The sequence below is a fragment of the Sander vitreus genome, chromosome 3 (assembly GCF_031162955.1).
Source record: "Sander vitreus isolate 19-12246 chromosome 3, sanVit1, whole genome shotgun sequence".
Taxonomy (NCBI): Eukaryota; Metazoa; Chordata; class Actinopteri; order Perciformes; family Percidae; genus Sander; species Sander vitreus.
Window position 1 is genome coordinate 16928721 of NC_135857.1, and position 72089 is coordinate 17000809.

Below are 72089 nucleotides of genomic sequence, written 5' to 3' on the forward strand. Positions count from 1 at the left end.
TAACTAGCATTTTAGTTAGCAATAATTAGCCTGTGCCTATGTTGCCGTTAAAATGGATTTGTGTTAACGCCGTTATTAACGCGTTTAACTGACAACACTACTTTTATCAGATTTTTTCTTCTGTCTTTATATAGTTATATAAAATATAGTACAGCATACATTATGCCCTGTTATATACCATAGACATTACACAAGCTTACAGGAACATTTTGTGAAGAAGACCTGTCATCCACTCTGACAGGTCAGAACGTAAAGTGGAAGGTTTACATTAGGGCTGCAACTAACGATTATTTTCATAGTCGATTAATCTGTTGATTATTTCCTCGATTATTCGATTAGTTGTTTGGTCTATAAAATGTCAAAAGCCCAAGATGACGTCCTCAAATGTCTTGTTTTGTCCACAACTCAAAGATATTCAGTTTACTGTCACAGAGGAGAGAAGAAACTAGAAATTATTCACATTTAAGGAGCTGGAATCAAATAATTTTTACTTTTGTCTTAAAAAATGACTCAAACCGACTAATTGATTATCAAAATAGTTGGCGATTAATTTAAGAGTTGACAACTAATCGATTCATTGATTAATCTTTGCAGCTCTAGTTTACATATTATGACAGTATGAACATCAGCAAGTGTAGTTGTGTAAGCCATACAGATAACCTGATGAAGGCCAAACATGACACACACACACACACACACACACACACACACACACACACACACACACACACACACAAGCACACATCATAATGATAGATGAGTACTGGAGGAGTGTGTCTGGAAAACATCTCTGAGGGCAAAGGTTGAAGAATGTTATTATCATGGCCACCTTTGCCATGTGATTTACAGTGGGACCATCGTCGGAAAGCTGTAGCAGGAAAAGTTAACCCTCTCCTTGATTTCATGTTGTTTATGGAGAAGGAGAACCTGGAAATGAGTTGGAGGAAATGCAACGCTACCAAGCCACGGCCAAGCGGACCAAACACAGTTGTTGCGGTCTGCGTCGTTGTGACGTGTAGTTAAATTTTTTGGGAGGCGGACGTCAGGCTATGGCTTTGGGTCTGGTGTAAGGTCCCTATCTCCACGCGGCTGCGTATGTACCCTCGGCCGATTTAACACAGGAGCATAAATTGGCCTTTAGTGCTGATGTACAGCAACGACAGGACTGAACCCTGCTGGATCTGTCCCAGACTGAGTCCGCTTTCATTATTGCACCTGTAGGTCATCATGTATAGGAGGACCATATCACAGTGCAATGATTTTTCTTCTTTGAGATGGTTGCAGAGTTGGCCACTGGCTTGTAAACATTCAGCAAAGGCAAAAAAAAAACTGTGTACCTGTCGGTCCAAATTTTCTGACATTTGACAGATTTTGACTCTGACTGTAAAGTTGTTTGTCACTTTGGAAAGTTGTCAACCAGTATAAAAAATAGAATAAAAGAAAGCTAAAACTTAGGTATTTGGCATATTATCTTGTGCACTAAATTTTCATCTCTTAACCTCCCTGACATACAAACCAGGTTTCTATGGAGCTTGAATGAGAATGAACAGTTTGTACTGGCAAATATCCACTGTCCATTGTGATGGGATGACTAAAACATGAGATTTTTGCCCTGATTGCACTCGACTTATTGTACTTACCCATGTTGCATAACGCCACTGTAATAAAACACTGTTCCTATGTTACATCATAACTCAAACTATGGAGGAAAGGAGATACCTAATACACTTCTGATGCATATACTCATAACATGTAGCCAAAGTATTGGATAGATGTTTTAAATAAGTTCATAAATCAGCAATTCAGACATAATGTCAAGTCAGGTCAATCAGTATCACAAATTACAAATTTGCCTAAAGGGCCTTTACAATCTGTCCTTAAACCCTCACTTCAAATAAGGAAAAGCTCCCTGGAACAAATGGAACAAACCTCAGGAAGAGCCTCCCTCTCCCAGGACGAACAGATGTGCAATAGATGTTGTGTGTACAGAGTTGACCAACATCGTAAAATAACAGTAAGGACAAAAGGATGACAAAATTATAGATAGATAAACATTAGGGCTGTCAATCGATTAAAAAATGTAATCTAATTAATTACATACTCTGTGATTAATTAATCTAAATTAATCGCATACATAATTAACGGTGCCTGAACCGATACTTTTTAAGAAAGTAAAAAAAGAAAAGAAAAAAAAAGGGTACTAAACAACAGTTGGTGACATTAAAGAACGGCTTGTTTATTGCTAAGGCCATATGGTCAAAATGAAATAATTTAATAATAATGTATAACAATAACTAATTTCAGTAGTAAATTGCTGTTGAACCATCAGATGGGAAATGGACATTTACAATAGCTTCAAATGCATCACGAGGCTGTAGTTTACCAGTTTCATTGAACGCACCGTCTGTGTTGTTTCTCCGACGGCAGCTGCAGATTGTTACATACCGGTGTTGAATCCTCTACAGTAAAACACAGTCAAACTTTACACCGTTTAGCGTTAGCCGTCAGCATTTTAACCGTGTTTAATCCAGCTACTAGCTAGCAGTAGGCTAACGTTAGCTGCTGTTGAGTATAGTGTTAATATGTGCAGCGGTGTTTGTGTTGCCGGTATCGTCTGTTTCAGAGCATCAGAGAGAAGTGCAGGCATATCAGTGGCACCAGATTTCGGTAGCCAGGATTGGCAGGAAGAAGGTTTTTACAAGTAAATGTTCCAATTAATAATCCAGGCAGAAGATTCTCGTCTCCCTCCTTCATTTTACAGTCCAATGGTGGCTAGAATGGCTCCGGGTCAAACGTCAATATGGAATGCATTAATCTGCGTTATTTTTTTTAACGCGTTATTTTTTCCCAGATTAATTGAAATTAACGCGTTATTTTGACAGCCCTAATAAAGATATATAAGTAATATGGATCTGGGAGGACATTGCCAAACGTGATCACCACACAACCTCTTCTTCACCATTGAGACCTGGAAAGAGGACACAGGCTACACAAAAACACAAGAGGCAAAGCCCAGGCACACCATTCACACAGATAGGAGAAATGACACAAACACATACGAGAGAAATAGAGACGAGAGGAGAGGCTGACGCGAAGATCCAGATCCAATGCATCTGGAATGAGGAACCGACAGCCAGAGAGACAGGAGAGAGGTCCCAGGACGACTGATGGTCCAGCACAGAGAAGTGAAAAGAGACGACAATGGGTAGAGAGAGAAGGAGAAGAGAGCGAAAGAAAGCGAGAGACACAAACACAGGGTTAGACGGATGCAGTCTTTCTCTCAGAAAATGTACAGTATTCTCCTTGGAAGGACAAACATGGGATATAAGTTCTAGGCTTAGTAAATTAATTGAGACTGAGACTGGGCTGCCAGACAGATAGTAACAGATACAAGGCATGAAGTAATCAAAGAATAAGAATGGGATGGAATATAAGGTTTAAGGAGATCAGACAGGTATGAAGGTGTGCTGTAAAATATTGTAAATCATCAGAAGCAACTCTGACATAGATAGCCAATGAAGGGAAGCTAAAATGTGTGTATTATGGTCACATTTTCTAGTTTCAGTTAAAATTCTAGCTGCAGCATTCTGTACATTTGAAGACTTTTAGTATAGCACACGGCAGGCCTGACAACAAAAACATAACGCTTTCCTTTCCCACAACCAATTTGTATGATTTAGTTGCATTAATAATACTACAGAAAGAGACGGCAGACTTGAAAAAGCTTTATGTGATTGCAGTCCATCTTTTCAAACCCTCTCATATAAAATGTAGGGCAAACAGGTTAACGCTGCTAACTTGTCCTCGGCCAGTCTGCCTCACAGGAGGCGGAGGATGATGTGATTTAGGATTTTAATCCTGGGGGAGATGGATCATGGGTAGCAAGATGATTATTACTAGAGCTAAATTCTGCTCTTTGTTGTTTGTAGGATTGTGATTCTGGTGTGTCTGTTTTTTTGGAGTACATCCATGAAAATTAACACTGGGTGCATACAGGCGCAAGGGAAGTGAATTAAAGGTGCTCTAAGTGATGTGACGCGTTTTTTTAGGCTACAACATTTTTCGTCACATACAGCAAACATCGCCTCACTATCTGCAAGCTGACTGAGTCACATCACTTAGAGCACCTTTAAGTAACTTCCTATGGCAGTGAAGACAGATTTCTAAACTGTAGGCCTATGTCTTTGACATGTGAGTTCGAGTGACCTTAGATAGATAGCTTACAGTTTAAAGTTGTGCGGTACCAGTATGATATCCCCTTTTTGGTCTCCTGTCATATTTATACAGCGGAGTAGCTCTATAATGTATTATTCTACATGATTACTATTCATATAATGGGCTGCTTCATCTTCCAAAACAAGCCAGGAAATCTCCACGTAAACATGGCATCCATCCACTGCGAACTGAGTCACATCAGCCTGAAAGAATGAACAGAAAGAACAGAAACACGGGGAAGAGCTGAAACGTGACGGAGGAATCACCGGAGCGGCACAAAAAAAGGGATAGTGTTTAGTGGGAGGGGAGAGAAATAGAGAGAGATAGAGGGTGAGTGAGAGACTATGTGGAGGAGTGGAGGCAGTGGCCTAGATGTGTGAAATGCCAGGGGTTGCTTTTTTGGTTCACTGATTACTACCAGAGGCAACCCAATAGTAGACCAAATGTTCTGAGACACAGAAAAGTTGTGAACCCCATAATTTGGCAGTTATTAAAAAATATGATATGCCTACTTATAGAACGTTTGTTTTGGAGGGAAGCATCACTGACCAATATTTAGCTGCCAGTTGCGCACAGAGAACATGCATTATCATGGGAATAAGGTGGAACATGTAGACCAAGACCCTCACACAGATGCTAAATCTATTATTTCCCCGGACGGTCAGCCCAGGATTCCGCATGACTGGTGAGCGATGGCCTTGGAGGCAGACAGCGACAGAGGTTCATCAAGAAGCGCTCATGAAAAATATCCCCGGGCAGCGTTGGAGCGCAACTGCTACGTGAAGACATGTGTCACCCCGTTGCACCAGGACGCAGGGAGCCAGTCGTGGTTGAGAGTCGCCGTGACATGGACTTGCCGAGGAGTGTCGTCTGCGGTCTGCTTTGCCTCCGTCTCCGTTATTCTCGCTCTGCTGCTCAGATTGGTCGACTGGGATGCAGGCAGCAGCAGCAGCAGCAACGGAAATAGTAGCGGCTCCGGCTCTCGTCTTCATTTCGCGGCGGGCTGCGCTGTGGAGCTGCTTTTGACTGTGGGTTACTGCGTCTCCCCCGTTTTTACACTCGTATGTGCCTTCTTCTGGGTCGGACTGTATCTAATTCGCTGTGGGGTGCTCATCCGCACCGCGGTGTTTTTGTTAGCGGTGTGCCACTTGGGCGAAGTCGCGGCGCAGTCCCTCCTGCGCGGCGCCGAGGAGCAGCTGCTGTCCCTCCCCGCAACCCTGGTAGTCCTCGGCTGCCTGGGCAGCGGGGCTCTGCTGGTCGTCCGGCTGCGTCAGGGAGTGTCCATCCTCGTCTTCATTAGCATCATCAGGGCCATCTCCCTCGTCTCTCTGGGCAGATTCCGGGCCAGCTGGAGACCCTACCTGGCCTACCTGCTGGGGCTGCTGGGCGTTTTGCTTGCGAGGTATGCTGACCGGCTCCTGCCGGCCTCAGGGACCAGCGGGACGGGGTGCTGTGGCTCTGTGACCGGGGCGAAGGAGGAGGACATCCCTGTCTTCAAAAGGAGACGGAGGTCCAGCTCCATAGCGGCCTCGGAAATGATGGCTCACGGTCAGAGCAACAGCAAGTCCCACCGCAGGACTTCGCTGCCTTGCATTCCGCGGGACCAGGTAAGACATGTCCAACTTCGGACGTCTGAACCAGAACACGTTGAACGTTTTAGTATTGCTTTTCTTATGACCTTTCAGCTACTGTAGACCTGCTGCAACGCTTTTTTGTATCCTCTCTCTTTTGCTGATGGCATGTGTGACAGCTTTAGGCGGGTTTCCTTCATGACTGAAAGAACTGTAATTCCCAGCTTTATTATTATAATACTATATGACTTGTGTGTTCCATAAACCTACATCTGGCTGCTGTTTCTGAGACACATTACTAGCCTAAATGTGTGATTTAAACGCCTGTTATAGTGTTTTGAATTGCAACATCCTCTACACCGTGCAAACACTGCTGTTTACCTTCGCTCTGACACTGCTGTTAATTTGGTCGTCATCATTGTGCTTGCTGTGTTTGTGCTGCTGATAAGCAAATAGATGGTGCACACTTAGCATGCCAAGTTACTGTGTGTGTGTGTGTGTGTGTGTGTGTGTGTGTGTGTGTTCATAGGTGTGAGGTCACATGTAAATATTTTGAAAGACTCTTATCCTGTTTCCAAACTTGACACATGATGGAGCCAAATTTGATACAACTGTGTCCTCATAAGAACCTTCTATTGTGGTGCATGATTATCGCAGTAGTGTCAGTGGCAATAACAGCAGAGGATTCTAGTTACATTGTATATCACTCTGTTAGTATTCTGATGTGTTAATTAAAATAGCACCTACATATCCCTGTTGTTGATCCTGGAAGTGTCTGTACTTTGTTTGGAAACTCTCTGTGTAGAGAAGGGGTAAAACGAATAAAGCTGTAGTGATAATGGAAAATGTTTACAATGTGATACACAATAAATAGCTGGATGTGACCAAAAATCCATGAATGAGGTTGATGAGCTCTGCCCTTAATATGCTAACTTGGAGCTTGAAGCACACTCTCTGTTGTTATCCGACTTGAGTTGCTCACATCCCAAAATAGCACTGATCTCAGCTACTGAACATAGTTTACTTAAATTGTGGGTTTTTTTTTTTTCCCCCCATTGAAAAAACGTTTATTTTGGAGATGTAAGTGTGACACTGTTTAGGATTATTTCCTATGAATCAGCATGTCAACATCTGGCTCGTGTTCTGATTTAAATGTGCAGATGTAAAAGATGTGTTGATTGTGGACTGGCATACCATAACACATCGTATACGGAGAGAATTGTGCTTTCATGAATGCTCAATCAATGCTTCAATTGCTTTGCACCCTAATGTTTTTTTTGTTTTTTTTTACCAAAGTGAATAGTATATTGTTTTCTGTTCAGTTACAGACGAAGAAGTCCTTCATAATTTTTAATTTATTTATAATTATTGCCTGTTTTTCCACAATATTACTTTAATTTACACAATTTACAGATAGTGTTCTACATCTCCTGTAACTCAATGTTTACAGATATCCATTGCTGTATCTACAATGTTTAGCTACTCATGGGTATCCGCCATAGGTATCAGCTGAAACAGGGTACACTATTTATTGGCACATCATGAATTGACAGAAAGTTGAATGTTCACTATAAAATGGACCCAATAAAAAACACTTTTTAGACATGGCATGCCCTGCAGGATTGGATTTACATCCACACCAAAGCTCTATTTTGTGCTTGTATCATTTTTTATAATCACTGAAAAATAGTAAGACATATTACCATGCCAAAAGTGAGCTTGATTCTATTTTGCCATAATAATCTATTTAATAACACAAAAATTTGGAGTGAAAATTTAAATTAAAAAAATGAAGGAAACGATAATCTTTTAAGCCCAGAAAGTGGTCTGTGATTTCTGTGTTTTCAGTTTGTATTAAAGCTTTTTTCCACAATTGACTACAGCATCTGATGTCACTCGCTCACTCACATTTGCACATCATGAAAACATATCAGATCATGTTTTATATGATACTATTTACGGCTGGGTGTTGACCTCCCACTGAAACAAATGATGCTTCCACTGATCATCCTTTTATACCCATGAATGCCTTATGCACTGAAGGTTACTCTCCTGCAGTCTTTGGCCCTAAATGTGCTCATGCCCTCTAGTGACAAACTCAGATAAACACCAAGAGATTTGGGAGGAATGAATGAGGAGCTGGCAATGTTGTTGCCATATGCAGAGATAGTGGTGATCCATACACATGCTTGTGCAGTGGGGGTTCACAGTGCTCATTCTGAGCGGGTGAGCTTGTGTCATACTTATTCATGTATGGCTTAGCTGAAGAAGCAATGTAATCCTAACTGATTACACAGGTCATTTTCCATTAGTTGGCAACGTTGTCCTGATGTCATTTGTAGATTTTGAGACAAGAGGGAAAGAAAGTGTGACTGAGAAAGAAAAGCCTAATAGCAGTAATTAAATTGCTTAGTTCTCTACTTTTGATTAGTGGTGTAATTGACAGGTTAAATGCTCAGAGGTTAGTCTGTGTGCCTGCATACTAGCCTTTGCACTTTATAGCTACTTTTAAATAGCCATGCCATTCTCCTGGATATTAAAACTAAGTGTTATTCATTTTCTTAAAATGTGTTTTCTCATGCTTTTTATTAATCAAAATATATATACGATACCAGTTTTTTTTTTATAAAAGAAAAAATGAATTATCCCCTTCCTTGGCTGCACAACTCTTCAGTTAGTCACTTTAGTGCTGTTTGTGATCAAGATGACGTAAAGCCAATTTTAAGGTATTGGGCAAATCACTCTTCTTTCGTGTCAATACATTGTGACTGTGGATTATACAAATAACCATAGATTTAGCCTTTTATGAAGAAGCCTGTAATTAGTATTGTAAGTTTACCTAAGATTGTACTGCAGTCTGTAGGGTGATGGTGAGTCACCAATGGTCCTGTTACAGCATGTCACATACACCTTTCAGAGTGCCCTGTCCAGAAGCACACATGCTGTCCCATCTCACACATTTCATTCTCTCATGTGGAAGCTGGAGCTGATCCCACATTAGCTGTCTGACTTTGGATGCTTGGTTGTTCATTGCTAATTGGTATCCAGGAAACGCTGCGTTAGTGGACTATTAGAACAGCTCCATTACCTGTTCTATCCTGTGATGTCTGAAACAGGACTGATGACAAATTGAACTTTGAAACTTAAAATACAGGACAGCGTGTCCTCCTGTAGCCTGTCCTCACTGTGTAATCTGTAGGACCAGTGAGAGGAACATGGAGATTGATGTAGAAGGGGGGGGAGAGAGAGAGAGAGCACCTCGAGTTTCAAAGTAGTTTAAGAAATTACCCAAAATGGTACCACTTTAAAGATTATTTATTGTTCTTGATTTTTGTAATAAGTGTAGTTAAAAATATGAAGAGTTTTAGAGTATATATATATATATTTATATATATATATATATATATATACATATAACACAAGAATACTTAAAAAAAAAAAAAGTGTGCTGACATCCAAAAATAAAGGAGGATTCGAATTGCTGGTCACTTGATGAATGGAAGTCCAATGTCAATCCTGTCCTTTTAGCTCTGCTATGGTCTTACACCGACTTTGGTCCGTCTGCTGTTTGGTGCTGGGAATTAATAAACAGGTCTTTGTCAAAAGTTGTGTGTTAAAAACAGTTGCCGCTGCAGCTGTAAACATTTTATTTGTGTCCAAATTCTAAGTGTAAAGTATATTCTCCATATATTGTCCTCAAAGGTTTACATAATGGAGTAAAACATGTGCACCATGTATATAACGTTTTGCTAAATACGCCATGAAGCAATCATTAACCTTAACTAGATGTATAAATTAACACTGCACCTGTCAGAGACGGTACAATAATGAGGATTCATCAGTTTCAAAAATGAACTAGGCCTACTCTGTGTAGAGTAAGCTTCTGAGTGTTAGTTATGAAGGCAATGGTGAATGAGGGAGTGATTTCAGACACAGGTCCAGTCTGCATATCAAACCACCCCATATGGGACCATGACCCCAAGACTGAGAAAATAATAAACCCTTCTATAATTATTTAATATTGTAAGAATATATTTTACATCTCCTGGTGCCTCTACTGCATGTTTTGAAACTGAAATGATTGTACCTTTTTTGTTTTTATTCAGTTGTGTACCATTTTGGAACCTGCCATATGTCCATTTGTTTTACACAACAGGCATTTAACAAATTAGTCAAATCAGTTACTCACATTTGCTTTCTCTTACCATCCCCTTTACTTCTCTCTCAAAGTCTCTCTCTGACACAAACACACACAGTTTGTAGATACAGTTTATCCTTACTGTAGATAATGAAGCTCTCCAGAGTGCAGTTGTACCTGAGAGAAGCAGTTTTTTTTCATCAAGCGTTGGTTGTGCAGTATTTATGAAGCAGGCTGGTGCAGCCTGTCAAGCCAGAGGCAAGACAGGCACTCTGCTGAACTGGAAGCTGGAAAATAGCTTTGGCTCTGTGGCTTTATTTCTGTGGCTTTATTTTTTTCATTTCTTAGGTGAGAGGAATTTCTTGTTTTGGTGTTGTATTGCTATGCAGAACAAATTAGTTTATAATGTAATGAGGGGTTTATTTCAATATGATGCCAAGTTGAGTTTTAATATTTGAGGATTTTTACATGAATTTGACTCCACTGTGATCTTTCTGGGCTAGCTCCACAAAGATACCTTGTGTTTGTCTTTTAGATAGGGTCTCAGTGGGATGGGGATTTTGGGGGGAAACGGCCTCTGCTAGAGGTTTTTGGGTCACATGCAATTGAAAAGCACTCACTTTATACAAGATAACGATAGCCATAAATAGAATGTCTAAAAAAAGCAGCACTATTTCAAAGTGTTTTTTATGTTTCATCATGCAGTTTTCTTTCCCTCTCTGTTACATAGTCACAATAGTTCATTACAGAAAACATTCAGTCACTAGTTTCATCCAAGGCCATCGAAACATGACAAAGTTACTGTATGATAAGGTGCACTACAGTGGAAACGTGTCAAAGTATAACACCTTAGCAGCGTGACACAAATTAGTTTTCTTGTCATTTCTAAATCTTTGCTCATTTAAGAATGGAGGTCAGACCTTGAATGAGGCCATACTGTGTTGCATAACATATTCATCATCATGTACAGTATCTGTGTGAGAGAGGAGGAGGGGGTGGGGAGAAAGATTTTAAAGCAATGACATGTGCCAGAGATCTATTTGAGGGAAGGCCCTCATTCTCTCATTGACGCAAATACATTTCCAGGGAGACGCACAACCTGTTCTGGTTGCCAGAGCTATCTGACTTTGTGTAACATTGAGGCTTATTATACCTTTTATTGAGATAATAGAGAATATCATTTTTTTTATATTTGTTATGAATACATAACACAGTGAGGTTTTTAACAACCTTTTCACCAGAGAGAACATTGGTAGTGGACTTTTATTTTCATGATATTTTGCACAAGTGACCAGTTATAGATAACACTCCTGGTATTAATTTCTCAGTAAAAAAGTGCAAATATCATCAGGGGGCAAAAGTGCCAGAGCACCTATCAGATGAAATATCAACTGTTTTACTCTAAGGTTACGACTCTTTTTGGTCATAGCTAGAAAAAGGGAATGGAAGAGTAGGGCTAAGCAGAGAAAAAGCAGGGAAGACGTGGAGTGAGATGTACAGAAATTAGGGATGGTTAAGGAAAAACATGACTAGAAAGACTGAATTTCGTAGCCAAGTCTGTGTTGCCAGAGGTGCTGCGTTGGCCTTCTTGAATGGATCATTTCATTCAAAAGAAACACTGAGAAATACAGGAAAGGTAGACAGAGCGACAGACACTGAAGATAGATGGAAAGATGGGTTCAAAAAAGAAGTGATTGAAGGAGAACACAGTGGCATTAGCACAAGCTGCATCCAGCCCCAAGCAGCAGTCAAAAATCCAAATGTGGGTGAGTGAGAGAGAGAGAGAGAGAGAGAGAGAGAGAGAGAGAGAGAGAGGAGGAAAGGGGTAAACAAACTAGCTTGAGGGGACCTAATGCAGGAACTACTGCGTGAGAGAGGAGCAGGGAGGGAGTGAGAGGAGGGGAAAGAGAGAGTGTTGAAAGATTTGCTGGGGAGGGTGAGGAAAAGAGGGGGAGCGAGAGGAGGTTTGCTGCCAAGTGCAGGAAGAGTGTTGATGGTAAAAGGACAACTATCTGGTCCCTGTGTTCAGCCTCTCTGCTGCCGTTTCTAAACACACCATCACTCCGAGCTCTCACACAGACACACTCTTGGCGGAAGTTTGTGTCGATCACTTGTGGTTTTGTGCGACAGATATTGCGTGTGTGTGTATGTTTTTGTGTGTTTGTCTCTGCATAATGTGAATATGGCTCTATGCCACATGCTCCCACAGAGAGAGAAGAGGGCCGGGGATAGAGAGCAAAGAGAGAGCAAAATGTGTGTGTGTGTGTGTGTGTGTGTGTGTGTGTGTGTGTGTGTTTGTGAGAGAGTAACCTCCACAGCTTGCTTCTGAAAGGCAACAGCAAATAATTTTAACCTGGCTCGGCCACTACTGTATACACGTGCTCACACATTCACACACATACACGTACAGTGGCTTCCCCGCTAGCTGTCCAGGTGAGGTTTGGTGACCTCAGACAAGGATTGCCTTGTTACTCGATTCAATGGTGTGTTTTAGCTCCAAAATATGTTCGGTGAGAGGTGAAAGGGGGGAGCGTTGTTGGCCTGAGCAGGGGGAAGCATCGCCGAGCAGAATCTAGATCTGTCCATACGTCTGTTTGTATGTCTGTTTTTTCTCTTGTACTTCAGTAAACACTCAGTCAACAGGAGAGAGTTATAACCAGTTCTGCTCTCAGTGAGTGCTTTACTTTCCAAGACATTTGTCAGTTTGAACTTTGAAGAAAATCAATTTGACACAACATAATTAGGAATTTTACCTATTCCATTACTCTGTTGATTCAGCATGGGCAGTTTGGGATAAAAGGCAAGATCTTTAAACAGTTGTTATGCAGGAATGGTTGGCATACACAACAGTGTTGGAGTGTTACTGACTGAGCTACTTAGCTTAAAATATAATGCTGATTTTAGTTTATCTTTTTTTAATCAGCAAACACCATAAATACCAACAAAAAAGTTATCCTGTTAACAAGCAAAGATTCAGGCCACTATTCAAGGCTACAGGCCTCAGTGCCGTTAACATCCAAAAACTATTCAAAACACGTGCAAGAGACATACAGTTGCACTGGGCAACATGTTTCTTCTAATGATGAACACTGATGATACAGTTTGTATTTTCCTGGGATTTGTGTAAACAACGCCAGCCTTATTCTCTAAAAGCTAGAGTTGTTCTTGGAGGAGAGGGCATTACTTATTCAGTAATCTTGCACAGTGACACCATTTCGGAGGCCATTTGTAAGAATCACTTAAATGTAGAACCAATTAAAAATTCTGCCTTTGGCCTTTATTATCCTTCGTTGTATGACGACAATTTCTCTAAACCACTGTTCCTCTACAAAGATAAGTGAGATTATTTAGTCACAACACTTTAGCGCCCCCACCTCATTTGCAAAGCAGCCTTATTTGGGTCAGCGTTTCAGTAAATCTTAGGCCACAAAAACCTATATTACTGAAACCAGGACGACAGAAAAAACTTCTGAGAGTACTTGCTCTGGCCACCAGGTAGAGTGCACTCAGTGCACTATGGCCAATTTAGTTAATCTAGAGATTAACAGATTTGTTTTCCCCATCAATCAATCGATTGGTTGAAGAGTAGGTACTGTAGAATTTCACTTGACCAATTTTCTTTGATTACCTACAGCCTTATGCAGCAGGCAGCTTTTTCAGCAGAAAGGCTCTGAAACACCACTGTACTCTTCATGTCCAGCATGAAACAGTAGGCGGACAAGTGAGCAACTGGTGAACATAGAGGAGGATTTAGCTGCTAAAGAGTCAGATAATTGCCTCAGGAGATGGTAGAGACCAAAATCAGAGCTAAAAGAGAGTGAATATTGACTTTGTCAGGTGTGTGGGGGGGCAATAAACAAAATTTCTCAAGTGCATTGTTGAAGGGGACACAAATAATACCGCCCAAATTGTACTTTTATAGGATATGTGTACACAGAGGAAAGCCTTGCTACTAATATGAGTGTAACATGGATACTGGGCTATTATCCTTCTTTTCAAAGTTTCTTTTTGATTCAAATAAAAAAGCTGACTAAATGTACCAAAATATTCTTCTTCGAAACCACTTATTTATTGCAGTGTTTTTGAAGTTGTTTACAATCAAAATACAATGAAATTTAAAAATTGTCTTAATATGGGGATTTTTTGGTATTTGGCGTTTTGGTTTGGTAATTATATCTGGCCAACAACACAAACAGATAGTTGTTAAATATGAGTTATGTCCATAGGTTTACCACACGGTCATTTTATAATTATTAAATTATCTTGCATCCTCCACATAAGATTAAGTTTAATCTTGGACAGAGGACGTCTCTTACTTATATTCAACTGTAGCAAGCCTACTGATCTGCCAATTAACATCATATTGAGCAAAACCCAACACCACGGTAGATCTACAATATTAGCTTGATATCAGTTCACACATAGGCTTATCGCCGTGTTAGTTGTAGTGGGTGAATTACCATCCAACAAGCTATCTAACAAGATACCAAAACAACTATGTAACGTTCTAATCGCTAACATAAAAGACTTATGGAAAAATACATTGGTTATCAACATTTCTTGTCATGAATAATTAATTAATGACTCTGCATCATCTGTATTAGAGAAAATAATCACTTCATCCAGTATTTAAAGTGAATGAAATAGCCTTGCCAGCCTGCTTACTGGAGTTCCACAACCATTGAAGCGATTCAAACTCGCTCCCACTGGACTTGTGTGCCTAGGTGATGTAAAGGGAAAAAGCCAGCCCCCCAGGAACACCGCTCAGCCTTTCAGCCAATTTTTTTTCCAGTGGCAACCAAAAATCACCCTGGGACCTAGAAAGAATTTCCCCCATAGGCCACCATTCTAAAAGAGACGCCTGTAAAACTGCTTTAGGTTTAGAACTACAGTTCAAACTGCAAACAAGATTGGTTATGACTCTTTCTATTCTGACTTTTAATCCATGGACTTTTTATATTTGGAAGAACTTCCCTCGAGCCAAAAAAATGCGATTTCAAAACCTGTGATGTCATGTAAAGTCTATAAGCCGAGTGGAAACTTGCTTTTATTGTTTTACTACTTACATTATTATTTTAAGTATATAACATATTGTATAGAATACACAGCATGGTTTTTAATGATATTTCTTGTGTATTGTATACCATACACAGCATGGTTTTTAATGATATTCTTTGTGTATTGTATACCATACACAGCGTGGTTTGTAATGATATTTTATGTGTATTGTATACCATAGACAGCGTGGTTTTTAATGATGTTTTTAGTGGGGGACAACCATCAGATGGGGTAGGTCCTGACCCCCCTGCGATTTTCGCCTATGGTCAATGTTGTAAGCTTATTGTGAAGCCCCCAAAATTATTGTTCCCAACACATCTTTGCCAAGTGATCTTATGTGATCGTAGACATGACTGTGTGTTTAAAACTCTCTATTCAAGAGATAATGCCACATTTTAAGATTAGTTGATTTCTTTGCAAAATGCACTTAAAGGTCCTATGACATGCTGCCTTTTGGATGCTTTTACATAGGCCTAAGTGGTCCCCTAATACTGTATCTGAAGTCTCTTTCCCGAAATTCAGCCTTGGTGCAGAATTACAGCCACTAGAGCCAGTCACACAATGAGCTTTTTTCACCTTTAAAGAAAAAAGCTACCCTAGTTTGTCCTGCGCTAATCATAAATAGTGAATTTGTGTAAATCTCCTGTTTTCCATAGTTTATTTTGTATGTACTGCACTTGAAGCGCCCTCTGTTGGCAAAGTAAAGCTAAACCTCTTTCCTTTACTAGACCCTGTCTGGTGTGTATTCTGCACAGCTAATGATGTGTGTATAACAAACATTGCATAAAGACACGTGCGGATACAAACTATACACACACGCACGCACGCATGCACGCACGCACGCACGCACGCACACACACACACACACACACACACTAAGCCTGGCCTCTGTGACGCTTCCAGATGTGCTGTGTCCTCGTAAAGCAAGACCTCTATTCAGATTGATTTGAAGTGTCATTGTGGGTGAGATCACTGACCCTGTCAAGTGATGTCTCCTCGCACGCACGCACATATCAGCTGCCAGCCATATATGTATGTATGGTTGTCACAAATGTTATAGATACTGTGTGGTTATATATATATATATATGCAATACAATCAGCAGCTCAATTTCCTTGATTCCATAATACACAGCTTCCAGGGAAAAAACACTCTTGTTCCCTCTACCTCGCATGCACACACAATTTACTGTACTGTGTGTACAGAAGACACACAAATGTAATTTGTTTGTGAAGAATACAAATCACTGCTGCTTTTATCACAGCCTTTCTGCTTGCCGTTCACTATATCTATGCACAATTGAGCACATGTTTAATTACAGGTGTGTGTGTGTGTGTGTGTGTGTGTGTGTGCGCGCTTCCTAGTTTATGCTCAGTCAACAGTCTGCCGATAGTGTGTTTGTCTTGAACGCCTCCAGCCTGCCTGTAGATTACCCAATCAGATAATCAAGGGTATAATCACATCACATGCATCTGGGAGTGTTTTTCCCTTCCATTATCTCTCATAGTACACACACACACACACACACACACACACACACACACACACACACACACACACACACACACACACACAGATTGTGTATACTGTATACAGTATACACTGTATACACTTATTGTATACTGTATACACTTATTGACTTGCTCTTTTCTTACTCTTATTTTACCTCGAATGTGACTGTGAGCAACTGCAACTGAATAATTTCCCTGAGGGGATTAATAAAGTATTCTGATTCTGATTGATGAGGGACATAAAGCAGCTGATTGCCAGAGGTGGTCTGTGTTGAGAGACAATAAGTCCACTCGTTGTCATCTGCACATAATGCGAAAGCTAAACAGCGTTTCAATGTTGGGCTCTGTTTTGACAGGCGAGCGTCACTGAGAGAGACTCTGGCATACCTGCTCCTTTGAAACTGGGCCTGAAGTTATAATAATGATGGGGAAGTGGACCGTGAAATGATGGATAAGAGAGTACAATTTTACTTTACCTCTGATGTTTAAAATAACTTGCTTGGGAGATTTCAGTATGAAATAGACCCTCCAAATAGACTGATCCAATGGACTGATTTAATTTAGTAACATTGTACTAACAAACACGTTTTTTTAAATCGTTTTTAACATTTTCTCCCTCACTGCACTGGAAGACATGTATTACTCATGCTTATCACATACTGTGCATTATTAATTACCAGTGCAATGTCATTTTGTGATTTAATGCATTTAGCTTAGTTGTTTGCTAGTTTGATGAAAGTTACATAACTGTATTTTCGAGCTTCCCATCAAAACACTGGATTGGAATCTGTCAGCAGGTCTTTTAATACTGGAACTAACACTGGGCTATTGCTAAGCGTAAGTGATTTTTGATACACATTAAACACTTGTTTGCTCCCCTTGATATTACACACCACTGCAGTACATGCTCAGTTCACAGTCCCACCCAAAAGGATGTCTTAATTTTCAAAACTTCACTTAAAACTTTGCTGTTCAAGGTTGGAACAAAGTTCCACCTGAATCTGTGTTGTTCTTAATAAATCCCAAATCTACATTGAGGAGCTTCTCTTCTGCATTAGGTTGCTACAAAAACCCAAATGTACCTTTTTTCTGAGATGCAACTGTTTTTTAAAGCATGACATCTGAAATTCAGGACAAAGCTAAGCAGCAGTAGCATGTGACGAGACATTCAGCACACGAGACGATACACAATATTGGGTTGACGAGAACAAGAGACAAGATTTTAAAACTATTTTAAAGAAAACTTCAATGACGAAATATGACTGGAAAAATCTTTTATTTACTCGAAAGTCACAAAATGAAAAACGAGCACTGTGAAAGGTTTTGCCACAAACTGCTTCTCTCCTGTATAACTAACCTCTTCAGACCTAATAACTGCGGTGTGAGCTTCGCACTTCTAATTGAAGCTGTGTGTGACCTTCTAACTGAACTACTTTAGTTACCTCAAATTAAAAATTAAAAATAAAAACAGAACAAAAATGAATAACTACATTCTCATTGTGTGCACATCCTACCTTCTGGCAGGACAAATGAAAAATACTAAAATGAAAAAATGTAATGTCCGCAACACTGCTTTAAACTCCCATATTTAATATAAAGGCAATATTTCGAACCTACTGGGTCTTCTTCAGGCAAATGGTGAACACATTTGATGAAGGGATATATGTAGACCTTACATTCAGCTGACCCACCATGTGGCTTAGTTAGTTAGTCTGATTAGGTCTGAAAGGCCTCAAAGCCCCACTCATGACTCAGTTGAGAGAACACTTTCATACAGGTTTTTAACAAACCTATGCATCACAAAAAGGGCCTTTTTAAAATGCAATATCCCCAGAAGAGTACATGATAATACTATGCACAAAAAATATATTTTTTTTGCAAACCATAATCAAATTAGTTCTCTCTAAATAATCAAAGTGCAAACCTGATTGACTGACCAATGTTTTTGCGTTCCGTCTTCCGCCACGCGCCAAACCACACCGGGAGCGTCTCACAGTACAGATCCACTTTTGCGCGATGACTGAAGCGTGGTGTCGCGACATCATACATCCATGGTTGATGCTCCACCCCCTTGACCGGCAGCTGATTGGACGAACATGTCATGTGGGTCTGGCTACTCCTGAATTTCAAAACGACCATCATGGCGGTTCGTTCAGAATAGAGTTTAGATTCTCTGCCCGAGCCCGAGCCCGAGCCCGACATTTCCCGCCACTATCCTTGGGCATTTGTGTTTTTTTAAACATTACTTTATTAGCCTAATTGGGTGGGGAGAAAGCAATGCCATAATCATGTGCAGCGTCTCCTCCACTCGCTTGCATCACACCGGGCCTGTGCTGTTTGGTGTAGCTTAAGTGCAACATGGAGCTTGAAGATGAAAAGAAAAAAAAGAAAAACAGGAGAATTAGCCTACCTTTGAGCAAGTTTGGAGGAAAGTCGGCGGTATGGAAACATTTTAAACAAGTCGTGGGCAGTGACAACATATGTGTTGGCTTTGTCGAGTGCATTAAGTGCGGCACGCTGCTCGCCTATGACAGCAAAAATACGGGTACGATGAACAGACACATGAAGCTGGCTTGCCATGGCAGAAAAGATGATAGTCAGCCTTCAATGTCCTCTTTTGTTACTTCTCCAAGCATACCCCTTCGAAACAGATTTCTGCAGTTCAAACAACCGGAATTGTAGTTGAGAACATCTATAACGGCATACGTATTAAAAAAAATGTTGGGTTTAAATCGGGCTCGGACTCATAATTACAGTTAATGTAATGTAATGTGGGCTAGGGTAGGGTCGGGCTTGATTTTTTGGGCCCGATCTAAGCTCTAGTTCAGAATACGATCTCGTATTTTACGAAAATAGTAGTGAGAAATAGGCCATACTGAATCTGAATCTGTCTTCATTTCAGATCGACAAAGGTCAGTTTGAAAGATTTCCGTCTACTTCTATTGGATAGTCGCGTCGTGTTCAACGGATTCATTTGCATAAAGATGGGCATCGGGCATGACGCGCAGCATTTTTTCAAATCCAGCTTTGCTGGTGCATTAAAGTCGCTTGACGTCACCCATAGGAATAAAGTGGAGCCCGGCGCGACCGAAGCGTTGCACGGCCAGGTGGATCTGCAGAAGCGGGGCGACTTGCCTGCCCGACTCACAGATCATATTGTCTCTACAAGTACTTTACAGAACAATCACATGTTTATAGCTAGTATCTACCTTCCACTCCAGGCACTCCTGTAATTTAACTCCATGCCTTCTCTTTTCTGGGGTTGTCCTTATAAAAAGGATCTGTGGTGTCTATCATGTTTTTCCACCTCCAAGATAAATCTGTCGTCGTCCATGGTTGTAGAGGAGACATAATTGATTTTGGGGGGTGTCTTTTGGTAAACTGACTGGATGCTCTCGCTGTTTCACTTCCTGCCCGGCTGTTCGAACGCCCCGCGGCTCGCCGTGAAAATTGACCTGGCGCGTATCTTTAGCGGAGCGTGGAGCCGTATAATAATCACGTACGATTTTGGGACACGCCATGGCACGGCTAGTGGAATATCAAGCATTGACTTGAATGGCCGTGATTGCTCGCGGGGACCGCGGCGCATCTGGAACACAGCGCAGACGCAGGTGGAAAAAAGGGGCTAGATACTGTATGGTCATGTTCTTTTTCAGGAATATGAGCATGTCCACATTTTCTGGCAGTGGTTGAACCCTTTGGCTACTAACTATATCTCCTGCAGTTGAATAGAAGATTGTTTGTGATTATATTCTAAAGCACAAATAAATAACCATCAAACACTCAACAGATGATTTTGTAGCGACACATGCTCTTTTCTTCTCCTCTGCATTTCATTAATTGCAGCAGTAAAGTATTTAAGTATATAAGTTGCTACTCTAGTATCGATGTATGACCATTTTAAGACGAGGGGAGAACATTTCTCTTTGAGCCAGCAGCCACACTGAACTGCAGGTTGCAGACCTGTGTCTCGGGCGAGCGAAAGAGAGAGAGCTTTTTCTTTCTTACATTTGACACGTAACGATTTTATATTGATGTACTGTTGTTGTTTTCTCATTTTTGTTTTTGTTTGTAAATGTATATATTTTAGTTTACTCAATGATTTGTATGTATGTATTTCTTCTCATCTTATTATCCTTGCTGCTTTGGCAATATTGTTTTTCTGACATTCATGCCAATAAAGCAATTTGAATTGAATTGAATTGAACTGAACTGAGAGCCAGAGCGGAGGTACCCTCACTTTCTAATGCTGGGTTTTACAGGCAGATTTTTTCCAATTGCAACTCTGCTACCGCTCTGCAAAAGTTAACTCAGAGTCAACTTTGGAGAATGGGCAGGGGGATCTCTTATGCTAATTTAGAAGACAAAGCCAGACTCCGTCATGCTGGCTGCTGCTCTGCACTTCCAACCTTGAACAGCAAAGTTTTAAGTGAAGTTTTGAAAATTAAGACATCCTTTTGGGTGGGTCTATGAACTGAGCATGTACTGCAGTGGTGTGTAATATCAAGGGGAGCAAACAAGTGTTTAATGTGTATCAAAAATCACTTATGCTTAGCAATAGCCCAGTGTTAGTTCCAGTATTAAAAGACCTGCTGACAGTACTGTACTAATATCGCGAGACAACTTTTCACCTCAACGAGAAATCGAGGACATCTCGTCACACCTCTAGCTATTAGATAAGCCTACATCGGAAGTCTTTACAGTCTAAATTGGGATCCATCTCCTCGCTTGTCTCAAAATTAAAAGAAACTGCTTTTTCGAGGGGACGTGATGAAAAACTACGATGAAACATTCATGAGTCATCTTAAATTCCAAATTTGCACAGCACACATCTGTAAATTAATAGCTCTTTCCCAGTAGATTTTGTGCCAGGAGGAACGTACACATCTAAATATATCCAGCAATTTCTTTACATTATCTAATACAGTATGGCTATTATGAGGTGTGCATACTGTTATTCATTCGTGAAGTGTTTTTAATTGGGTTGCACTTCTATCATCCATGCATTATAGTTGAGCCCCGTCACCCTTGATGACAGTACACGAGCCTCACCCTACCTCACGTCAAATGTTACTTAGTTTATATTTGAATATGAACTTACTTTATGCTTATTCATATGGTGCATAAAATATAGTCATGTATAAAAGCTCTTTGGTGCATTTTTTTCATAGTCTCGAGCTACAGTATATAGTCTAAGGGGAAAGGTTTTAGCGACTCTTGATTAAATAGAAAACTAAAAAGACATGAAAATTACTGGACTGTAGCATTCATTTGGGTAATATTATCCCTTGGGGCCATTTTGCCCTGGGCCATGGGCATCTGTAGTCAAAAAATCCCTCTCTCTTTCTCTGTTTGTATCTCTTTTATTCTCCGAGCCGTTCTCTGCTGTTCTCTCCCTTTCTCTCTCTCTCTCTCTCTCTCTCTCTCTCTCTCTCTCTCTCTCTCTCTCTCTCTCGCTCTCATTTTCTGTCACTTTTTTGTCTGCCTGTCCAGCTCTGTTCTCTCTCCCTCTCACCCAGTTTCCTCTCTGTCCAACTTTCACAGGACAAATGCCAAAGGCAGTATTATTGTGTCCTCAGCTGCCATCACTCACTGTGTTATGTAAGACATTACTGATGTGTGTATATGTGTGTGGCTCTGTGCATGTGTGTTTGTGTTTTTGCCTGGCTTTAGCTCTGATATGCCTTCTCTGAATTCACAAGCATCTCAGCATATCCAAACTGAGACCAGGCTTGTTTCAGCTCTACAGGTTTGTGGTGTGTTTCAGCCTTGACCTCTTGGGGGTTAAACAGATATTCTATGTCATCGCAATGTTACTTCATGTCTCATTCACCACTAAGCAAATACCACATTTTTAAAAGAAACATGACTGCTGTTAGCAATGCGGCAATGATGCGCATTGAGCTCAGGCTCATACACGGAAGGGGTAGAGTATGTGCAGCGGGGCAAGGGGGCATTTCATTGGTTCTTTTCAAGGGGACTGCAAGGCAGTGATTGGTAGGTGTTTTTACAGGATTACAGCAGCTACAGATGACGGATCTCCTTTTTCAGAGCCCATAAGTTATTTATTGCTGCCGGGTTCTTAAGACCATTTACAACAATATATAAAAAAGTGTATACTGAAAATAGTTACCAACCCTGCCTTTAAGTCAACTGGTGTACTGAATTTTACCACTAGGTATTCCACTTAACTCAGCAGCCGCTCCCAAATGAGACTGAGTCCATGAATTAGAGTGTAGCAACTTCAGTCCAATTGGTGGCAGTAATGCACCTCTAATCTGGTTTGTCAACCAGCAATAAACACCAAAGAAGGAGAAGAAGAGTGAAGCGTCACCACACTCATGTATAAATGGAGCCCTGTTTTCTCTGTTTTCTCATGCTGTGGTAAATCATCACAAAGTGAGCACTTGGTTCTCATCTAAAGAGCAGACGAAGTAGTTAGCATTGTGCTGTGATATGTATACAGGATGTTACACACAATCTCTCTCTCTCTCTACCTCTTACTCTCTGTCTGAAACACTCGCACAAACTCACAGAGGTACATATTCACGCGCACATATATGTGTGGCCTGTTTGGTTCTTTATGCCTGATGCAGCTTGTTCTAATGTCAACGTGTTGCTTTTGTTCAGTCAGCTTATTTTCTCCAACATCTTTCTCTCCTTTTGTCCAATCTCATTCAACATGGCATTGAATGAGCAAGTCCTTATTGGATGAAGCTGGTGTGAAACAGAGTGTCTTTGGTTTAGCCTGAAGACAAGGCTACCCAGACAACCTGATCTCACAGAATTCCGTGAAATGAACACGGCCCCTTAACTCAAAATCTGTGGCAGTTTCACAGAATCGCAAAACATTCCGTGATGGGCCCACGGAAGAATTCCGTGAAATGTACACAGATCGCCGAAAATTCCGTGATGGGCCCACAGAAGAATTCCGTTAAATAAACACGGTCCCTTAAGTTAAGGAAAAGGTCATGGGTGGCCTCTTAGGTGAAAGTCCTGTGTTTGACCCATCCACCACCCCGATGTGTTCCTTGCGTGGAATTTCGGCCTTACATAGTACTCGCTACCGTAGTCGCTCATAATGCTACGTCATCTTCTCATTGACTTTACATTGGCATTGTTTTCCATGGTGGCCACCGCGTAATGTGCTGTTAACAATTCGTGATCATTTCACGGAATTCTGTGCGACCAGGCTGACCCAGAGCTGCTTTCTTTCTATGGATTTGTTCTCCTTCAAGTTTCATACTCGGTGTCTCTCTTTTTGTTGTCGGTCTCTCAGACAGACAGACAGACAGACACACACACACACACACACACACACACACACACACACACACACACACACACACACACACACACACACACACACACAAACAAACACAAAGACACACAGACACAGTGCCTTGACCATATTAGACTATATACAGTACCAGCCTCTGTATGCCTCTCTAAGAAATAATCATATCATTCATATCATCTTCATGTTATTGTTTTTATATACTGTAGATTAAAATAATAGTTGGTATATGGTCTTAAAGGGTTTCGGATTGATTATGGTTCTTCCTTTTATAATCGCGTGAATGTTATTATGCTGCTACAGTAGCACCTACACAGGTTATGACCACAATTTTTTCAGAATATGTTTTTTTCACAACTCACTGTACATAGAACACCCATCAAATGTTGTGTTTATTTAGCTCTAAGCTAAACATGTTTTCACCACATATCCGATTATAAAGTATGGCAGAAAGTGTTGTGGCACAAATGTCTGTTATTAGTGTCCCGTCCTTTAAAGATAATCATCTGGACCATTTTGGAGGGGAAACATGAAAGAGCAAAACTTCAAGAAGCACAGGCACAAAATGCGATGTAAGCCAAAATGCATGCAGCTCCAAATGGAAGACCAATGTCTGGACGCTCACGTTGTTCCCATGGGACTCAGCCTGAAATGCTAACACCCGGCAACGTCAGTGTCAATCATTGAGAGCAGAAAGCTGACAGGGAGAAGTGGGTTGTGGGAGCTGTGACGCACTCCCCTCCCACAGTAATAGGAGTAGAGAATGACAAGCTGGCGTCAGTAGCTTAACATGGGTACAACAATATGGGGGAAAAGCACTCCACTTAGCTGTGGAGCCTTGGAGGGAGGAGGGGAGGGAGGAAGAAGACAGGAACTACATGGTGTGTGTGTGTGTGTGTGTGTGTGTGTGTGTGTGTGTGTGTGTGTGTTTCAGATGAGTTTTTTGCATGCATGAGGGCCGATTTGCGTGTGATTCAGCTTACTCAGTGAAGTAAAGATGACAAGTAGCAAGAAGAATATGAATGCACGCTGGTATCATTCTGTTTTGAACGGGATAGATGTATATGTTTTGTTATATAGTATATTCATACTCTTATTATATTCTGTTTATGCATTATCATTCATTCATTCACTCAATAATTTATTCACCTCAATGCAGGATTACGTTCTTTTGGTTTAATTCAATTAAGAAATAATTTACAGATAAAACAACCAGATGGGAATGTCTGTTTTTAGCTAGTCCAGTACGGTGGCTGACAGGGGCAATCGCCCTGCAACTTAAGAAAACACATACACATAGACAAAACACAAGCAAATTAAGAAAACAACTTCATTAATTTGACAACACATGCGCAGCATTCAGCAAACGCGCTGCAAATACACACAACACAACCAAATACACAAACGCGCTGCAAATAAAAAACGATGCAAAAAGAAAATTACCCAAACCCCGAAAACAAATGCAACAAAAAAACGCTGCATCCAGAATACACAACGGAAGTTCTCCAGACCTCTAGAGGGAGCAGCTAGTGGAACAGCTTGATTTTCGACCCCACGGGGAGAGAGTGCTCTGCCTTTTTATTAGAGTCGGGTATGGCTGCAGCCTGGAGAACTCCATAGACTGTATATTAAATTCATATTATTATTAATAACATAATATATTAATAATATAAAGTCTATGCTCCCGTCTCATGCCCTCCCGGCTGGTGCCGTCCCTGAGCTTCGACTTTTCAAAATAAAAGCTCGCATCTGGTCCCTATGTCTTCGTGCTTTGGTGTTTTGGATGTTTTTGAATTAAACAGTACGGTAATCATGCTAATGAATACAATAACTTTTTCAGCAGATGTCTTACTTAAAACACGTTGGAGTTAGCAAAGCAGTTTTGTGTTTATGTGCGGGCGGGATTTATTCGGATTGATAAATCCCACGCTGGTTTACTAAACAGGGAGGGGACTATAAATCCTGTCTGTATTTTCTTTTTTGTATTTCAAGAGCGAATTGCTCCACAATATGAATACAGATTGATCACTTATTTTGTTGTATAATCACAGTATTACACTTGAGGAGGCCTATACTTCAGTACTTTCTGTCTAATGTTTAATGTCTTCGAAATTAAACCCTCTCATGTAATATGGCTTAAACAAACGTCAACGTTAAACGCTGATGCAGTTTTAAATGTTTTATCACCACGAGTTTACAGACGTCTCTGCTGATTGAGTATCACCTGTGACCTGAGCCGAGGCACACCCACCAAACGAGAGAAAACATATCTCAAACAAGACTTAATATTTAGTCTATGATCTCACCGTTGCACACCGTTTCACAACAAACCATTCTGAGATTGAACGTGTCCCGGCTCTCTCTTTCTCTCTCTTTCTCTCTCTCTCTCTCTCTCTCTCTCCCTCTCTCCACGTGGTGTCGAAAATCCAGCTGTTCCACTAGCTGCTCCCTCTAGAGGTCTGGAGAACTTCCGTTGTGTAATCTGGATGCAGTGTTTTTTTGTTGCATTTGTTTTTCGGGGTTTGTGTGCTTTTCTTTTTGCATCGTTTTTTATTTGCAGCGCGTTTATGTATTTAGTTGTGTTGTGTGTATTTGCAGCGCGTTTGCTGAATGCTGCGCATGTGTTGTCAAATTAAGTTGTTTTCTTAATTTGCTTGTGTTTTGTCTATTTGTGTGTGTTTTCTTAAGTTGCAGGGCGTTTGCCCCTGTCGGCCACCGTAGTCCAGTGACTTAAAAACCTGAAAAAACCAAACCATTACATGGGTACTGGGTAAAATGAGGTAACAAAATCCATTTATTAGTTGGCTCATCATTAGTCTCATTGTTTATATTTTCTATTTTTTTACCATCGCTAGCTCACAGTAGACGATAGGCCATGCTTGGAAAATAAAACTTTTTCCAGTAGGCAAACATGCTAGTAAATGTAAATGGACTGTATTTATATAGAGCTTTTCTAGTCTTAACGACTACTCAAAGCACTTTTACATAGTACAGGAACCATTTACACACATTCATACACTGGTGGCCGAGGCTGCCATACAAGGTGCCACCTGGTCATCAGATAAACATTCACACACATTGACACACCGATGGCGCAGCATCGGGAGCAATTCGGGGTTCAGCCTAAGGACACTTAGACATGGGACTGCAGGGTCAGGGATCGAGCCACCAACCTTTATCCTGGCAATGTTTGTCCGTTGCGCCAGACTAAGTGCAGTGTTAGGCACTGGTAAGGAAAAATTGGTCATAAGATCACATTGTCTGATGTATTTTCATATTTACATCAACGTTAGCAGAACTGCTTCCTCACTTGGGTGAGAGAGGTAGAGATGTGACAGCAGAGTGGAGACCATTTGAACAAAATATACAGGCTGCTTTGCCTGGCCATAAGCACACGGCACGTTACTTTGAGATAAGAGATATAGACTTTATTAATCCCACACTGGAGAAATTCCCTTGTTACAGCAGCTCAAAAGAAAAAGTCACACATCAGAAAAACACAAATACACATTAAATAGACATTGGAAAAATATGCAAAAAGTATTATAAGAAATAGAAAAAATAGAATAGAGTTATAATAATAGTAATATGATGTACACAATAATAGTGTATGTACACAGTGTGCTCATTTTGAGTTTGAATACACAGATGCAGATCAAATATAACTTTTTACCTAGTCAATGCAAGTTTAACATTAATAAATGTTACCTTTTGTCCTAAATTTGCCTTTGCGTGTTTACATTAATGCAATCAGTTGATGAAACTTTTTCTAATAAACACTCTCATGCCATAATTTGCCACACAGCCTTCATTAACACACAGCGGACTAGAGTAGAGTTTTTATTATTTTATTATTTATCCCTATATTTTAACTTGCACTATTTTTTAGTTTTAGATTTTCATTTAGTTTTTTTTTTTATTGTGATTTTCTGTTTTATACAACTTTAATAAGCATTGTTGAAGGGAGCATGAAAATCAAGATATTCAGTGACATCAACTACTTTACTACTACTGTAATTGTTGTTCATCTGACAATAAATAACTTGAAACTAGATCCTGAAATTAGCACATCTATGTACTGAATCGTGAATTTTAAATTAAGAATCCATTTAGAATCAAATCGTGACCCCAAGAATCGACTCGAATCATGAGATACCAAATAATTCACAGCCCTAATGTTTAGTGCTAAATAGCACATGTTATCACTAACCTAAGATGGTGACAGTAGTAAACTGTATACCTGCTAAACATCAGCATGTTAGCATTTAGTCTTGTTTGAATAAATAACACAGAGTTCACATGTTGTGTATTGATTAGATGCTTAGATCAGTTTTAAATAGTTGTAACGTTGGGTTCAATCATACAGCTCTGATGGATGTCTCAGTTGGCCCCTCACACGTGTGCACAAACTCACAAACGCTTGCTTGATGGAGTGACGTGAGCATGTAATGAGATCAATAAGCAATCGCTGGCGTGGTCTGGTTTCACAGTGTATTGACAGGGCCCCTGATATGCTGATCGGAAACAATTAGCATCGGTGTGCAGCGCTAACATGGTTGTGAGTGATGACGGTGATGAGTGCATGTCTGAATTCACATGTGAGAGTGTCTGTGTGTGTGTGTGTGTGTGTGTGTGTGTGTGTGGGTGAGTCATCATCATCCAGCCCAGGAGTATATCTCTCTCGGACGGACGCACATACGCACACACGCACGCACACACGCACGCAATACACGCACGCACGCACGCACACAAACCATGCATACACAGGCAGCTTTGCCAAATCCTTTTGGCAAGCTAGTTGTGTTGAGTGGGTAAACAATGATTCTTTGGGTCACTGTATGAACCAGTTATGTGCTGTGTCATCCATGAAACTATCTGCTTTTTTGCACTTTAAGGAATACAACTAAATTAGGGTATTGAGCAACAACACTACAGTAGAAAGTAAATATTCTTCAATGACGAGCTTTTGTCAGAAGCCTGTAAAGTGACGTGCCGCAACAGGGAGCATTGATTAGCATTGGGTTTAAGATGAGAAGATGTTCCCTCAGATCATCTCACATTTTTATATCATAGCAGAGGTGGGCAATACTTAAATATTATCGTATTATTGACTTTTGGCAAATTGCATTGTGACAATTTAAACATGTCACTGTTTTACTAAATTATGTTTTCAAGCAAATTATAATACTTTTTCCAGGTTTATTTAACAGGGACAATGCACACTAATAATACATATAAAATGTAAAATGTGCCAGAATTAGCCAAAAGGCTATTTTACATCTGCTGTCCCTGGACAGATCGTACAATGTCACACCTAAAAAGATAAAAGGATTATAATAGTACATACAGGTTTAGCCCAATACAAGTAAAATTGAAATTTAAAATTTACAAGACCAACATATAAACAAGAACAGATGGTCATTATCAACATCAATACCAACACACACATACACACACAAGCCAAATGTTCAGTCCATGTAACAGACAACCTCATAGGCATAGCACAAGTGGCACAAACAGGCAGGACAGGAAAGACAAGATAGCAGCAAGATTTAGTGTCTACATGTAATGTCGACAGACCTGATTACCTGTTAGCCACTTCTTTACTACTACTTGTTACTTCTGTGTAACAAAGTTGTGCCCCATGTATACCAGTGGAGCACAGTTCATTGCATTGGACATCAGTTAGATTTGTTTGAATGCTATTTTGCACACAATTGCCATATCACCAGATGATAAGTGGTGTGATAAGATTAGGCGAGATGAGGTGAGGTAATGATATACAAGTTCACATACATTATGCTGCTTTTGTGTCTCTAGTTGTTTCACTTCATTTATCTACATTGTACAGTAGTTCATCACAGTAATGTAGTAATAGAGGAACTATTTTCTGTATTCTACTTTTCTAAATTTGTATGTGATCACCACTCTCTCTAAAGTCAGTTATTTGTCAGTTTGTATTTTTGTACAGTTGGGGTATTTCTCTCTCTCTCTCTCTCTCTCTCTCTCTCTCTCTCTCTGTCTATCTATCTATCTATCTATCTATCTATCTATCTATCTATCTATCTATCTATCTATCTATCTATCTCCATATGTGATATGTCTCTCCCTCCACAGCTCGGATCTAGTAAGAACAGTTGCTGGCCAGTAGGGGTTTTGGTCGGGCTTGCTGGGTTCTTCAGGACTGGAGTGTCTGAGTCGTGACAAACAGAGAGTGTGTGTGTGTGTGTGTGTGTGTGTGTGTGTGTGTGTGTGTGTGTGTGTGTGTGTGTGTGTGTGTGTGTGTGTGTGTGTGTGTGTGAGTGTGTGTGTGTGTGTCGGTGTGTGTGTGTGTGTGTGTGTCAGTGTGGCGGTGTGTCAGTGCACCCGTGTGTGCACTGGTGTATGCTTGTGCCTCTGTGTGTGTGGGTAGGTAAAGATAGACTCACAAACATTAATCAGTGGAGATCTTTTGTCCCTTTTAGCCCTTACTTGGCTTTGTCATAGTATGTCATAACATACACAGTTACACACACACACACACACACACACATACTGTTGCTATTTTAAATGGGTTAAGGGTAGTCATGTAAACAACACCAAATATTTTCACATCAACAGAATGGAATTCACATAAAGTACCCTATTTAAATAGCAGTTTGAGAAAAAAATGGGGAATGTCAAAGTACACAAAAATACATTGTATTTCCATGAAATTGCTATGATTTTATTTATCTTGTTATAACAATTAGATGGATGAAGATCATGAACCACTAGATGTCAATTAGAAGATTAACATAACTCATTTATAATATGCATAATAGACCACAGTGTTTCATGTATTATTTGTTACATTCTACTTTAATTGGGAGAGCCTGATAAAGAATGTCTCTCTTGGACAAAGCTTTAATTTGTAACTGATTTAACAATCAATGACTGTAACAATTATTCTGCGGTTTGTTGTATGAATAAATGGGGAGTACTGATACTCTCTGGGCAGAGATATAGTGTTTTTGCATGATTTAAAATGTCAAAAGTCAGGTGAAACTAAATGGGTTAACTAACGCAGGTCATTTATTTTAAAAAGAATCTGCACAATTATACAAAATCATGGTTGTTTTAAAATGCATTCTAATGTTTTTTTTTAAGTTCTAAGTTTTCTGTTCTTGTCAAATGTATTTATCACATACACACAGGAGGCTTGTCCCCGTGCAGTGGCAGTTCTACATTGAATCACACCCAGGGCGAGACCCCTTTCGGTTTGCCGTGCCAAAAACCGCTACTGTCCCCGTGGACATGTTTAAGTTCTGCATCCTACAAAAACATCCCTGAGACCAGCAGTGTTCATATAAACAAAAAGAGCTCCCCCTGCAGTGTACAATGTGTTCATGCATGTGTTGGCCATCCCAGCAATGGAACATTCCGGTGTGCCTGTGAACGATGAACGTTGACTTTTTTTAACCTACAGTGGGCTGATATGAAGCTATGCTTATATTTGCTCAAGTGCAATTACAAGCAGTCTACTTAAAACGGAATTATGGAGCTGTCAAAGAGTATGTGGCTCAGAAGTACATTAGGCCTCTTATAGACTTGACATGAGAAGTGTATTTGGGCCATAATGGAGGCCTTCAAGGAACAACAGAGCACAGAGGAGGAATTAGGGGCCTTGGTAAATGATGGAGAAAAAAATAAACATCAGACAACAAAACAGAGTGCCACACACAGTATTCCAAAATGAGGTATACATATTTTACATGATCATGGAGTACAGTGTGATTCAGCATTACAGTTCTTCCAAACAACCTCCCTTCCATCCTGAGGGGCTCACATAAAACATGAATCCGATGTATTAGGCAGATTATCTCATCTGCCATTCAAAATGTAAAGTCATCTCCAGTGGATGACAGTTGCACTGTCAGGTCATCTCATTTTATTCCATTTTATACGTCAGCTTACGAACTATGACAGCTATGAGCAGTCCACAGAAGCAACACACACTCACAGACACACACAGACATACACACAAGGCCTGGGACCAGTTCTAAAAATAATTATAATATTTCAAGAATTAAGCAACATCTATTATTTAAATTACCCATTTCTTTTTGCACAAGAAACATTCTGCATATTGACCTTATGCAGTCAATTTAATGTTAGGCACAATAAAGCCAAAGCTGTGTTTAAACATTAAAAGTACCCTATTTAAATAGCAGTTCGAGACAAAAATGGGGAATGTCAAAGTACACATAAATACATTGTATTTCCATGAAATTGCTATGATTTTATTTATCTTGTTATAACAATTAGATGGATGAAGATCATGAACCACTAGATGTCATTCAGAAATAGTCAAGATTAACATAATTAATTTATAATATGCATAATAGACCACAGTGTTTCATGTATTATTTGTTACATTCTACTTTAATTGGGAGAGCCTGATAAGTAATGTCTCTCTTGGACAAAGCTTTAATTTGTAACTGATTTAACAATCAATGACTGTAACAATTATTCTGACACACACACACATGCACACAAGGCCTGGGACCAGTTCTTAAAATAATTATAATATATCAAGAATCAAGCAACATTTGTTATTTAAATTACCCATTTCTTTTTGCACAAGAAACACTCTGCACATTGACCTTATGCAGTCAATTTAATGTAAGGCACAGTAAAGCCAAAGCTGTGTTTAAACATTAGAAGTAAATACAACGTTTAGCTTACCTTCACATGAATATCATCATTGAGAATTCTGGTCAACGTTTGTTCGAATAAAGGTTCACAGTGCTTGTTGTATTTGACTGAGGGTAGCCTTTATTTTATGTTCAGAAATTACAAAAAAAAAGGTTTCTGCCCAAAAGGTCAGTCTTTCTGAGGATCAGCAGTAAGCAGTCACGTACTGACTGTAGGTTTAACGTTGTCAGACAATGTACCTGCAACATAGCAAGTTTGCTATTTTTTCCACAACCACTTTTAAATGTTGAGATTGTTTTCAAGAACAATAATTAATATTAAGTATTTCACTAATCTTCAATCTCACTAAATTCATTTGGGGGGTATCATCATTTTGCACCAAGGTATCGCCTGTTACCATGATGTAAATATTAACTAATACCTGGGACACTTTTTTTTTTATTTAAAGAAAAGAAAAATATGACTTTGACCAGATTCATTGATTATTATTTATTTATTTTGTTGCAGTTAAGATAGAGCCTTAAAGGAGAATTCCGGTCAATTTCAACACGTAGCTCTGTTGTTTGGAAATTTGGAGTGCTGTCAGTAGCGAGAAAAACTAAAAAACTAAATTTGACTGGAATATGAGTTCGACAATCGACTAGTGTGGACTTGACCGGAAAACAGGAAATAAACAGAGGTATGTACACTGGCTGGATTAACACAATTTATATGCCTTTCTGTCACATCTACTGCAGTCAGATTTGCTGTGTTCCCTCGAAAGGAATCACTGCACATCGGTAGGCACTTGTAATGACATTTCGAGCATGTTTAGAGGCTTAAAACACGTTTAAAACTTGCCCTGTTTAAGCCTGTTGGGTGCTAACGCTAGCAGGATAACACGGTGTAGGTAGCACCGATTGTTTTCGGGTTTTTTTGCTACTGCCCGCACTCCAAATTTCCAAACAACAGAGCTACGTGACCGGAATTCTCCTTTAACAAAGTTGCATGCTGGTGGTTATTGTCCCAACCTTTGTTCTTAGTTGTGGGGACAGGCCCTGTATGGCAAGGGACAACAATAATGTAATGCAGTGCGGTGTAAAGCTCCACTGGACTTTTAATGCAACAAAAAAAGCGCCTATTTGTGTTGCACGCAGTGTGGATGCAACAAAGAAGATCCTAACTGATAGCTTCCAAATTAACTGCCATCAGGTATGATTACTAGTGTGAAGCCCTCTCTAAGTACATGAAAATAATTAATCAAAACTAAAGTGCAAAATGCACAACTTGCTCCAACACAGCAATGGTTAGTTCATCATTCTGTCTGAGATGGGCTTCCCATTTTTGGCTGTTCTTCATCTCCACTACACCAGCTGTTACTAACATGAAATGTAGGTCAGAGGAGAGCACACCCCATGATTTCTACATTGTCTTAAAGTGTCCAAATTCATCAAACAGTTACCTCTTGCTTCTTGCCCCGAAAAACAAACCCATATGTTGTTTGTTCAAGCAGCACTCAAGACCTATATAACGACAGCGCCCTCTAGTGGCCATAGTAGTTATAACGGGAGCAAAAAAAAAAAAAAGAAAGTAAGGTTTAAGGTGCTTTCCGAAAACTTACAAGCTGCCTTATTTAGGGAAAGCCACTTGGAAGCTCACCGTCTGAATGTGAAATTAAATTACAGTTTTCTCGTATTGAACAAAAATGTAAAATCATTGCAGTGAGGGGACAGCTAATGGGAGGTGGTGGTGGGGAGCCGTATGTAGATCAGCCCTCCAGCATTAAGGGTGATGTGTTGTGATGTATTTTTCTTCATCAGCAGCGCCTGCTCTTCTTTTATATTTAGATGGGTTGGCGGAAAGAGGGATGAAGGGAGGAGGAAGTAAAGGAGAAGAACGCAGAAGAAGAGAAAAGAAATGCTGTGCTTAGATATGTATGATATATAGATGTTGTGTCACAGAGTGGACAGGTCTCTGACAGTAGCTTCTGTTCATATGCTTCTATCTCCAGATTATGTGCCACCCAGAATGGGACTACAAGAGAGCTCTGAGCAGATCCCAGGTCAGTGCAGCCCTGATGGAAAGGGGAGAAAGGATGTGCATGTTTGTGTAATAGAATAGCACTTGTTCCTGGGGGACATTTTTAAAGGAACACACAGACTTATTGGGACTTTAGCTTATTCACCGTATCCCCCAGAGTTAGATAAGTCCATACATACCCTTCTCATCTCCGTGTGTCGTAACTCTGTCTGACGCACCCACCGCTAGCCTAGTTTATCACGGATCCTGGAGGTAACAGGCTCCAACTAGCCTACTGCTCCCAATAAGTGACAAAATAACGCCAACATTTTCCTATTTACATGTTGTGATTTGTATAGTCACAGCATGTACAAATAACAAGGTCACATGAGACATGACCATCTCATAACCATTTACAAACTGGGAACTATATTCTCAGAAGGCGAAGCACTACTACTTCTGCTACTTGGGCGGAGTGATTTGCTTGCAACACACAAGAAGCCCCGTGGTGAGGAGCAGAGAGTAACAAGCAACATTGTTTTGGTTTTGGCTTTATCCAGTGAATCCAGATGACTCAAATAATGAACTAAAAGTACTGCTAAAAGTTGCATTATGCAGCTAAGTCTAGTGTTGATTTTCAGTGGTAACAGCAGTGCTAGCATCACCTTCACATAACTGGGAGTCAATTGATTCAATGTCAATATAAACACATTACTTTATGTATCACGTTAGCTTAGCTTAACTTAGCGTTAGCTTAGCTTAGTGCTTTCACGCTAGCAAGCCTATCATTCAGGTTAGAACGATTTATTTAGAAAGCAAAACCACATATAAAGTACCAGATGGACTGATTTTAGAGGAAAAGAGGTGATGCTCATCAAGGACAAAAAAAACATAATGAAGAAAAATGATGATGATGATCTTTTGTCGTTTGTGTAGAGTTTGACTTGCTTGTTTCATTGTCACAAAAGTAACTAATGTCAAAGTTAGTTCCTCTTCATGGCATTCATCTTCATGGCATTGTAAAGTAGGTGAAGTGTAATAACAGGTATTGTTATAGACATGCTGAAAAAAGATGCTGCTTGTTGAACAGGTCACACACTTGATCTCTGCTAATTTAGGACAGAGTATTTTAATTGTCATAAGCACGCAATGCAAAGTCATTTTAGGGGGGTTAAACAATAAAATCTGAAAAATCAAAGTTCATTCATATACATTTTGGAAAAAAAGGTCATCAATGAGGTTTGACTTTTCCCACCAAGGCTCCCAGACTTTAAAAGTAAAAATCAAACAGTTGCAAACTGTCTTAATATTATACTCACCACTTATGTATTATTGGTTTAGATTTAATATGTAAACCATCCACATTTTTTTTCATACTGGACATGCAACTCCAGCTTTAGTCAACAGCAAACCTACCATCTTAATAGACTTTTAATGAATCAATATGTACCTCAGTTTCCTGATGCAGAAAGCCCTGTTCTGATAATACACACATTTCTCGCTACTCGGTTGTCATGCATTACCTGCTATCACAGGAAACACTTGACAAGTAGTGGGCGTAGTACTGTATAACTGTGGCCAACTGAGCCCCGAACAACAATTTTATGGTCCATAGTCGAGTCACTTTGATCTTTGTCCCAATGTAACCTAGCAACCAGGTATTTTCAATACAACTGATTTCAGTGTACTGCAGGTCTTCCCATCCCTGAACCACTGGTGAACATTTGCAATTGGCAGATGCAGAATCAGGGGCGGGTGAGAGGACAGAGGGAGGTCCATGAAACAGCAGAGAAGAGGAGAGCTGAGGAGAGGGCGAGGAAGTGTTCGTGGACTACATTATTGAAATGTCACTTGCTTTGGATTGAGACTCTTATGACTGTGACATTTGAAGTAGGGTTAAAGGAAGGAAAGAGAGCTTAAAGCTGTCGTATCATATCGGAGTCTAGATAGCAAGATCAGGATTGAGCGGTTGTGTTGAACACAAATGATGCAGAGAAGGCACTCAGCAAGTATCATGGGACGCCATCAGGACAATACACATCATCCTAAACAGGTTCAGTATTGGCTTAACTTGTGTCTCTTCCCTTCAGTCTGGGTGTATGTTCTATATTATGCATGTGCTTTATCTTTATGTCTGTGTGCACACATGTGTGCAGGGAATGGAAAGCCATTTGATCAGTGTTCACATAATGATGAGATGGTTTAAATAGGACAACTTGAAGCAATGTCTAAATTAAGCTTCTTGAGTTTTTAGGTCAATTACGCATGTGAGAGACTGGTGTTCGTAAGCAGGAGACTGGAGCCACTGTTGAGAGATTCAGTGTCACTCTTGTTCTTAGATGGGTGCTATTTGTTGAGCAGCATGTCCTATAAGGGTGGATGTGTTATAGATAGACTATGTGTTATCTCACACCAACACAATGGTTTGCATAGTTTCATTATCTTCAACTCAAACTTGACGAACAATTGCATCTATTGATTTTGTGTTATGACCACTTTTGCACATTATGAATACAAAAGGTTAGAGAGGTAGATTTATTGCAAAATGACCAACAAATCGTAATCTCTGGTGTTCATACGTCTTGCGCAGCTCAGAAAACACATCTCAGCTAGCCTGTGCTCCCTCCAAAACACATACTTACTTCATCATTATTACCAAATCAATAGATACATTTGATAATGATTAATAGCCTCACAACTGTGAGGCACTCTTGCTCTGCAATCTTGCAACTGTTTGCAATTCTGCAATCATCCTCCTGTATCCAGAACATGAACTTGGCCTCTGGCATGCTCTGTTGGCTACTACTAGTTCAGCATTTCTTAAAGCAGAGAGAGGTGTGAAGGCTTTCTACATATTTTGCTCTTTTCTCTACTGTTGGTGTAATAGTACAGAAACAATGGGCAGCTCCCCACTGTAGTGTTGTATTTACAGTTGTTGTAGGTTACACTGTGGAGGAGTTCAGCTGGCCTGCTCGAGTGAGCTGTTCTCTTTTTCACTTGACTGGCCATGGCCTGCCTGTGGACTCAGCTCCTCTCTCTCTCTCTCTCTCTCTCTCTCTCTCTCTCTCTCTCTCTCTCGCTTTCTATCGCTCTTTATCTCTCGCTCTGCTTTCACCATCTGCCTTCATGCCTGATCTGCCTACATAACTGTCTCTCAGGAGAGGGCTGGAGAATGTGGGGATGAGAGGGAAAACTGAAATAGTGGGGAATAGCAGATATGAGAAGAGGGGAAATGGAAAACTGGAGGAAAGATAATTGCAAGAGAGAGAGAGAGAGAGAGAGAGAGAGAGAGAGGAAGAGGGGGGTATAGTGTACATTCCCATCATAAAAACATAGACATACATCTGCGCTTAAAGAGAATAGTCCCATAGTGTGTGCGGTTCAGACATGATGACTGAAATCAAAACAGGATTTTTAAAGCATGGACTGTCTTTAAGTGAGGTTACTTGTTTTTTGTGCATGCGTGCGATCAAATGTTAAGGTAATTCAAAAGAGATCAATATTATTAAGGGGATTTCCAGTGATGAAGGATTTTTTTCACTGCTACTTTCGTACTTTTCTTAGCCAAAAAACAATATAATGCAATCTTATTCAATTAAATAGTCCAGCAATAAATGTTATTAAGCCGTTTTTGTTGATGCTGTATCAGACATACATTGACTCAACATCATGATCATCTTGTAATGTATATGAACTTTTAAGGTATGACTACATATTGTATGTATCCATCTAAATGCCCAACCATACTCTGAATGGATATTGGTTTACCTTTTAGCTTTGATGATGTTATGTGGCTTTGACTAGTGATCCAAATCAGTAGTTCTATTCTTAGGAGCTTAATGCACACAGATCTTATTTTACTTATCTGTGTTCATCATCATAGACCAGTGTTTAATATTGTCTTCTCTTACAGTGCACTGCATTTGTTGAGGGATTATGACCCATCGTTTTGTGCGCAGCATGTACTGTATTACTCTGAAAGCCTGACAGAGTGATCCCAAGGGGCAATTCTGGTACATGCATGCCTGTGTGTGTGTGTGTGTGTGTGTGTGTGTGTGTGTGTGTGTGTGTGTGTGTGTGTGTGTGTGTGTGTGTGTGTGTGTGTGTGTGTGTGTGTGTGTGTGTGTGTGTGTGTGTGTGTGTGTGTGTGTGTGTGTGTGTGTGCGTGCCCACTGTTGATATTTACTCATTGACTATTGCTCTGCCTCCTGTGGGCCTTTATGCTGTGAGGAATCGATAACCTTCTCCCTCGCCTTGCCTCTTCACTGTGTCTCTACCAGAACGGCGCTCTGTAGCACTCCATCAGCCCAAATGCTTATGCATGTTTCAGTAAATGCACTTCCAAATGCACACATATACTGGAGGCTTGTTATTTGTTTCTTTTTTTTAATGCATAAATATCAGAATTCTAACAGAGAAAAGTGCCATAAAAACAGCTGCAACACACACACACACACACACACACACACACACACACACACACACACACACACACACACACACACACACACACATACACACACACAAGCTCCCTCTATCTCACTCTCTCCCTGACATTAGCGGAACAGAGACCATTACTGCCAGGTAATGGGTGAATGTCACAATAGCAGGATGTCATAAAGCTCTGGAGTGCTCTAATGGGTTTTGTTCAGGTTGAGGTGACACATGCACACTTGCACATGCACACATACAGACACGCGCTCTTCCAGGAAACTATCTCCGTATGTGCTTGATGCATTTACTCATCACATCACAGCCCCAAGCTCTGACATGTTTGAAGAGCTAATACAATCTGTTTAAGGAAGCAAATTATGAGAATCATCTGTCACTTTTGTTTGAAAACAGAGGGATGGTTCTGCTGTTGTTACCTTTTATGGTTCCCCCTTTACTCCACCTGCACATCTTTATCTTTTTCTACCTAAGATTACGCTCTACTAGGGACAAATATATGTGTGTGAGGTAGAGAAAAGTTAACTGAGGACCCAAATGGTGTAGAATAGGTAAACTCCCAAGCTTAGAATATGAAAAACCACTGAATGAAATCACAAGCAAAGTGAAAAGGTTAGGCAGAGATACAAGCAGAGTGAAAAAGCAGAGGTTACTGCCAGTTTCCAAGCCTAGTCGCCTCAGGAGGCAGGCAGATGGAAGAGTGAAAGCTTATGGCTGGAGTGATCATGTGAGCTCATTTGCTTCATGTGTTGGCACAGTAGGGGAGAGAAGGATGCAGGACTAGAGTATGAGTGGAAGATGAGAAAACATCAGGGCCAGTTTGATTGTCTTGATCCACCCACTAAAGCAATTGTTCCATGTGTGTGTGCATGCGTGAGTGCGTGCGTGCGCGTGTGTGGATACATGTGTTTTGGAGTGTTTGGAAATTGATTATAGCTGAAGAGGAGCTGATTAGCACATGTTGACATTAACGGTTGAATCCATTACTGAAACCTAACATGGTTGACCTTTGACATAGATGAGCCTTTGGGCTTATTAGTCAATATGATGACTCAGTAACAGCTATATGAAGGCGGGGGGAAGAGGGGGGGTGTTTGAGAGTAGGGTGTGTTATTACCTCCGCCAAGGTAGTTGTGTTTTCGGTTAGGTTTGTTTGTCTTTGTGTTAAATTTTGGAGTGTATCTGAAACACGGGGCGGATACACAAATTATTTTTCACTTTCCTTAACATTACGAGATAGGCCATGGCCTTGGCGGAGGTTTGTTATCTCCGAGTGTCCTTCTACTTCTTTGTAGGAATATTGTAGAAAGTCTAATATTTTTATGGCTATGATATTTTCAATACTGTTTTACACACATACACACACACAGTTGGCTACATGTGCTGTCTCCAGTACACACACATAAACAAACATATTCTCTTTCTCTCTCAGGTATAGAGATAAAAAAGCTGTGTGCGTCAGTGTGGTGATACATTTGTTCACCACATCATAATTGCATTAAACCAGTAAAGATGAACAAAGAATGATTATGTCATTCTCTATCTCTTCCTATCTTCTCTTCTTCAGTCTTCAGGCACCAGTGTGGTAGTGGACATCGCGGTGATGGGTGAAGCCCATGGGCTGATCTCAGACCTGCTGGCAGACCCCTCGCTGCCTCCTAACACCTGCAGCTCTCTGAAGGCTGTCAGCAACCTCCTCAGCACCCAGATCAGCCTCCAGCCGCTCCACCGGCCTCGCATCCCTGCAGACACACATACCTGCTCTGACTCCGAGGAGGGGCTGGAAAAAACAGAGAGACTGGCCATTCCAAAGGTAAATGTTTGTCAATTTCAGTAATTGTGCTTAATCACATCTATAGTCTGTTGTACACAGAGCTAGTCCTGACCTGGGGGCCTAAGCAAAATCTGCTAAGGGGCCTTCCTACCTGACCTGTGAGCGATGTAAACCATTTGCCATTGCCACACAGTCACACCTGACACCCCAGTGTATTACACTGCTATACACTTATAAGTTTAATACTATATTTAATTTGATCAACTGCATCAGCCCCATTCAAACTGGCTCCCCCAGATTTTATTTTATACATTTTTAAATTTAAAATACTACTTATATGGCTTGGCTGAATACTTCTTATTTACTGAGAGTTGCATCCGTATTGCTAATTAACATTTTAAATTCAATATTATCAATAGTCTATGTCAAGCCTATGCTTTCCATCTTGCATTAGTCCAGAGTTGTACTAAAACCTTCAAACCTTGGCTGAGAGACTAGATAATCATTGGCTTGTTTTAAAAGCATGTGCGCCTATGAACAGTGCCCTCACACCCATATACTGTCTGGAGTGGTCCCCATAGAGGTCGCTGCTGTAAAAGCGTGAATTTCATTCTTGCACCAGCATATAAATGTTATATTTTCCAAACTGCAGCTTTTAAACACTGTGGCCGATTATCAAGCGTAATTATTAGTTGTACTTCACTCTCACTTTTGTCAGGCACAGCGTCACAGAACACAGCCCTGGAAGTGGCTGCAAGCAAGCAAGACAGCCAGACCAATAGATGCACTGCCCAGCTAGATTAGCAACATAGACATACTAGAGAGAGATACACTGTTAGCTAGCACATCACTTAACATTACTGTTATTTGCTGACATCAAAATTGGAGAGGAGAGAACACATGTTTAACTGATTGCTGTTCCCAAGCGCTTGGTTCGCTTAAGCATCGGGTCGGCTCTGGTTGGACAGAGTTGATTAATACAGATAGAAAAATCGACACCTGGGTCACACACACATAGCAGTGGTCCTCAACCTGAGGGTCCGGAACCCCCAAATGATCCACAGATAAATGTGATGCATCAAGGTGAATGAAAAGATGAAAATAAAACAAGAAATATGATTTGCTTTTTTCTTCTTGTTAAATATACCTTTACCTACACAGGCCTTTAGATTGTTCACATTAAACAATATAAGAAGTAGAAATAGCACAACCTGTGGTGTGGGTCACAATTAGATATCACTTCATTTTGAAAGAGTACTACACGGATTTAGCATTGCACTACTATGACATTTTATTATTAGCCTCATGATAAAAATAAAATAAAAGTATTGGCTTTTTTAGTGCACACATTCTCCTTCCTTGTCAAAACCTGGCGCCTACATTACCCATAATGCACCTCAAACGGCAACAGTTCTGTCAGAAATTCAGGTGTTCTAAAAGCAGCCTCGTTTCTCAAGCAGAAATGAGGAGCAGACTACTGGTCTGGTATGCTGTCTCTAACACACACTCATGTGCGTATGTCGCGGCGTACCTCTTCCTGCAGTCATCACCCCCATTTCCTCCATCACTGCTGGCGTAGTGTGGGGTTCTAACGTAGCTAACAATGACGCACAGGCTTCCAGAAGGCTTTTAATGTTTTACAAGGCCAGTGCTTTAAAATGTATGCGTGCACTTAAGGCTGCAAGAAAACTAAATAAAGCGTATGATGCAATGCAGGATACCCTACCAAGAAAGTGACAAGCAGCTTTAACATTGCCTGAGTGCACTCAAATGCTCGACCCATTTAGTGAAATTCAATGAGATTCTGTCTCATTTTAGCTCATTGGGGATTTGTGAGTCTGCATAAAGCAATGGGTTAAAGTCGGTGATTCAGCTCACTTGCGCTGCTGCCCTGTTGTATGGCTCCGAACTAAGGACAGAAATAGCAGTTACATAAAGGCAATAGGAAATGTTGATGACTGAGGTGCATTTGTTACTTTGGCTCTGAGTTAGCTTAACAGGACAGCAAAACACTGTTTCATTTCGTGTTAAAAGCTGGGAAACAATTTGTCTCCCCACGGTTTAAATCCAGCAGTTCTGACTATCTGTCAAGTTTATAGCAGCTTTCAGACATTGAACCACACTTGTGGTGCACAGATTTGTCTTTATTATACTTCATATTCAAAGCCACACATTTTTTCAAGCATACCATAGTGGTTTATATTTATTTCACTATTGTATGGAAATAAAGCAACAGAATATATGAATATATGTATGAAATCCATCACAGCCAACATCATGCCAACTTATATTATTGTCAGCTACATTATTGCATAATAATGCAGTGCAGATGTTTCAGATTTGCACTTAAAGTTGCATTACCACACGGCATTAAAATTCACAATAGCAAAAGCAGACAGGATGTTTACAGTGATTAATACTTCAAATTCCTCTGTCCTTCTTTCACACACTTTCATACACTTTAGGTAAAGTATACCGCAGAGAGTGTGCGTGTGTGTGTGTGTGTGTGTGTGTGTGTGTGTGTGTGTGTGTGTGTGTGTGTGTGTGTGTGTATGTGTGTGTGTCTAAGAAGTGAACAGACAAAGAGGGATGGACATGATTTTCTTCAGTACTATTTGATCCTCTGCTGCCCTCTAGAGTTCAGTGTGTGTGTGTGTGTGTGTGTGTGTGTGTGTGTGTGTGTGTGTGTGTGTGTGTGTGTGTGTGTGTGTGTGTGTGTGTGTGTGTGTGTGTGTGTGTGTGTGTGTGTGTGTGTGAGAAAGAGGGAGAGAGAGAGAGAGAGAGAAATACACCAACTGTACAAAAATACAAACTGACAAATAACTGAGTTTAGCTCATGGCTTTACAACAAAATTTACAGCATTAGATAGACTGACACCACAGGGAAACAAGCGTGACTCCTTTTCTACTTACCATGCTGTCTCCCATATGCTTTTAAAAAACAGGAATGGGCTGGAAGAACGAATATGGCATTCTTCTAGTTTGATGTCTTGACCCTTTGATAGAGGAGAACAGTTTCTTTGTGGGAACATTTAGCTCTGTTTATTGGTTAAAACATGTGCGTGGGGTACTGTATCTGTCTTTCTTTTCTTGGTGTTCTGTTTTGTCTTTAGCTGTGTGAACTGTGTTTGCCTTTTTAATTAATTAATTTTTTTATTTTTATTTTTTTTTACTTTTTCATGGTCATAGAGTAAATGTGACTGGAGCTTTTTGTCAACCTTGCCTGTTATTTTCAGAAAATTCTTGTTTAGAAGACTAGACTAAACTAATTATTTTGTAAACATGGATGAAAATTAGACCATTGCAGCAGCTAGAAAATCAAATACAAAGGTGATATACTGTATATAAGAATGTAGTCACACATTTAATAATACAGTTGCAAATTCCTCGGGAAAATAAGTATTTGGTCACCTACAAACAAGCAAGATTTCTGGCTCTCACAGACCTGTAACTTCTTCTTTAAGAGGTTCCTCTGTCCTCCACTCGTTACCTGTATTAATGGCACCTGTTTGAACTTGTTATCAGTATAAAAGACACCTGTCCACAACTTCAAACAGTCACACTCCAAACTCCACTATGGCCAAGACCAAAGAGCTGTCGAAGGACACCAGAAACTAGAAAGTGTAGACCTGCACCAGGCTGGGAAGACTGAATCTGCAATAGGTAAGCAGCTTGGTGTGAAGACATCAACTGTGGGAACAATTATAAGAAAATGGAAGACATACAAGACCACTAATAATCTCCCTCAATCCGGGGCTCCACGCAAGATCTCACCCCGTGGGGTCAAAATGATCACAAGAACGATGAGCAAAAATCCCAGAACCACACGATGGGACCTAGTGAATGACCTGCAGAGAGCTGGGACCAAAGTAACAAAGGCTAACATCAGTAACACACTACGCCGCCAGGGACTCAAATCCTGTAGTGCCAGACGTGTCCCCCTGCTTAAGCCAGTACATGTCCAGGCCCGTCTGGAGTTTGCTAGATAGCATTTGGATGATCCAGAAGAGGATTGGGAGAATGTCATATGGTCAGATGAAACCAAAATAGAACTTTTTGGTAAAAACACCATACCTACTGTGAAGCATGGGGGGTGGAAACATCATGCTTTGGGGCTGTTTCTCTGCAAAGGGACCAGGACGACTGACCCGTGTAAAGGAAAGAATGAATGGGGCCATGTATTGTGAGATTTTGAGTGAAAACCACCTTCCATCAGCAAGGGCATTGAAGATGAAACGTAGCTGGGTCTTTCAGCATGACAATGATCCCAAACACACCGCCACGGCAACGAAGGAGTGGCTTCGTAAGAAGCATTTCAAGGTCCTGGAGTGGCCTAGCCAGTCTCCAGATCTCAACCCCATAGAAAATCTTTGGAGGGAGTTGAAAGTCCATGTTGCCCAGCGACAGCCCCAAAACATCACTGCTCTAGAGGAGATGTGCATGGAGGAATGGGCCAAAATACCAGCAACAGTGTGTGCAAACCTTGTGAAGACTTACAGAAAACGTTTGACCTCTGTCATTGCCAACAAAGGGTATATAACAAAGTATTGAGATGAACTTTTGTTATTGACTAAATACTTATTTTCCACCATAATTTGCAAATAAATTCATTAAAAATCCTACAATGTGATTTAATGGATTTTTTTTCTCATTCTGTCTCTCATAGTTGAAGTGTACCTATGTTGAAAATTACAGGCCTCAATCATCTTTTTAAGTGGGAGAACTTGCACAATTGGTGGCTGACTAAGTACTTTTTTGCCCCACTGTATATACACTATTTGTTCTATCCATACAAATACTATTAAACTGTTGCAAAGCATCCTACTGGGACACAACATTGTGATATTTGTGAATTATAAAAGAAATGGAGGATTATCAACAGTTATAATGACTACAATAAATGTTTTGAAATTTGAGCAGATGTGAAAAGAGCCAGCAAGGCCATATCTTTGTAGTATCCATAAGGATGCAACTGTTAGTAGCTTTCAATTAAAAATCCCCTCACTTTTGAGATTTCGGTGCCCAAGTACACTAATGGTGTCCGACCTGCCTCATCCACCCCACTGAAGTTTCTGTGAGTGTGTAAACATGTTTTTTTATCTGCATTACAGCGTTTAAGACGGAGTCTGCCCCCAGGATTGCTTCGGAGAATTTCGTCAACTTGGACCACGACCACCTCAGCTACGGGGCTGCCTACCATCGAGCCAGGCCCTGTACGCCGAGACCGCTCAGCCAGCATTAAACACACCACAGATAGGTAATTCTCACTCACTCATATCGCAGTACAATCAAGAGTATGGCAGTAACTTTGAACAGTAACAGTGATGTTTTTTTTTTTTACATTAAATCAGTGAATCATGGAACAACTCAGTGATGATGACCATCTCAAAGAGTCGCTCCATGTCTGTCTCCTGTGCTGCCTCTGTCACCTCCAACCACCTCTACAGCAAACCACTGGGAAGACCAGGTGTGTGTGTGTGTGTGTGTGTGTGCGTGTGTTCAAACATTTACTTAAAACACTGAGTACATGTTTAGTATGTTGAGTAGGTTAAAGGGGTGATAGAATGCAAAACCGAGTTTACCTTGTCATAGTTGAATAACAACAGTTCGGTGGGTAAAATAGGCATACATAGAACCTCAAAGTCCCATTGACACCTCTTTACTATACAAACCTCACAATTTGAAACTGCTGCTGAAAACGGGCGAATCTGAACGATATATAGTTGACATCAACTCGGTGGCTGTACCTTAATTGGCTCTGGTTTGTACCTTTGTTACGCCCCAAAATTTACATAGCTACAGACCACTGGTCTGAGACCAGCTGGTGTTCGGAATGTAGGTCACGTAGATCTCACACATGAGTTTAGCTGCGAGCTGCGCTGTGTACTTTAGAAAGAAGAAAATTTGGAAGTTTTTCAAGGATATTGAAAATGAACCACGGTCGTAAATGCAGTGTTCCAGGCTGTACAACGGAATACTGGCCAAGAGAAAAGTGTTTAGAACGAGTAGAGTCTGGGCATGTCTACGGATTGTGTTGCTGTGCTGTGTTTGTGTGTAGGTGTGTGTGTTTGTGTGTGTGTGTGTGTGTGTGTGTGTGTGTGTGTGTGTGTGTGTGGTGGCGGGGGGGGACAACATTGCGACGCGGTGTGCACAGAGGGGAGGGACTGTGTGTGTGTGTGCTTTGCTCGTTGTAAACCAACCAATCAGCGTGCAGCTTATTTAAATATTCATGAGCATACCACATAAGGGAGAAAACCTTTAGATTTTTTTTAAATGGAAAATACTTTTCTCAGCTTGACACACAGCTCCACATTTGTCAAATTTGGGATTTTTCTATTCACTGATGTAAATACAATTAGCTCTGTGATTGATGTGATTTAAAACTCAGCAAAAAACTCAATTCAATTAAAAAGCAAATGACTTATATGAAGATAGATACATACTAGTATCAAGAGCAAATTACGTAAAGCCTGAAAACATTAGAGTTTGTATCGCTCTCTTTTTCAGGTTTCCCACCCTCCAACGTATCACCTCTGGGCTCTCCGTGCTCATCTCCTCCAGTCCAGGGCACACCTGTCTCAAGCCCTACCATCAAGACATGTTCAGTGCAGCTTCCTGAGCCGGCCGGGCCCCTGACAGAGCAGAACTCTGGCTGTGTGGCCCCCAAGAGCCACCACAGAGCCTTAACCCACAGCATGAGCGCCCCAAGCTCCACCACCACTCACTGGCGGCCTCCATCACTCTGCGGCAGGTAACATGCGATCGCACAGAACATTAATTCTCCTGTTCCATTTTGATGAGAAATTATAAACATGGCACATTCAAATTCACTAATATTGTAATGAGGCTTCAAAAGCATCTGTTTCTGTGTATGAATGTCCATTTGTGTGTAAATGAGGGAAATGAGTTATGTCATTAGTCTACGCTGGGAGGACAGGAGCTGTTTCAGTTATCAGATGAGAGAGAATTGATCAGGATGGAATAGCATGTATCCTCTGAATGTGTCGGTGTTTCTCTGCTCTCTTTCCATCAGCTGTGGTAGGCCGTTCAACAATCAACTAAACCACGGGGTAGAATCTGTCAACAAAGGGGACAGAATACCCCATCCAGGTAAACAGCAGAGTACAGCCTATGACAGCAGCCTATGATTATAATATAAAAGAACATTTTTCCAGAATTCAACCCGATTGATAAAAATAGACTATTCTTCTAGCTTTATTTTCTAGGTTGATATTTGATTCACTCATACTGACCTTCTCCACAACTGCCCTCATTGTAACTTTATATAACCACCAACATGGTTACATTATATTGCACATGTCTAACATGTGTAATGTCTTCCCAGATGAGCGTGCCGTAGCTTCTTCAGACTATGACAGCACCTACGACAGCACCTATGAGACCAACCACAGTGACAGCAGCGACTTTGCACAGAATGAAGAAGAGGGAGAGGGAGGCAAGAAGCTGCCTGAAGCAAGGGAAGGTTGCAGGGAGTATCTGGCACAGGGCATCGTTCTTCACCCACTCCTGCCATCACCAGAGGTAGGCTATCAGAGAGGCTTAATTTGGTATTGGCGGAACAAAAGGTCATCTTTTATGTGCTTTAAGGTTCTTCAATTCACTCCAAAGACAATAAGAAGATGAGAAGAATAAAGATGGATAATTTCTTTCGATGAGGTTTCATTTTTTACAATGATTTTACCATTATTTACTGTCATTAGTTAAACTATGTGCAATGCCCATTCAAAACCTTCCTGTTCCTAATGGGACTTTTTTTCGCCCTCCGGTATCGCTGCTTGCCGCTTTCTTGAGAACCGCTCATCCAAATAACTTCACACTCGACACTGCACTTCCTTGGGTCCTGAGCAATGCACCTAGCAATGCTAAAGTATTCCCATCATCTGCTAACAGCTAGCTATTTGGGACCAGGCTATGTCCGGGAACAAACAAAACACATTCTGAAAGTTACATACAGGGTTCCCGCGGGGTCTTAAAAAGTCTAAAATTCTGAACTTTAAATTTAAGGCTTTAAAACATCTTAAAAAACGGCCAGATTTTCATCCGAGGTCTTAAATTTCATTTAGTCAGGTCTAACAAAGGTTTTACCCTCGTTCATTTCCAGAAACGCTGGCCGCAGAAAGAAAAAAAAGGCGGCGCTCTAGAGTCTTTGCTCTGTAACAAAACCATCAGAACGCTGCCCTCAGAACGTTGGTTCGGTGTGTTGTAGTTCTTTCTGGGGGATATTGGTGTTGGTACGTACGAGGTGATAAATCTACAAATCCCGTGATAAATGCAATACCTGCCCGCAAAATACGTCTGTGTTTCCTCAGAGTTTCTTAAAGTTTGGCTAGGCCTACGTGTGGAAAATGGGAAAGTGTTCTTTTAACGCGACATTCCACTGTTGGTTATAAGCGGTACCCATTTTTTTGGTAATGCGTCGTGTAGGTCTTAAATTTCAATCTTTATGGTCTTTAAATGTCTTAAAAAGGTCTTCAATTTGACTTACTAAAACCTGCAAGAACCCTGTACATCACTGATGCTTGAAATGTTTGAATGAATGGTTGTAGAGAAAATCGAAAGATAGAGAGACAGAGACAGACATTTTAGTTATATTGCTCAATAAACAATGTAATTTTTGAAAATGCGTGTCCTAAATGCTGGAAGCAGTGGTGCAGTCTGATGTACAGGGAGAACTGCGAAATTTGCCTGTCCATCAAAACTGTGGTGACTGAAAAGTTATTTTACTGTACTTGCACATATTTGTCTGTATCTTTCTGACCTCTCCTCTGTTCCCCTACCTTTACCTGACAGGACAAGCCAATCTTGGCCACGGAGCCTCTGGTGATACCAGCACTGGAGCCTTTGATGAGTCAACTCAACAACTGGAACTTTCCCATTTTCAGTCTGGTGGAGAAGACCCATGGCAAGACAGGCTGCATCCTCAGTCAGGTAAACGCTAATTAGTGAGGAAATGTTGAAAACTCATCTGACATTTATTTAATGAAAACACATCAACACTGATTCAATTAAAAGGAACTCGTATTGACGGAAATGTTCACATGTATGTAATCAGCAGCTTAATGTGGGAGTGGTGTTAGCTGTCAGTGCAGACAGTGGGAAGAATTAGCATTTTAGGCTTACAACAACCACAACAACAACAACACTAGAATATGAAAGCAAAAATCAGTGATACATGCAGTGTGAGTGAATGACAAGTGACTTGACCCAACTATGCATCTGAACCTCTCCAAAGATAAGATATGACTCGCAGTATGTTTCTCTCGTGTTATATCCCAGGTTTCCTATAAGCTCTTTGAGGACACAGGTCTATTTGAGACATTCAGAATTCCTGTGCAAGAGTTCATGAACTACTTCCATGCTTTGGAGAATGGATACAGGGTCATCCCTTGTAAGTAGAAGATGTCCATGTTTATTAAATTGTTATAGTGAATTATTGATATCCATCATTACCTTTATCTGCCACAAGGGGGATGTATCACATTGTCCTAGTAATAAAACACCACTGACCGGCCTACTTTCTGCTTCAGTAATTATGGCATGCTCTTATTGTTCACAGTTGGTAGGGATATCAAGTTTCCTCTTGGTGTTTGATATCAGAAGATAATCATATCTAATTAACTACAGTGTTTATGTCAATCCATATGGAAACTGAAGATGTCAGGAAACATGAACTCTTAAAATTATTTTGCTTATGTTTATGTTTCTTAAAGGAATTTGAATGACAGTATGTGACAGACGTAAGAACACTTAGTAGTAGTGTTTTTGATACATGATCTGTACATTTTAAAATATATATGTCTAAAGTTTCGTACTGTAGTTTTTGTCACAAGTTTTAACATAGTTTCAGGGGGACACACTACACTAATGTCTGGACTGCTCTCCCACAGACAGATGAGATAACAAGTGAACGGCCTCTTGTCTTGTACATTTACTGTAACTGAATACATTGCCTAGTCCTGTGCCAGATGCCAAATAAAATAGGAGCATTGTCTCTTGTCCATTTTGTGTTGAATATATGCCAACATGGAACGTTCCCATAAAATAGACCTATGTTAAAAGGCAGAAGACCATTACTTCAGCAATGTACAGATTTCTTGTCTGAACGAGGCTTTAGTGATTGTTGTTTTTCTTCAGTTTGATGGTGTTACACTTCAGAATGTTTATAACTGCTCCATCTGGGATTTTATCACATCTTACTCCCCTCTACTGGTGTGAATTACCATTGTATTTTACCCTCCCCAGATCACAACCGAATCCATGCCACTGACGTGCTACATGCTGTGTGGTACCTCACCACTCAGCCTGTACCAGGCCTGCCCACCCTGCTGACTGAGAATGGGATACACACCGGTAAGGACGTTTAATACATAGAGTCGTTCCTTAAGACCAACCTGCAAGAATGAGCTCTCTTACCCATATTCTGGGCAATTTAAATCTCTTTTTTTTGTTTCCGATGTAGACTCTAGCAGCGGCATTTTGATTGGTTGGAGTGGTGTAAATCATGAATGTATTAGTTGTCAATCACTGTTCTCAAACAAACCGCCCTCGGTGCACCCCTGAGGCTCAGGGATTAAGATGCTGACCATGAATTCAATTTGATTCAAATCTGGCCAGGAACCTTTGTTGCCCATCTCTTTCAGTCATTTCCTGTCATCCCTCTCTATTGTCACTATCTGATAAAGTGATGACCCCAAAAACAATTATAAAAATAGAAAAACAAATCAATCTCATGTGGTTCGAATTTGTTAGTTGTCTTGGCTCCTTTCTCTCTTATGTCTGGATCGAACATAGAATACACACTCACATTCACAGAGGTAGGCTTTTTAAACAAACAAAAATGTAGTTACAAAACATACACACATTGTAGCATGACAGACAGACAGACAGACAGACAGACAGACAGACAGGTGGGTAAAAGTCCGTTCACAAACAGAGGAGTAGTAATCACACAATGACAGCAGACCTTACAGTCAACAACATCCTGGGGATAGATAATGTAGAGTAGGTAAAATGAGTCAAAATGCTAAAAGGTTCTTCCTGAATAAACAGTCTAATAGCACCATGTTTTACATCAACTAATGAGGTGGCAGCGTTTGAGCAAAGAGCACCATTAGTGACTGGAACGTGAGCTGTGTTTTCTTTTCACCAGTAGACTCAGAGAATGGCAATACGCCTGGCGCCACAGGCTTCCTGATGTCCAAGATGAACTCTGTGATGGAGGACAGCTATGGCTCCCTGGCTGGCCTTATCCCCGGCCTGGAGCTCATGGCCCTGTATGTAGCTGCTGCCATGCATGACTATGACCATCCTGGAAGAACCAACGCCTTTCTAGTAGCTACCAGTGCACCACAGGTAAAGGCATAAGTGCGGGTGTGTGCAGCATATACAATGTGTGCTAATTGGAACACCAAAAACAATACAATACAACAACCTAGGGGCAATATGCAACAAAAAATATTATTTATATTTCACCACAGCTCAAAACAGTTTAAAATTACCACAGTGTCAGTGCAAACCAACAACCCAAAGACCAATAAGCTCAACCAGGATTTTACAAATTTACTTTCTCCTCTTGGTCTTCTACTGTAGGCTCTTCTGTACAATGACCGCTCAGTCTTGGAAAATCACCATGCAGCTTCAGCGTGGAACCTCTTCATGTCTCGACCTGAGTATAACTTCCTGGCTAACCTTGAACATGTGGAGTTCAAGCGCTTCCGCTTCCTCGTCATTGAAGCAATCCTAGCCACCGACCTCAAAAAGCACTTTGACTTTCTGGCAGAGTTTAATGCAAAGGTAAAAATCTGTGAAATAAATGGTACCAACCATCATCCAGCTGCAATTATTGTTGTCATTGGTTATCTTTTCTCAGCTCCAGCTTAAATAATCTCTTTAGATAATAGTATATACTATTTAATAATAGTCTTTTCCTCCCTCTCCCAGATTGTCCTAAACAGAAGCTGACAACCGATCAGTGGGGAAAAATGTACAATCTATAGATGTGTTGTTCTTTTTCACACAAATCTTCCTATGCACATCTCCCAAGGTGGGTGACGAAGGGGTGTCCGGTATTGATTGGACCAATGAAAACGACCGATTGCTGGTGTGCCAGATGTGCATCAAGCTGGCTGATGTCAATGGACCACTGAAGTGTAAAGAGCTGCACCTGCAGTGGACAGAAGGGATCGTCAATGAGTTCTACGAACAAGTAACATTATGCTCATAAATCTCCTTCAAAATCTCACTTTCAAAGTTATTAGCATTTATTAGCATTAGCATCTCACACATAGATAAATGGAAGTGTAATGTACCAAGTACAGTAAGTGCAGAATAATATAAGAAAAATGAAAAAACTGTTAAAAAAAAACAACAACATGAAGCATACAAAATAATTCTGTATTACTGTACATTACATTACATTACATACATTACATCCACTTGAAAGTTAAACAACAATATCTTTCTTAAGTTTGCTAATATTAGCTAACATTAATAGCCACCATAAGCTATTGGTCATACCAGAATTAATGCTGTAGCTGCAAAAACCCTAAGTGTACTGAATTAAAAAAAGGGCGTGTTTTATTTTCTATGAATTTAACATTTAATTTGTAAGAGAAAAATGTGTCATATCATCTTTCAAAAAGTTACATAGTATCTAAATTACTAATTACTATAGTCTAAAGCCACTAAACACTTAAAAGCTGTTTAAAAAAACATCTTTAGGTATTATTTTAAAAGACTTAACAGTCAAGAACTCAACTAATCTGCTTCATCAGGACTGTGTGGGTGTAGTTTGATCAGATTTGATTGACAGTGACCAAACAACCCATAAACTGTCATGATATTCTGAAAATGTATTAAAATGCTAATAAGCATAAAGATGTAATTGTAATGTTCAACTGCATAACAGCACCTCTGCAGGTGATAGTGATATTTTTTCCTGCTCAAGCACCCTTCAACAACTGGATGTTCCCTCTGAACAGATATGGATATGTTAAAAAAAAATCTTGCCTACTAGCTCATGAATTTGTTAAGAGACTACTGTAGACGGACGCCTGGCAACAAATCCTGCTCTTAACTAGTAATGCCTCTGATTGGTCAGTTCAGCTAGTGCTGAGCAAGTGGATGAAGATAACTTCTGATTAGCCAGAGAGATAACCCTGCCTAGCAACGACATGTTGTTAGGTTAGAATAGCAATAATTTGAGACTTTTGAGCCCTAATTGAATCTTTTTGAGGCGGTGCATCAATGAAAGCAAAGGTGGAAAGATTTCCCACTGGTACTCACTATCAGCATTTATTTTATTTATTTAGTCTTTTTATTTTAATGAAGGGAACTTGTGTACCAAGGACATTTAAACACTGTGTTTAGCAGCTAGAAACCTAATCACAGCTGCGCTGATTACTGAGGAAAACCTTCCCCCTCCTGATTGGTTTCTGTTCAGCATTCTCCTCTCAAACCTTCTGTTCAATTCTCAAAACAGCTTTGAGAAATATGTATGCCCTTTGAGCGGAAGCAGCGGGGGAGGGGCGGGGTATGTTTTTCTCTTCAGAGGGGAGACAGATGACCTATATGAGTCATCGACAGCGTTCATTCACAGTCACACAGAGGAAGATCTCAGGGATGGAACTGACACACACACACACACACACACACACACACACACACACACTCCCTCATATTAATTTACATTATGCTCTGCAAGGCAATATTCAAACATTGGCCATTTGTGGTTATGATAAACCATTCCCTTTCCTCTCACCTCTTACTATACATATACACACACACCTATCACATGAACCACTAATGCAGTGCATATAGGTTTCAGGTTGCCATAGCAATGGGAGCCCATGCCCCTCTGTCCTCCTGCTTAATCACCTTAAAAGCCCTGCCATCAGAAAACAAACACAAAAGCTTGTCAAACACATGACTGTCACAGTATATAAAAGTACAACATAAGCGATATCATATCAGATATGGCAACATAAACCATAGCCACATAGAGACAGGTTTATTATCAAGAAATGTGAAAATAATGGGAAATATCCCTAAATGAAAAGGTTCCTCTGTTGAGACAAATTCTGATGAGAAAATCAATTATAATGGATTATAATACTGATCCATTTTTCTTTTTCTTTTTCTATGGGGAACAATGCATTTAGCTAGAACAGGCAGTGAACAGGTGTGTTTTGAAGGTTACTGTAGATATCTCTTCTGGTGTGAAGCTGAACAGGGCCACCAAGAATGCAATCAGCAGAATAAATCCAAAAATGAGATTCCACTGTCAGATTGATAGCCTGTCTTTGTGGGCACAAAACAGGAAAATGGAAAAGGAATGAATGACAAATACCGCAAGGACGAGGAAGGAACAGCATGGCTTCACTTTGGCTCGTATTTATCAGGCCTGCATTTACAGTAGAACCATTGATGTTACTCTTAAATCTCTTGTTTGCCTATTTTGATGCATTTTAAATCTGATTAAAATTGAGTTTTGTGCATGTGAGCTAACGTTACTAAGATTTAAATTAGAATGCCCTCAGCAACAAGGAAGAAACTGGTAAAATGTCAAAAAAGACAATCAAATTTGTTTAATTTCTTTGCCATTCATGTTGTGAAATGGGGAAATGAGCTAGTGAAAACTTGAAAAGTCCCATCGTTGTGGGCATGATATGTAATATTTTGGATAATAACTTTTAAGCCCCACAGCTAGTGGCTGTTTGTGCTCTGCGTTGAAATGAGTATGGTCAACTATAATTCACAGGGTTGTGGGAATATAGTGTAAATGTACTAGGCTCCATTGTCATGTCAGAAGATGAAACAATATTTTCCTTTTTTTTTTTTTTGTGCTCTGCACTTATCGTTGTTTATTATGTCATTCTTGTTTAGTTTCAGCACAGCAGCATCTTGGTGTGCACTGTGGATTTGATGCGTTCTGTGACTTTTTTTCTCCCTGCAAACTGCCGAATCAGCAGCCTCTCTGAGTTCCAGGACCTCCTGATTTACAAATTAAGCCCTGCTTGGGACCTCGTGGGACCTTGTGACAGTCTTTTTTATATGGTTGATACCTACAGATCAGCCATTGTTTGAATAGATGTTTTTCTATTTGTAGTCTTCTTGACCTACTTACCCAGAGGTAGTGTATCTGGGACGTTCTGTGCTTGCCAGTGGATCGGTTTAGCTGTACAGAATATCTGAATTTAAACAGCTTGAGTGGTGTAGAGTTTACCTGAGAAAGGATCCAAATGTTAAATATCAGTATATTTGGTTTATAATTTACAGTCATTTATAATAATGTAGTGCTTTTATAAAGTTGCAAATTAAACAATAACTGCAATCAGAAATACACACAAAAAAACATAAAAAGCAGAAAGAAACATTAATTTACAAAAAAAAGTGAAAACCACAAAATGGCCATGGTGCAACAACAAAGCCAGAACACACACATGAAATATTCACAAAAACCTCTTATGTACAGAACCATAAAGCCTGTCGATAATCTTTTTTTAAATAATTCAGTTGCATATGATTTATGCTTTTTGAAGGTAATTAGGCCATATGTTTTATTTTGTAAATTGTACTTTAAATATGCAGTCCAGTAAACAGGAAGGACTATTTTTCAATGCACGTATCAGGTCGGCAGTGGGAAAATCTAATGTTTTCTCTGTTTTCTTTGCCTTGTCTGTTCCCATCTAGGGTGATGAAGAAGCAAGCCTGGGCCTTCCCATCAGCCCATTCATGGACCGCTCCGCTCCACAGCTGGCTAAACTACAGGAGTCGTTCATCACTCACATTGTGGGACCTCTGTGCTCCTCCTATGACTCTGCTGCTCTTATGCCGGGACGCTGGGTTGACCTGGCTGAGGGAGAGACAGAGCCAGAGGAGGCGAAGGAGGGACACGATACAGAAGAGGAAGAGGAGGATACGGTGGATGAGGACGCATCAACAGGTTCTGGCACCTCCCGTATGTCAACCTCTTAATAATTAATGTTGCAGAAAATATCTCACAGTTACAGTCTGTCTTTGTCATTTTTTAAATAGAAATACATTAATTTGCTTTTTTCCTGAGGTATAGATGAAAAAATTGACACAACTCTGTCTGTGATAATATGAAGCAGAAACCAGGAGACGCTTAGCTAAGCTTAGCAGAGCATAACGACTGGAAACAGGGAAACAGCTAGCCTAGTCTCGCATTAGACTAACGAGATTTAAGGGCTTTAGAGGTGCAGCTGGTGGATTTTTTAAACTTTGGACATAGTCAATCTTGCTGTTTCACCCTGTTGTCACACTATTGATGCTAACTTAAAATAACCATATCCTGGCTGTAGCTTCATATTTTAATGTACAGACATTATAGTGTATCAGTTCATCATCTTTCATCTAACTCTTGGCAAGAAAGCAAGGTCTTGGCCAACCTTCCCAGGATTGTGTCTAACTGTTGACTTGTATCTGACAGAGCGACAAGAAACCAAAAAGGTGAGCAGGAGGAAAGTATTTTGCCAGATAACACAGCATATTCTGGAAAACCATGACATGTGGAAAAGAGTCATTGCTGCGGAAGCCCAAGAGGAAGCTCGGAAAGAGGACTGCATCAGCAGCCCCACCGATCCAATCACAGCCATTCATGAGGAAGAGGAGGAACAAGCAAACAAAGAGGAAGATTCAACTGAATGCCTTGATGAAAGGGAAGAGGTGCTGGCTTTAGAGGAAGAAGAAATGCTTCCACAATCAGAGACTTCAGGGGGAAAAGAGGAGGAACCAGAGTGAAATTATGAACTTTGACTTCCTCTTAAAACCAGGAATCTGAAAGTTATCTAAAATGTTTTGTTTCTTTCCTAACTAAACTCTCGATATGGTAGCCAGCACATCACTTCGACACAACACTGTAGAAGATGTTTTGGGTAATATGTGCCTAACAAAAACTGGATTTGAGGAGTGGGATGATGCATGCCCAGTTCATCTGACGAGGGGAGAGAGGTGAGATGAGCAAAAGAGGAAGTGACTGAGGAGTAGAAGAAGAAAAGGAGAATGATTGGGACTGTACTTGTTTTTGCTGTAGTGTTTGTTTTAGTCTGGATCTGCTGCCCTGCCCTCACCCAGCCTGCCCATCCTGCACTACGGGCCAAACACGCTGATTTACAGATTCACTCCACCAGTGAGTAATACACTGTCACGAGTCCCCCCCCCAACCTTCTTTTTGCTCCCGTTCTATCCGTACACTGTGGAGCCACCCATCTTGTTGAGGATGTGCAACAAGTCCCTTTTCCTTAAAGACAATGGGATGAAAGCCAGGGAAAAAGCTGTGTCCACTGAGGCTCAGCCGTGTGGATTTCAGAGGGAGACGGAAAAATGGGCCAGTTGTAGTACATTGTGTACACACACACACACACACACACACACACACACGCACACACACACACAGAGGTTTGTGGCACTATCTGTGTGGGGACCTGTCATTGACATAATGCATTCCCTAGCACCTTACCCTAACCTTAACCATCACAACTAAATGCTTAACCTTAACCCTTACCCTAACCATAACCTAATTCTAATCCTACAACCAAGTCTTCAAAGCCCTCAAACAGCCCTTTAACCTTGTGGGGTCCAGCATTTTGGCCCCACAAAGCTGTCGGGACCCCACAAGTATACTGGACTCCCAGTTTTTGGACCCCACGAATATAGTTAAACAAGCACACACATACACACACACACACACACGCAATCCTACTGTAGAAACACATTCCATACTCAGAAAGGAAGTTTCACAAAGACCCTGTTGCTCTAAAAGCTTTATTCTCGCTCAAGGAAAAACCTACAAAACAAGGTTTTGTTCTTTTAAAATGAAGTTTATCCGCGTTTTCTCCCGTTCTTTTGTTACTCAAAGTCAGCCTATCACATCCACACGTTTCCAGGCCACACAACTCAGGAAGGCAAAAACCCGTAGAGAAAAAGAAACAAAAAGGACTTGCAGTTTCCTTGTTATTTTATTTGCAACTGCTTTAAGATTTTCTCTCTCTGCTGTTTGCGATGATTTACTGATGTCCACTGAGACATGTGGTTTCCTTTGCAAATCACAAAAGAACCACAAGGGAAACAAGGTTATTGATCACATTATACTGTATATCACAATTCTATTTAATTTGTCTGATCTCTCAGTGGCAGCCTCCCATTGGACCCTATGACCCTAATCACATTCAGACTAACTTACAAGACACAAAACTAGCTAATAAGGTAATGTGTTTTGTTAAGAACATATCATTTCCACGTGTTATGTTTTCTTTACAGAAATATACTCAGTAATGACTGAGTACATTTGAATTAATGAATTCATAATTCGTTATTTCTTCTTTGCAATATCATGTACAGCTTGGTATGTAGGCCAAATGTTTCAGAAAGTAAAGTAATCGAGTAAGCCATAGTGGCCCAGGCCAGAGCTGACTCACAGCTCCAAATCACCCAACAGGATCTACGTCAATAAGATAATCCACTCCCTGGGGAGCCTATTGCCATCCAGGGGGTGCTGTGTACCCACAAGACACTATCTGCAAGTCTCGATCAGACCCAAATTATTAATTTGTTACTGCACAAAAGACAAAGAAAGTAACGTGGGGCAAATAACATTGCCCATTTCTCATCCATGGAACCAAGCTTACTTTAAAAAAAAAAAACGGGAGTTCATTTATTAAGTTCAGCAAAGTCAAAGTGCAAGCCTCATACTGTCAGGGTTTTCTTTACCTACACTGAGGAAATCCAAATATTTTGTATTATGTAAAAAAAAATAAAAAAAGCCAGAATGAGAGATGTAAGAATTTTAAACGAGACAGATAAGGAGAAACATGCGCTTTGACAAAAGCTGTCATTGTGGATGATGTCTGCGTTCTGCATGGTTTCCTTTTTAAAGTGCTCATATTATGCTTTTGGGCGTTTTCCCTTTACTTTTTTGTGTTATATATCTTTTTTGTGCATGTTATAGGCTTCCAAAGTGAAAAAGTCCAAAGTCCACCCCAAAGGGATATACCATCTCCAACTGAAAACACTGTTCACAAACTGCTCCAAACAGCTCTATTGTAGTCCAGCCTTTACTTCCGTGACGAACGTGCATCACTTTATAACACACATTGTAATGCTCGCCTAGCTGCTAGCATGGCACGCCCTCATGCTCTGCTTCTGATTAGCTAGCAGTGCTTACCTAGCTACTGCGCATGTGCGACTCCCAACAAAGAAGTGTGATGCCTCACTCTGTAGATAAAACAGAGAGCTCAACACACAGGGTGAAAAGAGGAGCTGCAGTAATGTGCAGTACAACAAAAATATGATGTTTTTTGAAAATTAAACCATGTAAACCTATTCTGATATAACCTCTAAATACAATTATGAACCTGAAAATGAGCATAATATGAACACTTTAAAGTAGCATATGTTGACCAAAAGTGCAATAGAGTAAGAGGAATTTCCATTGAAACCTGATTATAGGTCAGCAGACCTCTGGAATTCTTTCTCCAAGCAGTCTATAATGATGACATAACGCATGGCTTCACAAGTTGTGTCTGTGCTGTCCTTTGATGTCCTCAGAGACTCAGACTGGTGGTGATGAAAATTAAGTTGATGTGAACAAGGAGAACAGCCTTAGTAATGAGACTTCATAATGAAAGAGGAAGGAGGAGAGGAAGAAGCCTTTTAGCCTCTTGTAGCTGCTTATGAAGGGTCGGGGCGGGGGGTCTCAGATCCTTTTCACATTTCAGTAGCTTACTCTAGATGTAACTCTTTCAAGATGAGCCAGTTTGGTCGGATAAAAAAAATCATGTGATGATCTACGTCTCCAAGTTTGCAAAATGTATTACAGGGATATGGGGTGCTGTGTATTTGATCTGACATCGGAAAAGCAACAGGGGCACTCTGGGGATTCAGGTCCAGTGATTTAAGTTTTGTGTCTTTACCAACAGATCTGTAGCACGTACTTTGTGTCAAAATTACAATGTAAACAAGGGCAAATATGAATACAATTGAAAGACTTTCATGGATTTTGACAGCACTTTTTGGATAAGCTGCCTGACTTGAGGCTGGGTCAAAAGTCGAGGTGGACTAGGATAGGGAGTGTGTGGTTATATCTGCAGTGGCACTAGTTGTAAGAGGCATTTAAGCAGCATTGATCTGTAATTTTGCTTCAGCTTTCTAGCACGTAGGTCATTTGCAACATTGCAGTTGTGAAATCCCTCAATGATTAGCTTAGTTTCACAAGACAACACAAAATGCCCAGGAGTATTGGGATTTGGTAAGTCACCATAAACATTCAGAAACAAAATAGCTGACAATTTGAAGCCATGCAAGTTGCGAGTGGCTGGTGACTTCCTGTGTGAGGGCACTTCACTCTGATCACTACAGAGGGAAACTGTTTTAAAATTGAAACAACAATCAATATATCATAAGATAGAAATAGAAATTAACCAAGGATACAAACACTTAATGCAGCCAGTTCAACAAGTTTGTTTACACACTGTCTAAGTTTTTACTGGTTGAAATTGTCCTACTGTGACCCAATTTCCTAACTTTTGCTAACGTTAATACTGTCTAAATCCTCAATTGTATCCAATGCACGGTTATCAAAACACCCATTGTGCACAGGAGGGCTAAACATTATGCCCTTGACTGCTTATTCCCTGTACTTACAAAAGGGTGCAGTGGTTGAACTTGTTTTTACTGCTATGAAAAAGAAAGCCTGTGCTAACCAAAGCCAGAGCTTATTGTTCATGTTTCAGATCCAGTTGAGAGGAAAGGCAAGGCAAGTTTATCTGTACAGCACCTTTCAAAAACAAGGCATTTCCAAGTGCTTTACGTAAGACATAAAAGGCATTATAAAATATATTTAAATAGGATTTAAAAGAGTAAAATAAAGTGGAAAATAAAGCTAAAATAGAATTAAATGAAAGTGGCAAACAGAAAAGTCTTAGGCCCTGATTTAAAAGAACTGAAATTTAAAACAAATTCATTTTGTTCAGGATATGTGGTGTACATACAAACTGAATGCTGAAGGTTTGATCCTGGTGACAGTAAACAGACTTGTCCCAGACCTTCTGAGCGGTCTGGACGGTTCAACGTAGAATCAGAAGTGTATTTTACACAAGTCAGTGCTTTATAAACCAACAGTGTAATTTTAAAGTCAATTCTTTGAGAAACAGGCCAGTGCACAGTTTTGAGAACTAGACTGATGTGGTCTCTCTTGGTCTTAGTGAGGACTCAGCGTTCTGAATCAGCTGCAGCTTTTGATCGACTTTTTGAGAAGCTTACTGAAGATAAATGCATGGAGACGTTTTTCTAAATCCTGCTGAGACACGTCTTGTAATTCTTCATATATTCTTAAGGTGATAGGCTGATTTAGTAATTATCGTATGTGGATAATGTATATGTTAAAATGTAGGTCTGAGTCCATGACTACACCAAGATTTCTGGCTTTGTCTGTGGTCTTAGAGATTGTATGGTAACTATTGCAGATAAGAAGGAACTTTTATTTTGAAAAACTCAATTCAGTTTCTCTTTACAAAATGTAAATTAATTAATTACAAGGGAAATTACCTCCAATGTTGATGTGAATCAGACAGGAAGCCCCGGGCACAAAAAAAGTCCATATGAAAAGAGCTAATGTTGCTTGGCAACAGAAAAAGGGCAAAGTGATATCTGACCCCTGAAACAATGTGGCTCTTACCTGCCAATGCAAAGTGCAGCAGTCTATTTGTAGCATATGTAGCAAGACGCAGATGGATTTATCCAAGTCCCCTCCTGGACCAAATGTCTTCCAATAGCCTCTCCTTGCATTGGCTTGTCATGATAAGTCTACCTGTAGCAGTAAAAATGTATCACCAGCTGATACACGACTGATCTACACATCGGTGGGTCATGTAAGGCATCGACTGGGGTCTTTTAGTTAAGCATTTTTTAAACTCTGTACAGCAACGTAGCTTTCAAATTTCAGTTGTTTAAAGACTGTAAAAAACGCTGCAAGCCTCCTGTAAACAACAGGCTTTTGAGCACACATTACTGAGCTTGAGCTCCGTGCACTGTAAATACACTACACACGATACGGAATATCGAGGCCTCACTTGCAATCTAATGTGCATACTCTTGCAATTGTTTTTCTTTTCTCATATCTCACAATTGTACCATCCCATGCTCCACCTCTATGTTTGGGAATTTGTAGACTTCCTCACACTCCCTTCACTTTTGTTGCTTGAATTCTGTGTGATCAGAGAATTCAAAGCTCACTAGGGAACCAGTTAGTCAAAAATGGACGCTTCCCTCCTCTGATCTCCCCTTCCAGCCCTGCCTCACTGTGTACACTACATTGCCGCAATCAAAGAGACTAAATCAAAGCTGTGATAGAATTTGGGGGCGCTTTTTTGTTGTAAACAATCCAAAGCTGTGTGTAGCCATTTTGTAGGTTTTAAGTGAGACATAAAGGAGTGGTCAACTGGTTGTTTCCTTCAATCTTTTAAGAACAGGTTTTAGTTGGTTTTGCAATGAAATAAAATGACCATAGAAAACTACAAATCATGTATACTTGACATATTTGCTGTTCATTTTCAAACGCAAGCTTTACAGTTTTTGATGTATTACTCTTAAGCCAAGCTATTGGTTTTGATTCATTTCTCTACAGTATAAAAACCTATTAGCACATTCCATTACAGTTAACATTTGTCTGCATTAATTTGCGTTGTTATGCATTTAGTGTAGATTCATTTGAAAGACTTCAGAACAACAATGCAACTTGGAAAAATTGTTGCTGACTTGATGTTCGTTGTGGGCTGGGGGTTAAATAACTACTTTCAAGAGTATGATAATAGATTTTCATGTTGTGAGGAAGTTAATAGAAACCAATGGACGCCTGAAACAGTAGAATACATCCACATTTGTGAAACACAGCAGAATTGTTTGCAAAATGGTCACTTGTAAAGTAAAGTATACGTGTTAAACATGTGGAACCACTGATATGGTCCCTGTTTATAGTAACATTACACCAACCTTAAAAGCAGTGTTTCATTGTGTTTCATCTCTGACCACACGTAGCATTAGTGGTATGGGAGTGAACCCAAGTTTTTTTTGTTGCACCTGAAACCACACCCAACAGTAATGGCACGGTGTTCTGACACACCCTTGAGTACACTTTTACAACACTGCAGCAAGGTGAAACGTTAAATCACTGGAGGTCAGCAAAAAAATGATTTCAGAGGGTTTTAAGTTGCTCTTGAAGTTCATTCAACTCCCCTCCTTTTAGTCAATTACCTGCTGGCTCTCAAAATTCTTTATTTTCATCCCAAATTTATTAGGTAAAGACTCTTGGCCACCAAAACATACCATGTCAACTTTTTCATATTGGTCTGAATCGTCATGGCAACACTGGTTTGTAGCAGGCAATCACACAATTAAATCACGTTTAAATCACGTTTAAAATCTTTTTGTAAAAATTGGGCCAGAAAAACAACAAAAGTACAGGGTCTACGACGAGATGATTTCAGTTTATAAAAGCCAGTATGTGTGGTTTCTTTTAAATGATGATGAGAAGAAGGGGATTGCTACACAGTGGATTAACTTGTGCAAACCAAAGAAACTTTTTGAACTCTGTGTTTTTTTGTGATTTGCACAAAATGAGCCCCATTTGTCAGTGTTATCCAGAACCTGGGAAGAACCCTGTCTGGATATGCATATACTTTGTGACAGAAGACAGGACAGATTAAAGCAACATATGAACCACCTTAGCATTCATCTAACAGACCGGAACTCACGCCGTTGTCCACATGTCTTTACTGTTTGTTGTTATTTCACTGCCTTGTCAATAGACAGCAGTAGCACTACAGTGGAACTGACCGACTGTTCTGTTCTCAGACTGAAGCCCTTGTAGTTCCTTTTGATGGTTTGAACCAAAAACATTCCTTTTTGTATTGTTTGTTGTTTCAGCCATTTTAAAAGGGGGCTATGCTCCTGTGCCATACCATTTTCACATGTACAGTATGTGTGTATGTCTACATTTTTTGAATGCTACATTCATCAGCTTTCCTTGTTTGTCACAAAGGAAACCAAAACACACTTTTTTCACCACCTTTAAAGCAAGACCAACAAAACTGGTATGTTTTTATTTTCTATAGCCGGCGCTTCACAGACTCAATTCATTTCTTCTCTCCAGTATCTTGCACTTAACACATGTAGCAATACCTACAGGATGGGGAAATTGTGTGATTCACCAGTATTTGTTTAAGTGGAATATGACATTTTATTTCTAGATATTGTTTGACTTTGTATAAAAAAAGTATACTGTACAGATTCAAAAGTATATTATAACAAAAAAAACTTTTAGAAAAATATTTATTTTTACTGTTTTGTAATTTAGACACAATACTGTAGCTCCTCTATTGCCAGACTTACTGGAAGTGCCTCTCAATAATGTATTACAAAGTAACTATACAATATATTGGGATTATTAGAACCTAGCAGAGCAGTTTTGATGTTGTAATGTGAATATTGTTGAATAATAAGATTTATAAATGCTGCATGCGTGTCTGTCTGGTTCTTTAGCCATTTCTCAAAGTTTCGGGTAGACATTACGACATTTTTATGACAAATTTTTTAAATTACTAAGTTCAAGTTGTAATTAGATATCAGTGTACAATATGAAATAGACTTCACATAAGTTGCGCTTATAGAGGAAAGGTGGACATGGAGCCACAAAGACTCATGCACTCTGATTTCAAGTGACATCAAATTGATAAGTAAGTCATTTTTCAGCATGGCTTAGACATACAGTTAGACATTATTCTATCTCAATCTATTCATTGAGGGTTCAGGACCAAAATGTACTACTTGCTATTACCATTTGTCTATCTTCAACCCGATAGTTCAGAAAGCATATGAGTTATAATAAGCATAATGTATATTGGGATTTATTTGCTAATTACGTTTTTTTTTTTTTAAACATTGTCCACATCTATATTATCCACAATGCAACGCAACTCGACCGACGGCAGTTCGGTCAGGGATTCTCTATAAACCGTCTCTGGTTATGCTAGTAGCTGCTAATGTAACCTCCAGTTGCTAGCCTCAAGTAGTGGGAATGGGAATTATGGCTCTTTGAAGGCAGCCGGATCTTGTCGCTCGTTCCTTTCCCAGCTCATCGTTGTTTCTTTTTTTAAGGCTGGTGGTTAGGTTTATCTGCGAAATAATCACTAGGATAATGATAGGGTAAGATTTGGATCAGATTTAAACTTAGACATACCATCAAAATTATTTCATTTTGCATGTGTGGACTAGGTTTAGCAGCACTAAAATACTCATATTGCCAGACCTAATGTCTATGATCTTCATTGTTAACATTACACAAGGTGACACCATATCCCTCTGCTTTGTCAGTGAATTTACTACTTTGAATTTACCCTCTGTGTGAAATGTATAATATAAATGAGGTTGCATTGCCTTGAATGCAATTCCTGCAACATGTATTATTAGACAACTTTTTATGGGCACAATAAAAAACAAGTAGCCTGTAATGTATAAAAGTGTAAAACAAAAACAAAACAACGATAAGAATAACAGCTCTCAAAGTACGAACTGGTTCTGTTCGTTCTTACTAAAGAGCTGTTGAAAAGAATTGGATTGTTCGGGAACGTGACGTCACAAGTCACGAGCAGTGATGAGGAGCGGTCTACAGAGGTATGGTAAATTCACTTCTTTATTCGATAATATGAATCAAGGCAATAATAGGCTACAGAAGGCTTTATAAAAACAAATTCACATGTGCGGTAGTATTTAAGACCTTGATAGACATTATGGTAGCATTCCCCATTAATCTATCCTACTATTCATGGTGACCTTAAATTCTTCAAACTCATCTCCATAAGTTATCAAATATCCCTAATGCAAATGGTGTGACACACACAAAGATAATTTTATTGTACAAGTGGTTTCTATTAGACTTTATTAATATCCCCCTTGTCAGAAGAATATGCAATTCCGTCAGCATATTGGCCTTCATCAAATTATGTATAAAATTCAAAGCCATTTCATTTTTATATAGGTGGGAAGTGGTGGCAGTAGGGAATCCAGTAACTTTTTCCTATGCGATATATGTACGATGTATGTATGTTTTCTGAAACAAGTCAATAGGTGGATTTGCAAGCAATTCTTATAATGTTAGAAGACAGACAGAAGGTTGTGGGATGTGAGAATTCCAGAAATGTTTCACAAAAGTGTGAACAAAAGCAGTGACTGTCTTCTGCTTCAAGTTGATTTTCAAGCTGAGCCAGTTATGGTTACATTTTTATGTTCATTGATAATATTTCTAAATTTACAATGACAATATCATCAAATTCATTCTTTGAGATTCTGTCATTAGTATTTCCAGTGCAGAGGATTTCATTTTGACTGTATGTTCTGTCTAGTACACCCCTTTGGTAATCTTGTTGTCATTGAAGCTGCCTTCTCTTTGAAGTACACCTTTTTCTGATCAATTTTGCTTCAGCCTTTGGAATTTACCGGTGGGTGTTTTTAAATATCAACATCAGACATCCTTTTCTTGCATCCGCTGGGTGGACTTCTTTTTCCAGAAGCTCATGTTTTATTTGCCCTGGCAGATGCCTCTGATCCCCTCAAGTTCAGACAGATTTCCAACTGGCCAGCTGGTGTTTCTTTGCACGTTTCTGATTGGTTGTAGGTCTATCCAATTGCGTCCAGAGTCATTTTGGTCTACAGTGTTGATAACCAACCCAGTCTCATGGCAGTTTGTGAAATGGTCATGTTATGTAATCTATTGATTCGTGTACATGGACACGTTAATGTCGTTTATTTCGTGGTGGTCAGCACATATTTTAAACTAATGTATTTCAATGGGAAGCATATTTCGTGATCACAGCACGACTACGGTAGCGAGTAGTATGAAATGCCGAAAATCCGTTGGTTGGCGTGGTGGATGGGTCAAACAACACAGGACTTTCACCCCGGAGACCAGGGATCGTGTTCTGCGTGTGATGTTAACTTTCCTTGTTGTTCTTTTCCTGAACTCAACCGTCCCGCTGTTGTCCCGCGTCCCCCAGAGACCGTGGATCGTGTCCCGGCGTGTGACGTGTCCTTTCCCCGTTCTTCTTTTCCTAAACCCAACCTCCGTATAGATGCTTCCCATTACGTGCTCACCACCACGAAATAAACAAGATTAACCTGTCTGTGTACACGACTCAATAGATTAAAAATAACGTGACCATATCACGAACTGCCGTAAGACCGTGTTGTGATAACGCCCCTTGGAAATCAAAAATTAACTAAAAATGGACTAAGAATATAGGATAAGTTAGATAAGTGCTGGATTCATACTTTGATATTGACATTTATTCTTCATTGTCTCCTTATCCTGCTTATTCTGTGCTCTCTGTTATGATCTCTCCCTCCCAACATCTTTCTGTATACACTACTATTTTATTATTATATTATATTATTTCTTCCGATAATCCGCGCCCTTCTTAGATCTAACATTGTTATGTCTGCGGATAATGAGCAATCATGTGAATCAAGCCTTGTGGAACAGGAGGAAGGATCCCCACTCACCATCAGTCACATGATCTGCACTTAGATCAACATGACCGGTCCATTCACTTTCCCTCTGCTGTCTTTAACCTATCCCTCTAAGGCCATGTCTACACTGGTTAAAACTCCATTTTGGCCTTCCATCCTCATTACTGTAACCAAGTATCTTTCACAACCAAACCAGAGTGGACAAACCAAAAAACACAAGTCTTACTTTGCTGTGTCTGGTGGATTATTTCCCTTGGAAATATGGAGCAACCACTTCCCAGAGAGAGAGAGAGAGAGAGAGAGAGAGAGAGAGAGAGAGAGAGAGAGAGAGAGAGAGTGAGTCCCCTCAATCATGAACTGCAATGCAAAATGTTGTTACCAGAGGAATAAGAAAAAGAGATTTAGCTGGCTTCATTGTTTTAGGATTTCAGTGTGGACAGAGAACTTCAAAAACTGTCAGGCACCCAGATGCAGAGGTTTTCTAATCGACGCAGCGGGCCTGGGTTCGATTCCGACCTGCGGCCCTTTGCACCCCCCTCTCTCTCCCCTTTCATGTCTTCAGCTGTCCTGTCAAATAAATGCCTAAAAATGCCCCAAAAATAATCCTTAAAAAAATATTGTAGAAGCAAAGGCATTTTAACATGTACAGGTATATGGTTAACTTTCATGTATCAATTTTTCCATTTCCGTGAGTTTGGGTAAAGCCATGGTATTGTTCAAAGTGCTTCTCAGGAATGACCGCAGTTGGAGGTAACAAAAGAAAGTATTGTTAGACAAATTGTGTTTTCTTCTTAATTGTTTAAAAGTCATGAAAAATCCGTTCTCATAACCAATAACCAATAACCAATTTACTAATCCCATTTTGAGACCATGCTTCCAGGATCTTATTGTTTACAGTCAGAGGGATAAGGTTGTTTTGTTTTAAAGGTGATTTTGGTGACAGCCCTATCTCCTTGCCAATAGTTTTATGTACATCATACCAAAGTTTAATGAGATGTAATAAAATTGGGTTATCAGTCTTTTTGGACAAAATTCGGCAGTTGTATTTGTAAACCAAATCACTGAAGAAATTGTCTTTCAAAGAAGAAAATGCAATATGAGCCCAGGATGGACTTGTGTCATTCTCAAACAGAGACAAGAGAAATCGCATTTGGGCTGCAAAGTAATATTTTTTAAAATTGGGTAGCTGAAGTCCCCCTGACTTATAGTCCCACGTCAATTTCTCCAAAGATATTCTTGGTACCTTGTTATTCAAAATGAACTGTCTTACATTTTTATTAAGAGTTTTAAAAAAGGTGATATAGGGTTCTCACCCAGTTAATAAATACTTGTCCAAAATCAAATTTAGTTAATACATTAAATTATATTAAAGAATCTACTTAAGTTATTGGCAGATAGGCGTTTAATTCTGGAACAAGCTTGCTCTCATATTTAGTTTTTACACTGTGCTCTCTCTGTATACTTTCTTTCCTTTTTCATTTCATTCCATTTTATTTCATTTTTGTCTTATTTTTAATAATGTAAATCTTTATTTTTATGTTTAACCAAAAGCCCTACTAGGGACAAGTGTCGTGAATTAGCTTCGGCTAAAAACACTATGATACATACATCAGATGACTGTTGAAGCTTATCTCTGGTTTTTGTATCTGTCCCTATCTAAATAAACCTTTAATAATAATAATAAACAAGAGAGAGGACTGACGAGGAGAGGTCACCAACCATGACAGAGAAGCTCCTTTTTGCCAAATAGGAGCTGAACCACTGAAGTGCTGAGCCTCGGATGCCTACACAATGATCAAGGCAAGAGAGGAGGACTGCATGGTCCACTGTATCAAACGCCGCGGTAACACTTTACAATAAGGTACACAAAAAAGTAGGTAGTTAATGATGAACGAAAACGAATGAGGAACGAATGAGGAATGAATGAGGAACGAATGGTTAGTTAATGAGTAGTTACTGATTGACTGTGATTCAAGCACTAATGATTAGTTACTGTTAAACAGACTGGTAGTTACTGTTAAATGAATGAGGAACTACTGTTTAGTTAATGATTAGTTACTGAATGACGGACTCAAGCACTAATGATTAGTTACTGATAAACAGACTGTGTGTGTTACTGTATTAATGAATCATTAGGAAATCTGTTCATGGGATTTATAGTAATAAAAAGAATAGTCATGACACAGGATGATTCTCATAATATATTTTAATAATGATATTCACAAAACATTTACAATCACAAACAAGGTATATTCTGTAGCATTGACATTGTTGAAGGCTTAAAAGCAATTGTATGCTGCTGCAGGGCATGCTTTATTTACCATTACTGAAGCATTGTGCGTACCTGCAAATAAAGTGATGTATCATACTGAGTGGTTAATCATTAAATGATGATTAGTTATGCATTCACCACCATTAGTTAAGCATTGTGAGTACCTGGAGATAAAGTGATATATCATACTGAGTGGTTAATCATTAACAAATGATTAGTTAAGCATTCACTACCATTGGTACTGAGTGGTGGTTAACTTAATAGTTAAGTGAATGCTAACTAATGGTGATGAATGCTTAACTAATCATTCCTTAATGATTAACCACCACTCAGTACCAATGGTAGTGAATGCTTAACTAAGCATTCATTAATGATTAACCACTCAGTATGATATATCACTTTATCTCCAGGTACGCACAATGCTTAACTAATGGTGATGAATGCTTAACTAATCATTCCTTAATGATTAACCACCACTCAGTACCAATGGCAGTGAATGCTTAACTAATCATTCTTTAATGATTAACCACTCAGTATGATGCATCACTTTATTTGCAGGTATGCACAATGCTTCAGTAATGGTAAATAATGGTTAGGTAATCATTCGTTAATAAGTAGCAGCTAACTAAGGATCAATCCTTCTTTGGTCTTAACTAACTAACTACCGCTCAACAGCGCACGGCTTAAAGCATGCCCTGCTGCAGCATACAATTGCATTTATGCCTTCAACAATGTCAGTGCTACAGAATATACCTTGTTTGTCAATGTAAATGTTTTGTGAATATCATTATTAAAATATATTATGAGAATCATCCTGTATTATGTCTATTCTTTTTATTACTATAAATTCCAGGTAGGCTCTGAGCCTGACACGAACTCCGCCTCTCTTATGCCGCGTCTCCTGGGCGATTGTTGCAGAGCCGAAGGCAGGGCTGACGCCGTAGATAGGCCGGTATGGACGCCAGGAAAGGCGGCGGCGTATTTGACTGCCAGAGCCGTAGATCGGCACTTTCTCCGCAGAATTGCAGATACTTAAAAGGGTGAGGCGGTCATACACCAGCAGCGGTGACACATTTCGAGTGAAAAGTAGTAGGAACAGGAAAATCAACAACAATCTCAGCAGAGGTAAGCAGCGAAATACACACAGCGGCGCTATCTTGAACTTGAACTTGGTGTCAGTGTAGTTTGTGTCCCCTCACACCCTTTTGCAGGTACTTTGAAACTAAATTTAGAGTTAAAAATATTCACATGACGTTAAATTATCAAGCATCTAGTATTAAATTGATGAACTTGATAAGGATCCCTTCCAGGTAGCTAACCTGATGCATAAAGGAAAAAGTATATTTTAGGTCCACAAAAATGATAAGCACAATCACAGGACAATGATTGTTTTGTTGGACAATGTCATATCAGTTATTTTCCACGGAGTTCAATTGCTATTTACACGAATGTAAACTGACAGTCTGTCATATATACTAATTAGCTGTAGCCTAATCCATATCTAATCGCATGACATTGCTATTCATGTTAAGGCCAAAAGCCATGGCCACGCCACAGAATTCTACAGAGGAA

The 72089-nt window shown here is 40.0% G+C and overlaps 1 protein-coding gene across 1 annotated transcript; it reads left to right on the forward strand.

Moving 5' to 3' along the window:
* The first annotated feature begins 4907 nt into the window (after positions 1 to 4907).
* On the forward strand, positions 4908 to 57687 carry LOC144512942 (cGMP-inhibited 3',5'-cyclic phosphodiesterase 3A-like). The gene is made up of 16 exons (XM_078243939.1): positions 4908 to 5822; positions 34457 to 34507; positions 40481 to 40726; positions 45799 to 45944; positions 46039 to 46154; positions 47195 to 47438; positions 47721 to 47797; positions 48033 to 48229; positions 49499 to 49636; positions 49985 to 50096; positions 50951 to 51058; positions 51861 to 52060; positions 52298 to 52501; positions 52752 to 52913; positions 56399 to 56666; positions 57159 to 57687. Exons 1-16 carry the CDS (start codon positions 4908 to 4910, stop codon positions 57467 to 57469), a joined length of 3495 nt encoding a protein of 1164 aa, XP_078100065.1. The 3' UTR covers positions 57470 to 57687.
* The last annotated feature ends 14402 nt before the right edge of the window (positions 57688 to 72089 follow it).

Excerpts from the sequence above, each read along its gene's own strand:
- LOC144512942 (XM_078243939.1), top strand. The coding sequence starts at position 4,908 with ATGGCCTTGGAGGCAGACAGCGACAGAGGTTCATCAAGAAGCGCTCAT. Across the intron at positions 47,798-48,032 it reads GGACAGAATACCCCATCCAG|ATGAGCGTGCCGTAGCTTCT; the intron begins GTAAACAGCAGA and ends ATGTCTTCCCAG. Across the intron at positions 52,914-56,398 it reads TCAATGAGTTCTACGAACAA|GGTGATGAAGAAGCAAGCCT; the intron begins GTAACATTATGC and ends GTTCCCATCTAG.